The sequence below is a fragment of the Manihot esculenta genome, chromosome 6, assembly GCF_001659605.2.
Source record: "Manihot esculenta cultivar AM560-2 chromosome 6, M.esculenta_v8, whole genome shotgun sequence".
NCBI lineage: Eukaryota > Viridiplantae > Streptophyta > Magnoliopsida > Malpighiales > Euphorbiaceae > Manihot > Manihot esculenta.
Genome location: NC_035166.2, coordinates 317,259 through 389,347, shown reverse-complemented (window position 1 = coordinate 389,347; position 72,089 = coordinate 317,259). Strand labels below are relative to the sequence as shown.

General features: G+C 33.8%; 4 protein-coding genes and 1 pseudogene across 5 annotated transcripts; 2 read left to right on the top strand and 3 right to left on the bottom strand.

Annotated features, from left to right (window-relative positions):
- The first annotated feature begins 11,139 nt into the window (after positions 1-11,139).
- LOC110617303 lies at positions 11,140-12,340 on the top strand (annotated as a pseudogene).
- A 1,217-nt stretch (positions 12,341-13,557) lies between these two features.
- Positions 13,558-16,084, bottom strand: LOC110618178 (protein ACCELERATED CELL DEATH 6). Of its 2 annotated transcripts, none has more exons than XM_043957334.1 (4): positions 15,223-16,084; positions 14,570-15,114; positions 13,897-14,458; positions 13,558-13,814 (listed from the first exon to the last, which is right to left on the bottom strand). In XM_043957334.1, exons 1-3 carry the CDS (start codon positions 15,902-15,904, stop codon positions 14,267-14,269), a joined length of 1,419 nt encoding a protein of 472 aa, XP_043813269.1. In that variant the 5' UTR covers positions 15,905-16,084; the 3' UTR covers positions 13,558-13,814; positions 13,897-14,266. The 2 variants fall into 2 exon arrangements, with proteins under 2 accessions (XP_043813269.1, XP_043813270.1); XM_043957335.1 differs by having other exon boundaries at positions 13,897-14,300.
- A 16,557-nt stretch (positions 16,085-32,641) lies between these two features.
- On the bottom strand, positions 32,642-35,344 carry LOC110618066 (ankyrin repeat-containing protein At5g02620). The gene is made up of 4 exons (XM_021761093.2): positions 34,483-35,344; positions 33,839-34,374; positions 33,167-33,729; positions 32,642-33,089 (listed from the first exon to the last, which is right to left on the bottom strand). Exons 1-4 carry the CDS (start codon positions 35,162-35,164, stop codon positions 32,909-32,911), a joined length of 1,962 nt encoding a protein of 653 aa, XP_021616785.2. The 5' UTR covers positions 35,165-35,344; the 3' UTR covers positions 32,642-32,908.
- A 6,211-nt stretch (positions 35,345-41,555) lies between these two features.
- LOC110616642 (nuclear exosome regulator NRDE2) lies at positions 41,556-57,552 on the top strand. Its single transcript, XM_021759076.2, has 10 exons — positions 41,556-42,146; positions 42,311-43,076; positions 43,575-44,187; positions 44,344-44,515; positions 48,413-48,725; positions 50,366-50,476; positions 53,871-54,222; positions 54,810-55,035; positions 55,146-55,367; positions 56,986-57,552. The coding sequence occupies exons 1-10, from the start codon at positions 41,593-41,595 to the stop codon at positions 57,134-57,136; spliced, it is 3,480 nt and encodes a 1,159-aa protein (XP_021614768.1). The 5' UTR covers positions 41,556-41,592; the 3' UTR covers positions 57,137-57,552.
- Positions 57,553-59,153: 1,601 nt separating this feature from the next.
- On the bottom strand, positions 59,154-64,585 carry LOC110617772 (glutamate decarboxylase). Its single transcript, XM_021760764.2, has 6 exons — positions 64,425-64,585; positions 64,144-64,348; positions 63,280-63,480; positions 61,854-62,322; positions 61,122-61,174; positions 59,154-59,779 (listed from the first exon to the last, which is right to left on the bottom strand). Exons 1-6 carry the CDS (start codon positions 64,511-64,513, stop codon positions 59,297-59,299), a joined length of 1,500 nt encoding a protein of 499 aa, XP_021616456.1. The 5' UTR covers positions 64,514-64,585; the 3' UTR covers positions 59,154-59,296.
- Positions 64,586-72,089: the final 7,504 nt, after the last annotated feature.

Sequence of the window (72,089 nt, the reverse complement as noted above, 5' to 3'; positions counted from 1 at the left end):
TGATGGGAGCAAGGTAAAGATGACAGATTACCTCAAGCTAGATGCTCCCAAATACAAGTCAGGGGATGACCCCTTTGAGTATCTGAGAGTGGTAAAGACAATAACTGATGAGCTAGGGGCAAGTGACAGCAGGGCCATTCAGATGGCAGGGTTCACTTTAAAGTGCAAGAAGGCACGGGAATGGTTCAAGTGTTATGTGGACCCGAGACTAGACGGTATGACATGGGAAGAATTTGCGAATGAGTTCGCTGGATGGGCTTTTCCAGACAGTTCCAGAGAACTGAAGATGATTGAGTTTGAGCAACTGAGGCAGTCAGAGCACATGGGTGTAGAGGAGTTCACGGATAAATTCTTGGAGCTATTGCCTTTTTCAGGGCAAGCTCTAGATACAGATACGAAGAAAGCCAAGAAATATGTTATGAAGCTGCATTCCAGGTACTCCTCGTTAGTTCAGTCAGCTGAGAGAGAAAGTTTCCACACTGTGGTGGATATGGCTCGAAGAATGGAAGCAAGTGCTATAGTTGAGGGGTCAGTGAAGCAGTCAGTGACCCAGTCTTCAGGGGTTAAGACCCCAGGCAGAGGAGGACCAGGGTTCTCTTCTCAGAGCTCAGGTAAGAAGAGGTGGGATAACACCACCAGGAAGCCGAAGAAGAATAAGTTTTGGAACAAGTTGAAATCCGGTCTGGGATTTGGCGGTGGCTCGAGCTCAGGCTCAGATGGTACAGAATGCCAGAGATGTGGAAGACCACACAGGGGAGTGTGTCGAGCTGGGACTAACACATGTTTCAGATGTGGACAGGAGGGACACATGGCTCGGGATTGTCCTAGAGCGCCTTTCATGGGCCAGCCCCAGCAGACAGCTTCTGGTAGTGTGGCACAGCCAGCAGTTCCAGCCACAACTCAGGGCAGTGGCAGAGGTAGAGGGAGAGGGGCAGCCTCTTCTTCTGGTTCCCGAGGTGAAGGTCCATCAGCTCCAGCCAGGATCTTCACCATGACTCAGCAGGAGGCTAACACATCCAACACCGTGGTGTCAGGTAATCTCGTCATTGGGTGTTCTGATGTGTATGCATTAATGGACCCAGGTGCATCTCATTCATTTATTGCTCCGAGAGCCGTTGAGAGGTTGGGTCTGATGGTCTCTGGGTTAGAGTGTCCCCTATGGGTCAGTGGACCCAAGTGTGACCCGTCAGTGACAGTGTCAGTCTGCCGGTACAGTCCAGTTTTTGTTGAGGGAAGATGCCTCTCCACCGACCTTGTGGTTCTAGATTTGACAGACTTTGACGTCATTCTAGGGATGGATTGGCTATCTACCCATGGTGCTATCTTGGACTGTAGGGACAAGGTAGTCAGGTTCAGAGATCAGAACGGGTCAGAGGTCGTCTTTAGAGGAGACAAGAGGGGCACACCTAGAGGTCTGATATCAGCTCTTCAGGCTCGTAGGTTGCTTAGGAAGGGATGTCAGGGGTACTTAGCTCATGTGAGAGAGCTAGACAGTCAGGTCAGGGAGCCGGCCTCAGTGCCAGTTGTCAAAGAGTTTCAGGATGTCTTTCCTGATGAGCTTCCAGGTTTACCACCTGCTAGGGAGATAGAGTTCGAAATAGAGTTGGTGCCTGGAACTAGACCGATCTCTATCCCTCCCTACAGGATGGCTCCAGCCGAGTTGAAGGAGTTGAAAGAGCAATTGCAAGAGCTGGTAGAAAAGGGCTTCATCCGACCGAGCACTTCACCTTGGGGTGCACCAGTTTTATTCGTGAGAAAGAAGGATGGATCCCTTAGACTTTGTATCGACTACAGGCAGTTGAACAAAGTCACTACCAAGAATAGGTACCCTCTGCCAAGGATCGATGATCTATTCGACCAGCTAGCAGGAGCGGGTTGTTTCTCCAAAATAGATCTGAGATCGGGGTACCATCAGCTAAGGATCAGAGAAGAAGATGTGCCAAAGACAGCTTTCAGGACCAGATATGGGCATTTTGAGTTCCTTGTGATGCCGTTCGGGTTAACCAACGCCCCTGCAGCATTCATGGATCTCATGAATAGAGTGTTTAGTCAATACCTGGATCACTTCGTTATTGTCTTCATAGATGATATCTTGGTGTATTCCAGGAATGCAGAGGAGCATGCCCATCATCTGCGGTTGGTCTTACAGACTTTGAGGGAACATGGCTTGTATGCCAAGTTCTCTAAGTGTGAGTTCTGGCTGAGGAGCATTTCGTTCTTGGGGCATGTAGTGTCAGAGAATGGGATTGAGGTGGACCCCAAGAAGACAGAGACTGTGGCTAACTGGCCTAGACCCACTTCAGTGACGGAGATTAGGAGTTTCTTGGGTTTGGCAGGTTACTACAGGAGGTTCGTTCAGAACTTCTCAAAGATAGCAGCTCCTCTGACCAGGTTAACTAGGAAGAATCAGAAGTTTCTGTGGACCGACCAGTGCGAGGAGAGTTTTGAAGAGCTTAAGAAGAGGTTGACTTCAGCACCAGTTTTAGCTCTGCCATCTAGTGATGAGGACTTTACGGTCTTTTGTGATGCGTCCCGTGTGGGACTGGGTTGTGTACTGATGCAGAATGAGAGGGTGATTGCTTATGCTTCTAGGCAGCTGAAGAAGCATGAGTTGAATTACCCCACACACGACCTAGAGATGGCAGCAGTAATCTTTGCACTCAAGATGTGGAGGCACTACCTCTATGGGGTAAAATGTGAGATCTTCACAGATCATAAGAGCCTGCAGTACATCCTGAGTCAAAGAGATTTGAACTTGAGACAGAGGAGATGGGTGGAGCTGCTGAGTGACTACGATTGCAAGATTCAGTATCATCCGGGTAAGGCGAATGTTGTGGCAGACGCCTTAAGCCGGAAGTCACTAGGCAGTTTATCCCACATATCGGCAGAGAGGAGGCCAGTGGTGAAGGAGTTTTACAAGCTCATTGAGGAAGGTCTACAGATGGAGTTGTCTGGTACAGGTGCCTTGGTGGCCCAGATAAGAGTGGCACCCGTGTTTCTGGAGCAGGTGGCTCAGAAACAACATGAGGACCCGGAGTTAGTAAAGATTGCCAGGACTGTTCAGTCAGGCAATGGTAGTGAGTTCAGATTCGACAGCAAGGGGATCCTCCGCTATGGGAGCAGACTATGTGTACCAGATGACATAGGGCTAAAAGGAGACATTATGAGAGAGGCTCATAGTGCAAGATACAGCGTTCACCCCGGAGCCACCAAGATGTATCAAGATCTAAGGAAGGTTTATTGGTGGCCAGCTATGAAGAAAGAAGTGGCACAGTTCGTGTCAGCCTGCGAAGTGTGTCAGAGGGTGAAGCTGGAACATCAGAAGCCGGCTGGAATGCTTAACCCGCTACCTATTCCAGAGTGGAAATGGGAGAATATAGCTATGGACTTCGTAGTGGGGTTACCGGCAGCGTCCAACAGAGCGGACTCCATATGGGTGATTGTGGACAGACTCACCAAATCTGCTCACTTCATTCCTGTCAGGAGTGGCTACTCTGTGGACAAGTTGGCGCAGGTGTATGTGGACGAGATCGTCAGGTTGCATGGGGTTCCTGTTTCAATAGTGTCAGATAGAGGGCCCCAGTTCACCTCCAGGTTTTGGCGGAGTCTGCAGAATGCCATGGGTACTAGGTTGGATTTCAGTACTGCCTTCCACCCCCAGACTGACGGACAGTCAGAAAGGACCATCCAGACTATTGAAGATATGCTCAGAATGTGTGTGCTGGACTTTGGCGGTTCTTGGAGGCAGCATCTACCTTTGGTGGAGTTTGCCTACAATAACAGCCATCATGCTAGCATCGGGATGGCTCCATATGAAGCTTTGTACGGAAGGAAGTGCAGATCACCTGTTTGCTGGGAGGAAGTTGGAGAAAAGGCCTTAGCAGGGCCTGAACTAGTAGAGATCACCAGCAGGGTGGTACCCATAATCAGAGAGAGAATCAAGACTGCTGCCAGCAGACAGAAGAGCTATGCAGACGTCCGCAGGAGACAGTTAGAGTTTCAGGAGGGGGATCTGGTATTGCTCAAGGTGTCTCCAATGAAGGGAGTGGTTCGCTTCGGGAAGAAAGGTAAACTAGCCCCACGATTCATCGGACCCTTCGAAATCTTGCAAAAGATTGGGAATGTGTCGTACAAGCTGGATTTACCTGCTTCAATGGAAAGAATCCATCCGGTTTTCCATGTTTCTATGTTGAGGAAGTTTGTGTCAGATCCGAGCAAGGTTCTTAGTGAGCCTGATGTGGAGGTCCAAGAGGATCTCACCTATGTTGAACAGCCAGTACGGATCATAGACACCCAGATCAGAAAGTTAAGAAACAAGGAAATCCCGATGGTGAAAGTCCTATGGAACCACCACAACTTGGAAGAATGCACCTGGGAGACACGAGAGTCCATGCTCCAGCAATATCCCCATCTCTTTTAGAGGTTTGTATCCTTGTGTGCTATGTGTTATGTATGTATGTTATGTTGTTTTCTATGCATGTACTAGTTGAGGAACATTCGGGGACGAATGTTCTTAAGGGGGGGAGAATGTAATACCCGGCTAGACTTCGGTATCGGAATTCCTACCGTCCGGTGGAATCCCGGATGTCGGAAACCTCTAGAAGGGCAAAAGTATGTTTTTATGATATGTTTTCATGTTTTTAATAATTTTAAGTATGTTTTTTAAATGAGTTTTTGCATGAAAAGTCTTTGGAGGAAAACCCAGGTTCGGCCGCCGAAAGTCAAGTTCGGCCGCCGAACATGCATGCGTTTTGGAGGCACGTTAGGCCCCCGAAAGCATGAGTGAGGGAAGTTCAGGTTCGGCCGCCGAAAGTCAAGTTCGGCCGCCGAACATGGCATGCATGCGGAGGCAAGTTCGGCCCCCGAACGTGGCCTAGCCAGCCACTATAAAAGGGTCACTTAGCCGAAATGGGCGAGCTTTCTCCCATTTTCGGCCACAGCTAGCTTCCGACCTCCCTCTCCCCAGATCTAGTGTTCTTCCTTCAAATCCCCACCATTTTTCTTGAGTTTTAAGCTTGCATTGAAGGTTTTGAACTTTTGAAACAAGTTTTGGAGCTTTGGGAACTCAGGAGCTCATTTTCGTGGATCTCCAAGTTTAGGTCGTCTCCCTCTCGATCTTCAAGAGGTAAGAGCCGATCTTAAGCTCCTTATATGTTTTAAGTAAGTTTTAAGTTGTTTTATGGGGTAGAAATGCATGTTAGGCTTTAAGTTGAGTTTATGGGTTTTGATGATGATTTGAGCAATGTATGTTGATTTTGTGTGTTTGAAGTGTTGTAGTTGGGGTATATGATAGTTTGAGACCCCTAGGTGTGATATATGGTGTTTATGCATGTTTTAGAACAAGTTTATGCATGATTTGAGAGTTGGGAGGCAAATGTGCATAGAGGAGCCAAAGTTTCTGCCCTTTGGCAGAAACCAGGTTCGGCAGCCGAAGGCACTTTCGGCCGCCGAACATGGCTGGGGAGGCAGGCCTTTCGGCTGCCGAAGTTGCCCCCGAAAGGAGACTTTCGTCTCTGTCTGGGACTTTCGGCCGCCGAAGGTGCCGCCGAACATGCATGAGTTTCGCCTCTGTCTGGGACTTTCGGCCGCCGAAGGTGCCGCCGAAAGTGCCCTGTTCAGCCATTTCTTGCATGTTTTCATGTGATGATTTCATGATGTTTTAGGGGGTTTTTGGGGAGTATACTAGAGTTATGTTTATGTATGTTTGGTCCCTCATTGGAGTCCACCTATGTAGGTTCGGACCCGAGGAACCGAGGACCCCAGCAGTGATCCAGCTGCTACAGAGTTTGTCAGAGCTAGCCAGAGGTGAGTGGAATAAACCTTAAGTTTTAAAATAAAGGAAATATGAAATTTGAGCATGATCCATGCATCATGAATGCCATGAGATATAGTAGGTTGTTTACATTAGTAATCACGAATATGTTGCATTGCATTTATGATGTTGATGTGGATTGGTCATTGGATGATCCTTAGTCCTCATATGATATGATGATGCTACGGCATGAGATATGGTATGGAAGTCCAGGTTGTACCCATTCTACGTCCCTGGCACGATGTAAGAGGAAGTCCAGGTTGTACCCATTCTACGTCCCTGGCACAGTTGGACTGTATGATATGTTATGTTAAGGGAAAGACCGGTTGTACCCATTCTACGTCCCGGCACAGTTGGACTATGTAGAGGACTATTGGTGACAATACCATCCGAGATGTGATTAGTTGTGATGTGTTGCATTACATAATGGCATGAGATTTTTAAATATATGTTTTCACTATTCTGCTCACTGGGCTTTGTAGCTCACCCCTCTCCCCTAACCCCAGATGTGCAGGTACATGGTAGACCAGGAGGTTAGCCAGAGATATGAAGAGTGTATGTAATAGTTAGTTTGTGGACATGACAGTCGTATTATGATGTAATGTAAGAGATTTCAGTATATTATAGTTATGTTATGTGTAATGATATTGAGGATTAGATATTGTGCTTGACATTATGTTTTGAGGTATCCCTTTTATTACATGATCAAAATGTTTTATTATGTTATGGAAGCCAACTCATCTCATGATGTATTTGCCCTTTGAGGCATTGTTGAGGTCCCACAGAGGGATCATAACTATGATTATGACTATGTTCAGGTTGAGTTGGATGTTTGAAAGAAAGGTTTTGATTTTTATGTAATTTCTTGATCATGTATGGGATTAAACAGGTTTCCAGGATGTATGTTTGGCTTGCTACGGGTCCCGGCGGCCTTAAGTCGACCCGGATCCTAGCGCCGGTAGCGGTCCGATTTTCGGGTCGTTACAAGTGGAATCCGCCTTGTGACCTAGCCTAGCGGCCCCCGCCTTATGGCCTTATTTAATTGGGCCAATGCCTGATGGTTTGGCAGAATCCGCCTTCTGACTTGACTTGGCAGAACTTGCCTTGTGGCCTTATTTAGTGGGATCAATATCTAGATGGTCTAGCAAAACTCACCTTATGACCTGGCCTGGCAGAACTCGCCTTGTGACCTTATTTAGTGGGACCAATGTCTATATGGTCTCTTTTGGTTTCCTTTTCCTTTTTGAGGAAGGCAATCCCATCATTCCTTATTATCCAAGAATACAATATATGAAAATACCTCATTAACTTTATTATTGATAAAATTTTCTTATGTTACAAATATATCGAAAGCAGGGAATCACTCGGCCCTCCAGTTTGGCCGAATTATAAGATCTATAGGCAAATGATCTTCGAAAATTTAAAAGGTCTTTTTCCATACTCACCATACCGACATCTACAGCCTGCTTACTTTCCTTGATCGTCCTTAGGTCCTTCTGTTATTACATATATAATCCCTACAGGTTATCGATCAGGGGTGGTTTCAGGAGTTTTTTCCTTGGGCTCGGGTCTCCTTTCTTCTCTACCCTTCTTGGCGAATTTTCGAAGAGTGTCATCCCTTATCAGCCTTTTGATCTCATCCTTTAGTACCGACGTTCTTCTATCGTATGCCCATGATTCTCGTGGAAACAACAGTACTTAGTCCTATCTCGGGGTTGAGCTTGGGCAGCCATCTGATTTTCTTGTTATTTTTTATGATTCATATTAAAATACGAGTCCGTGAGTCAGTTAAGGAAGTATAATTCTTATACTTACTTTGATCATCCCTTCTGTGGGAGATGGAATAACTCATGTGATTTCCTTCATGTCCTCACGTTTCAGGCTTTTGACTTTGCTTTTGGCTCTCCTTCTTGTCTTCTTTTAATGCTTGGATCTCATCATCCAGCTTGATATACTTTTGAGCTTTGTCTATCAACTGTTGATACATTGCGGCCAAGTTTTTAATTAAGGAATCTATGAACTTGACATGCGTGTTCTTTTCTTCAATGCTTCACATGCTATCTCATAATTTAACTCTTTCACTTGCATGGTTTCAGCATTGAATTGTGAGATAAAATTCCTTAAAGACCCACCCTCTCCTTAGCGAATCTTCTGTAAGTCAGTAAAAAGTTTTTTAGAAAGTATACACGTAATAAATCTGGATTCAAATAACATAGCAAACTGTGTAAAATTTTGAACAAAAATTGGGATCAGATGTTGGTACCATTTCTGAGCCAAACCTATAAGTGTTGATGGAAATACTCTGCATAACACAAAGTTGCTAACATCTATTAAAATTTCTTTCGAAAGTAGCGAGGCACCATTTAAGACAAAATCTTTCTTTTGCTCCTTTTGGTACCTTTACACGGCCCATACTAGCTTCCAATCAATGCATTTTGGAGCTTCGTCTGATTCATCTTCAGACTCAGCCTTTCCTTTAGGCCGCTTTTTGACCACTTCTATCTGATCCTTTAGGGTATCTATAGAGGCTTCCTCCCTTCTTCCGAGAGCCATATGTGATGCTTCCTCCCGAGCCTTGTACTGGCCAAGAGTGACCTATAATCTTTGGATGTATTGAAACATCTGCTCGTTATTTAAATTATTGAGGCCCACTTCATTGACCATTAGAGGTGTGTTTTGTCTATTTTTAGGAGCAGAGGAAGCGACAACACCTTCGTTGGTAGCGATATTAGCAGCCGCTTGCAAACTTCTAGCCATTTTGCAAGTGGAAAGAGAAAGAAGTATTCTCTTATAAGAAAAAGAGTAGGAGATTAGTTGTAATCCAAATGAATGGAGAGGATTCAAAGGATTTTTCGACAACAAAACCAAATGATGTTGCAAAGACTAGATTAATGGCATGGTCAGAATGGGGCTACCTTGTGATTGGCTAGACCTGCAAGGAAGAGAACGTGAGATGGTGGTGGGTGCCCACAATAGCCACTCCAATGCTCAAGTCAGAATACTAGAGAAGAGAGTGAATGTAATGAATTGCTTAGAGTTTTTCCTCTTTTTATACTGTAAAAGGGTGGAGATAAATTAAGTATTTCCCGATGAACCGGCGATGATGTAACTAACTGCTTGATAGGTGATGTCGCTAGCTAATAGGTTGGTGATTTCGCAATCCAGGCGTAATGAGGATACACGAGACTGTCTATGTTTAACGGTAACTTTGTATCGAGGCTCGCCTCATCCTGGGGAGGGTGAGTCTTGGTGATGATCTGGGTGTTAATGTACCTGGGTCTTCCTTTCCTCAAGCAGAACTGCGCTACTTACTTATCATATCCTTGCCACATAGCCCCTGTCTTGTGGTAATAGTTCATGGCTTACTTTGGGTGATTGTTATGTAGTATCAATTATAATTATGAGATTGTTATTCTATTTAAGAAATGTCTCTAAATGTTCCTGATTAATGTTGCTGTTGAAATTGGTATATATTATGTTCTTTTTTTTTTTCAGATAAAGCAACTAATTTCATAGGTTGAAATATGTGAGATATCTAGAACTAATATGTAGGTATTTATTTTATAAATAAGTATATTGCTTGTTTTACAAATAAGTTCACTGAACTGATCCTCTTGAGAAATTCATTTGCAGAATAACCTATGTCTATAGATTATTCAAGTGATGGTTGTGCAAGTAATGTTTGACTTGAAATCAATAAATCATCTTATATAGGATTCATCTATGTTTTGAATCATTTTGCACGTTACTTAGTTCATAAGTAATAAATAAAAATAAATTGGATATAATAGAAACAATATAAATGTGCTTATATGATTGAGGTAGGATTTATCATCCTAAATTTCTTAGAAAATGTTCTATTTGTTCTCTGGTAAAACAAAATTAGCAAATTAGATTTGAAATTTCATTTAATAAGTCAATGATTAATAAATGAAAACTAATATTATTTAATATAGTAGATACACTCTATATATTAAATATTAAATCGAGACATTTGTGATAAAAAGATATTAATTACACTGAGAAATCATACACTGAAAAGTCAAGTCAAACCACTTTTAACATTCCAAATATTTAGTTAATTTTGACATATTGTTAGATAATGTTATTGACTTTCAAATCAATTAATGAGTTAATTATATTTGTTAGCAATATATTTAAAATCTAATGAGTCACATACATAAAGAATAACACGAGAGAATAAAACGAGAGGTTAAATTAAGTAGAATTTGATTGTATATAAATTTTATGATATTAGAATAAAATTATAATTTGAAAGAATTATAATTTTGACTTAATTAATTAAATAGGGGCTTAACTAAAATTGTCTAAAATTTATATAACTTATTTATTAAAGTTCTGAATCATAATTGTAATTATGAGAGTCCATTGATTGACTTTTAGAGAGCCTCCACAATTCTTAGAAAAAGGTAGAGAGCTAACATTCAAAATATTTTCTCATTCTCAACTCTTAGAATTGTTTTATGAAATTTTTATTGATATTTTGTGTTGATATCATTAGAAATCATACACTTGAACAATTTGTGATTTTCAATAACTAAAGTGAAACGAATGATTTTATGTTTTGCTGTAAAATATATATATATATATATATATATATATATATATATATATTCTTATTTTTATTGATTTATTGGTTTAAACATGATTCATAGTGAAATTTTTTTTTTTATTTCTAACTTTTTAGTATATTTAATCCTATTAAAATCCAATATAATTATTGGATTTAATTTTTGCGGAAATACCTTAACACATTGAAGACTTTAGAGTGGCAGGAATTAAAAATAAAATAATTTTTTAGTGAAAACTAGTCAATTAACTTAATATCTAAGTAAAACTAAGAGTGAATTACGTATGATGAGTAGGAAACTTAAGAAATTGGTTGGAAGAATGAAAAAATATAAGATTTTAGCCCTTGTTAAATGTCCAACATTAAAGAATAATCTGATTTTTTTTTTTGGTGTGACTCAATTTTTTTCCTCATCTTAACTCTAGAGTTAGTGCTGATTTATTGAAAAAAAAAAGGTAAACTGTAATTTAGTCCCTCTGGTTTAGTGAAATGTAACATTTTATCCCTCTGTTTTAAAAAATTTTTAATTTAGTCACTGTGATTTTTAAAAACTATGACATTAGTCCCTCCCGTTAGATTTTCAGTTAAATCACCGTTAATTTTAATTAAAAATACTAAAATACTCATTCTCTCTCCTTCCCCCTCCGATCTCCTTCTTCTTCTCTTTGATGTCCTTATTGAAGCCTTGGAGCGTGAGGGAGTCACTCACGTATTTGGATACCCAGGAGGGGCTTCCATGGAGATTCATAATGCCCTCACCCGCTTCAGTGTAATCCGTAATATTCTTCCAAGACATGAACCGATACTGTATGTTGGTGGTGGGTCTCTGAACTGTAGCGAGGACCTAAGGCGATTTGTTGAGCTTACCAAGATACCAGTGGCGAGTACTCTAATGGGCCTTGGAAGTTTCCCTTTAGGCGATGAGCTGTCACTTCACATGCTGGGAATGCATGGGACTATGTATGCAAATTATGCAATAGATCAATCAGATTTGCTGCTGGCTTTTGGAGTTAGATTTGATGATCGTGTGACGGGTAAAGTCGAGGCTTTTGCCAACAGAGCAAGTATAGTTTACATTGACATTGATCCAGCTGAACTGGGGAAGAACAAGCAGCCACACGTTGCACTCTGTGCTGATCTGAAGATTGCTCTGAAAGGTTCGAACAGGTTGCTGGAGAAGAAGGGAGCTAAGTCCCTGCTCGATTTCTCTGCTTGGAGAGACGAAATCAATGAACAGAAAGCAAAATACCCATTAAGCTATAAAAATTTAGGAGAAGCAATTCCTCCACAATATGCAATTCAAGTTCTGGATGAATTAACTGATGGTAATGCTGTTATAAGCACAGGTGTTGGGCAACACCAAATGTGGTCTGCACAATTTTACAAGTACAAAAAGCCTCGTCAGTGGCTAACATCTGGTGGTCTAGGAGCTATGGGTTTTGGCTTGCCTGCTGCTATGGGGGCTGCAATTGCAAGACCAAATGCTCTAGTGGCAGACATCGACGGCGATGGAAGCTTCATCATGAATGTCCAAGAATTGGCGACGATAAGAACAGAGAACCTGCCTATGAAGATCTTGTTACTGAACAATCAACATCTGGGTATGGTTGTTCAATGGGAGGACAGATTCTATCATTCCAACAGAGCACATACATATTTAGGGAACCCATCAAAAGAAGAAGAGATTTTCCCAGACATGTTGAAGTTTGCTAGGCATGCGATATTCCAGCTGCGAGAGTGACAAAGAGAAGTGAGCTTAGAGAGGCTATGAAGAAAATGTTGGAGACTCCAGGACCTTATTTGCTTGATGTGATTGTCCCACATCAGGAACATGTCCTGCCAATGATCCCATGCCAATGATCCCAAGTGGTCTTTCTTTTAAGGATGCTATTACTGAAGGTGATGGGAGAGCCCAGAATTGATGAATTTTGTGCTTGTAAAATTAAGGAGTTAAAAGAATGTATAGGTTGTATAGGTTGAATGTATAGGAGATCGGGAAGGAGAAGAAGAAGAAGAAGAGGAAGAGGAAGAAGAAAGAGATTGGAAAAGAGGAGAAGAAGAAGAAGAGGAGGAAGAGAAAGGAGAGAGAATGAGTATTTTAGTCTTTTTAACTAAAATTAACGGTGATTTAACTGAAAATCTAACGGGAGGGACTAATATCATAGTTTTTAAAAATTACAGTGACTAAATTAAAGATTTTTTAAAACAGGAGGACAAAATGTTACATTTCACTAAATCAGAGGAACTAAATTACAGTTTACCCAAAAAAAAATAATCTACAACTATTTTTTTTCTAAGTAGAGTATTCATTTTGAAATTAAAATTTAAAAGATAATAAAAAGATCTCTGTGGATTATCCCTCGGTGGACGTACACTAAGGGATACAATTTTTTAATATATTTTTTACATATTTTTTTATTATTTATAGCTAAGAACATCTCCAATGCTATATATTATTTTTTATATTACTTTAATACAAAATATTAAAATAATGTAATAAAATTAAAATGATATAGAATTTTTTAGTAAAATAAATAAATAAAGTTAAAATAAAATATATTAATTATAAAAATACATTAATTAAATATTAATTATAAAAATATATTAATTAAATATTTTATAAACATATATTAATTAGCAAACAAAAAATAAAATAGATTCATACATATTAAATTATTAATAAAAAAATATAAATTAATTTAGATAATTATTTGAATTTTATGTTGTATGTTGTTGTTATAAATGCTCTATTTATAATTGATAATATATTAATTCAAATTAAATTTTTATAATTATAAAAATATAAAATAAATTAAAAATATAATATATTAAGAGAGTGAAATTAAAATTTTTTTAAATATTTACATAATAAAAAAAGACTTTTATAAAAAAAATTATAAATTTTTAAATTATATTATAAATTAACATAAAAAAAAAAATTTAGCACTGTTATAGTGTTACATTAAATATAGTGTTACTGATTTTTGGGAAGTATGAGACTGCTTAGGTATTTTTGGTGCTTTGTCTTTCTTCTTTTTTTTTAACCAAAATATCAAAGCGTGCTCTAAATTAAGGTTGTTCTTATGCATACCTCAGTCATATTATTTTATATTTTATATTTTATTTCTTTATGAACACATCTACAATTTATAATCAATCTAAATCTCTTTATTGATGAAAAACATTCCCTCTCAAGAACATTATAAAGCAGAGAACAACCCAACATAGCATTTTAAGGCAAACATAAACTAAACTAACATGATATGCTATAGATAAGAAAATGCAAAGATGAAGCTAGAAACACAAGTGGTCTCCATTCGCCAACATCATCTTCATGCCGCTCGCAAAATAATTGATAAGAGCATAATAATGATTCCCACAATGAACCAAGTGAAACGAGTCAGCCAGAAGCTTCAATAGAGAATTTTAAAAAAAAAAGTTAGAAAATAAGAAAAAAAAATAATAGCGACATTAAAGATATATATTTACTTACAAAAAATCTGCCTGACATCTTTAATAGCCTTTCCAGCTATTGGACATGCATGATTCTCATCATCGAACCATATAGGAAGAGGAAGAAGATCAATCCAATGGCACGAATGTAAATCCCCACGGAAGGTGTTAGAAAACTACAAGTGCCTGTCACAAATGCAATCAACATTGCTACCATAGCACAGACGAGGGAAATATAAGCACATTTTATTAACCAAAAGGTTCCTTTTCGGTATTTTAAGATGGCCAGCGCAAGGTGGATAGAGACAGCTCCAGTAGATAAAAGCATAGCCGTAAAATCTGATATTATAAATGCATTAAAAGCCAGATTTTTGCTTAGGACAGGAGTCCCTTTTTGTAGACTTTTTTCATCACTTATATATCCGCCAGGTATTGTGAATGCTCCTGCAAAAGTTATAGTTGCTATAAGTGTTGATGCCACCAAGTGAGTCTTTCTCTTTTTCAAGTTCAATTATCCAATTCTCTCGTCTTTTTTCTTCTTCATTCTCAATTTCTCCCAGTGGTCCAGTGCCAGTGCTGTTCATCCACTCCAGATACTCACTCTGCCCAATTTTTTTTTTTTTTTTTTTTAAAAACCAGTAGTTAGCCTATTTTCTGCATACCCAAAAGTAATATCTGAAATCTTACATTATGATAAGATTTAGTTGGCTGACCTTTTCTGAGGAAGAGTATCCTGGAACTTGACTGTACAGTTCACCCCAATGGAAGAACAAATTAGGCTTATCAAATCCAAGCTTTATCTGATGAAATAGAGTGAAAAGTTGCAAATCAAAAGGCACAGTGAGAGGGTGATAAGCCTTGTAGAGATGGACAGGCATATTCCCTTTAATATCTTTTCCATATAAAAGGTAAACCAATGATGAATGTTTGAGCAATGTTCTTAGTAATTTATCACTTTGGCTGATCACTGCATAGTGAAGAACGTTCCACCCTCTAATATCAAGAAGTTCGCAGCAATTTGGGCATCTAGAAATGATCTTGTCCACTTGATGGTGGAGGCCTCGACAAGCTGCAATGTGAAGTGGTGTCCTCTTCCAATCTTTATCACTAATATAAGCGCTAGATTCATCTTTTTCTAATAGCTTTTCCACCATTGAAGTGTAACCTTTGTACACAGCATAATGAAGTGGAGTCCATCCTTTTTCATCTGTTTCTCTGGTCAAGCTACTCCATTTATCCAACAGCTTATCTATCATCCCTGCAAGAAATTAAGTCAACAAGCCCTATTATATTCAAGATATGAGAAATTATGGAATGATGCGATGCTGTCATTGACAGGAAGTTTATGATCTGTTTACCGTCATACCTGGGCTCGTCTTGCTGTTTATTGCCGCCGCATGTAATGCTGTTTTACCCCTAGGACCGCCATAAGCCAGTGATTTTGAATTTGGATTACTTAATAGTTCAAGGACTGTCTTTGCAGATCCATTTTCAGCAGCCAGGTAAAGTGGAGTTTTCCCACCATCATTGGCAGAATATGTAAATTCACCATCTTCATGCCCCAATATTGCTTTCACAACATCCAAACTTCCTTTATTTCGTGCAGCCTCATGCAAGGCCGTTTCTTTATATTTGTTTGTCATCCTTAACATCCTCCTTACTGCTACCATTTCCCTCTCTCTTGGCTCTTCTCCTCCACTCTCTAAATCTAGTATTTCATCTCCGGCTGAAGCCTTTGGCGCCCATTGGATTAGCTCCTCTGCTACATCAGCAAGCCCGTATCTTGCTGCAATGTGCAACAGGGTATTTCCGTCGACATTAACCTTCCATAATAGTGACGGACAAATGGCAAGTACCTCTTTGATAAATCGGGTACGAGAAAGGGTGGATCTTTTAGTTTGAGAGGTAAGGTAGATATGTAATATTGTGTTTTCATTTGGGGTCAGTAGGGTTTCAAGCTGATGCCCTTGATAAACCTTGAATGGATTAAGTTTGCCTTTTATTGCTGCCTCGTGCAACTGGGCATCAATGTATGTGCACATTTCCATTTCCTGGTGAGAGAGATTGCTGCTAGAATGTGGAAGCAAGTGCAGGTTCAGGCTTCATTTAATTTGGAAAGCCACAAAATAACAAGTATGCGTGCAGACCTCTGATAGATGGATTGGAGAGTGATGAGGCTATTGGTGGCTTGGAGGAGGTGATCGACGAGAGAGATTGGGGAAGGTGGTGACTTCAGATATCGGTCTAGATCTTTGTTACTTAAATAGCACATGAAAGAGAAAAAAATAACATAAAAAATTAAAATAATTCTTTTAATTAGATATATTTATTAATAAAAGAATATATCTAATTTTTTAAGCAAAACTACTAATTGTATTAATAAAATTTTATTAAATAAAAGGAATATAATTATAAATAAAGAGACAATTATACCTAATAGATTTTCTAACTAAAATATAAGTAGTTGATGAATTCATCTAACAAATATTCGTTTTAGAGTCCAACATTATTAAAAAAAAGATTTATTTATAATTAAAAATTAAAATTTAATCATATTATTACAAATAAATAAATAAATAAGTGAATTTTGAAAATCCTTTTATAAATAAATAAACTCTAAATATTGATGAGGGCTTCAATTATTGAAATTTAGTATTAACTTAAACTAATTCAGTATTAAAAATATATGTAATTTGATGAATTTAAATTCGAGTTTCCCAATTTCTTCAGTAAAATAATACATCCTCCTTCAGAATTTTCATATTATTAAGAAAATAAAATAAGTCTAAATTTATCCTTGTACTTCTTATTTTTTAAGATCAAATAAATTAATTTTAACTGTTTCCACGACATTATTAATTTTTAATAATACAATATAATTTTTAAATTTTATTTGAATTAATACAATATAATTGTTAAATATTATTAAATAAGTTTACAACTTTATATGAAAAATCAAATAGGTCATATTATATATTAAAAGTAAAATTTTTTAATAATACAATTTAATATTTATAATTTTTAAATATTATTTTATTATTAAAAAAATTAATATTTTAATATGATATAATCTAATACACCTTAATGTAAATTTATATAATTATTTAATTATAAAATTAAAATAAATTTATTAAACTCTTAATAAAAAATATAAAATGAAGCACTCCGAGACTTAGCCTAGTGGAAAGTGCATCTTTATAGCCTTGTGAGATCAAAAGTTCGACTCCCCCCACTATTTCAAAAAACAGAAATATAAAATGAAATATGTATTTATTAGGAGTAAAAATATATATATATATATTTTTGTTTACGTGGACATCATTTATTGGTTAGTGAATATGGTGTGCAATAAGTTTGTGGGGCATCATTTAATTAGTGTAGGTGAATATGGTATGCATTAAATGGTCAAGTTGCAAGCATTGATGAAGGAATTGGGAAAATATAATTTTTCTTTTTTAACACTCACTAACTTCTCATAATTTTTTAATTTAAAATAATTTTAATATTAATATAATAATCAATTTATAATAATTGATGAAGGAATTTAAATGTGAAAATTATTTTTCAATTAATTTGAATTTAAAAAAATTAATACAATATAATTTTAATTTTTACACTCACTAACTTCTCATAATTTTTTAATTTAAAATAATTTTAATATTAATTATAATAATCAAATTAAAATAAACCTAAATTAGTTAATAAGTTAATTGTATAATAAATGAGTTAAAATTATTTTCATATATAAAATTTATTTATATTTAAAAAATACTAAAATATAATATTTGACATTCAATTTAAATTTTTATATTTTAATTTTTAAAAATTAACTAAAATTATATTCAAATCTAAATATTAGACTAATTATATCCAAATCTAAATATTAGACTAATTAAATAAAAATTTTAACGTATGTAAATATTAAATTTTTTTCAACCATTTAGTTATTAATTTATATAAATAATAATAATACACGTAATATATTAATTAAATTATAAAAATTATGACAGATCAATTAAAATTATAATTTATAATTTTTTATTTAAGATTAATTTAGCCGATTTTTTAATACAATTAGTGTGTTAAAATATTACGTTGTTATACTTTTTTAAGTTATATGAATGCATATTTTTAGAGAAAAAATTGTAAAAAAAAAATTATTTTTAGTTTTAGTTTATAAATTTTATTTATTTAAAGTGAAGTTTTTTCGTATTTGATACAGGATTAAGGTGAAGGTTTGTTGAAAAATATTTTTATTTTAATTCAAAATTAAAATTTTAATTTTAATATTCAGAAATATATAATAAAATTATATTTGAGCTCTTTATAATATTCTTGATCTTAATAATTTTTTTTTGAAAAAAAAATGTTTGATGCAGATTTAATGTTCTGAAAATAATTTTAAATATTCTTGATCTTAATAATTTTTTTTTAAAAAAAAATAAATATTTGATGCAGATTTAATGTTCTGAAAGTATTTTTAAGTATTTTAAAGGTTTTGAATGAAATAGGATTGAGTTTTGAAGAGAAAAGACTATGGGGACATTTGCCAGGTTCGGCTGCCGAAGGTAATGTTCGGCCGCCGAAAGTGTCTTAAGTTCGGCCCCCAAAGTTCATGTTCGGCCGCCGAACGTTGCATGGTTTTGCATGCGATTCGGCTGCCGAAGCTGATGTGGTCAGCCAGCTATAAAGCATTCCTCAGTCAGTGAAATGGACAAGTGTTGCTTCCAGATCACAGACAGAGGTGAGGCCACGTTCTCCATGAGTCATCCTCATGGTTTTTATCAAGCTTGCAAAGGTTTGATTGTTTTTCATGTGGTTTTGAAGGTTTTGAGTCAAAAAGAGAAGTTTTGTGGTTTGAAGAAGTTGAAGACGAGTTGGTTCATATTTCTGAGTTCAGATGGTTCCTCTTCTGGATTCAAGAGGTAAGGGAAGATCTTGAACTGGTTTTAATGTTTTATAGAGGTTTTATGGAGGTTATGGGTAGAGATGCATGTTTAGGTTTAAAAGTATGTTTTTGGTGTTTTGATGATGAAAGCATGTTTATGTGTTATGTGTGTTGTTTTGTTGGGGTTTTTAGGTAGTTTTGGACCCCTTTGTGCATATACTTGAGTATATGTGTGTTGAGGAGTTGAAGTATGCATGTTTTGAGAGGTGGAAGGGATTGAGGAGCTAGGTTGTCGTCGGGGCTGAGTTCTGGATGAACTCAGGTTTGGCAGCCGAAGGTGCATTCGGCCGCCGAACCCCTTGAATGGTGGCTTTGGTTGCCACAGTTCACCCTCGAGAGTTTTTGAGGTTCGGCTCTGGAAGGAGGATTCGGCCACCGAAGGTGCCGCCGAAGGTTAGAGACTTTCGTCTCTGGAGTGTGTATCAGCCCCCGAACCTTGCCCCCGAAAGGGTTCGGCAGCCGAAAGTAGAGATTCGGCCGCCGAAGGTACTTGAGTTTCGGCTCTGGAGAGGACATTCGGCCGCCGAACCTGCCGCCGAAAGTGTTCTGTCCAGCTTTCTTTTGCATGCTTTATGTGATTGTTTTATGAGCTTTTAGAGGGATTTTGGGGAGTTGTTTAAGAGTTGTTTATGAGTTGTTCAAAGTATGTTTGACACCTCATTCGAGTCCATTTGTGTATGATTGGACCCGAGGGATAGAGGAGGTCACCACTATTAGGTGTTGCAGAGTCAGTTCAGTTTTCTGCTAGAGGAGCAGAGGTGAATAGAACTAAACTTAATCTTTTATACTGAGAAAATGAAATGCTTTTAGCATAGTTCATGCATCATGGATGCCATGATATGTATTAGGGTGATTGCATTAGAATCACGAATATGGTGCATTGCGTTATCTATTGTTAGTGGGGATTGGACCAAGGCGACATCAATAGCCCACGATCTGTCATGGTAGTGAAAATCCTGTGTGAGTTCCTTCGGGAATCGGGTGCCGACAGAGGGAGTTTTGAGGTCATGTCCAGTCTGAGATGTGAAATGTTTGTGTTGTGATGCATTTCATGAAAGTGTGTAATTAATGAACTGTTTTCAGTGTTTCTACTCACTGGGCTTTAGAAGCTCATCCCTTTCCCTTAATTCCAGTTTTGCAGGTTCAGAGTTAGCTGGGAAGTCAGAGCAGCAGAGTGTTGGCTCCAGTATTGCTTGTGTAATAGAATAGTATGGACATGATGTAAATTAAAGAGTTGTATGTAAAGGCATGTAATAGATAGTAAGTTGGTGTGTTTATGTTTAGCATGTGCTTTGCCTGATAGAGTATGTTTAGTCCCTAGTGTATGCATGTATCTTGTTTTACGTTTCTTGATGAGAAATGAGTCAAACCATGCTTAATAGATGTTGTGTTTCGAAAACTCCAGTGAACTATAATTGTGAGGGAAGACATGGTTTGATTCCCTTGACCCAAGATCAGACTGTGAGGGAAGACAGGGTTTGATTCCCTTGACCCAAGACCAGACCGTAAGGGAAGACCGAGTTTGATTCTCGTGACTCTACGGACAGAATTACTGGTGTATTAGCCCTGGGGGCTATTTCAGATTGATATATCTGAGTGTTTTAAGGTTAAGTCTGGTAGTTTTTAAAGAAATGTTTTCTAGTTGTATGTGTATGTCGGATCATGTATGGGATTTTGTCATATACTTGGAGTTCAGGCTAGGCTTGCTACGGGTTCTGGCGGCCTTAAGCCGATCTGGATCCTAGCGCCGAGCAGTTTGGACCGTTACAGAGAGGTACCGATTTTCGGGCTGTTACAGATGGTATCAGAGCATAGGACCTCCTAAGTACGGTGTGTGAGCATTTTTGTTCAAGGATTAGAGAAATCCCACATCGGAAAGAGGTTGGTTTAGAAGGTCATAGAAAGGCAAGCACAATAAGTAAAATCATGTCCACTAGGATAGGATGTTGAGTTTTGTTTTGCATGATGATGTGGAATGCCATGAATATATGCATGTGCATTAATGTTATGCTATGTATGTATGTATATGTTGTAAGTTCATGTGTTTTCATATGAACTATATGTGTGCTAATGTTTGTTTCTTTGTGTGTTGTTCTTCAGGAGAGCTAAGATGAGTGGTGCTAGTTACTCTGTGGAATCAGATCCGTCTGAAGGGTCTTATGATGAAAATAGAGAAGGAATGAATCTAGAGAGAGTATCTGAAGACAGGAGAGAGATAGAAATAGATGTGCAGAAAAGGGATGTAGGTTTACAGGTGAATATGGATGAAGAAGATGCCCAGACCAAGGATACTAACATGTCAGGTGTAGGAGAAAATGATCCTTCCACTTGGAGTACAGCTACTTGGAAAGGAGTGAAGTGGGGGAGAGCCAGAAAGAAAGGAAATAGAGGTCTGAGACGGACAAAGAAGAATAAGATAAGGAATAGCAATAAAACCCTTAACTACCAAACCTCTTTCACTACTCTTACAACTCTTAATTCTCTCTTTCTCTCTGCAGGTGCCATCTTGTAGGGGAAGGAAAGAAATGGTTCTGCGTCCAGATACCATTCTCATTCCAAACCCTGACTCCCTGACAGATGGTAAACCTGACAGCTCGCCTGGGAAACATCTAGTACTCACTAGCACCGGCACTGAGGCTGATTCCCTGACCTGACTGCTAAACCCGCTCACAAGAGCTAGAACCCTCTGATAACCTTTCCTGAGTAACTATGAGCCTGCGGGACTGACATCAACTTCTAGGCACCCCTATACTCTGTCGCCCTAAAGGACTACCGCTGATCCATCCAGTTCCCTTACCTTGTCTCTGCAGACACAGGTAGGTCCGAGTTCTGGTGTAGGTAAACCAAAATGTTTGAGGTGTGGAAGGCTGCATAAGGGAGTCTGTCGTGCAGGGACAACAGGATGTTATAGGTGTGGTCAGGAGGGGCATATGATTCGTGAATGTCCTATTGCGCCCTGGATAGTTCAGTCCCAGCAGATTTTTGCAGGCAGAGTGGCTCAGGATAGTAGGCAAGGAAGAGAGGCCAACACATCTGACACAGAGGTGCCAGGTATGCTCATGTTTTTGAGTGATCTGATGTGTGTGTGTGTGGACCCTAGTAGGATGTCAGTTTTATGACAAAAGTAAAAGGTAAATAGATAGAGATTCAGAGAAAGAGCAAAAGTTAAAGAGATAGAGATTCAGAGAAGAATTAGTAGCTAAAGGTTAGTGAACCAAAGAAGAGCTAGAGAGAGTTGCTATGAGATGTTATGATCTCAGGTTTTTATAACCCCCAGGTATAGTGAGAACTGATTTCTCAAAGAAGAATAAGTTAGAGAAAGAGTAAAGTAAGTAAGATAAAGCAGAAGAATAAGATAGATCAGAGTAAGAGTGAGCTCAGAAAGAGATTAGAGTCAGTCTGGGATTAGGTGGTAGTTGAGGCAGAGGAAAGGGTCAGTCTTTTCTTCAGTCGATTCCCGAGGGAAGTTCCGTTAGCTTTAGCTTGGATCTTCACCTTGATTTAGTAGGAGGCTAACACATTTAACACGGTGACGTCAGGGACGTTTACTTGAAAGTGTTCGGATGTGTATGCTATTTGTTTTGGACCCTAGTGTTTCGCTTTCCTTGTGGTTTATGAGCCGTTGATAGCGAGGGTTTGATGACTTCTGGGCTTAGAGTGTTTTCCTTGGGTCAGTGGACCTGATTGTGATCCATCTGAAGCAGAGTCAGTCAATCAGTTCAGTTCAGAGTTTGTGGTGAGTAGATGCCTTCCAGCTGACCTTATGGTACTCGATTGGACTGTGTGATGTCCTTCTAGCAGTGGATTGGCTAACTACTCATAGTACTACCTGTGTCTGCAGAGACAAGGTAGGGAAACTGGATGGATCAGCGGTAGTCCTTTAGGGGCACAGAGTATAGGGATGCCTAGAAGTTGATGTCAGTCCCGCAGGCTCATAGTTACTCAGGAAAGGTTGTCAGAGGGTTCTAGCTCTTGTGAGCGGGTTTAGCAGTCAGGTCAGGGAATCAGCCTCAGTACCCATTGCTAGTGAGTACTAGATGTTTCCCAGGCGAGTGGTCAGGTTTACCATCTGTCAGGGAATTAGAGTTTGGAATGAGAATGGTATCTGGACGCGGAACCATTTCTTTCCTTCTACCCTATAGGATGACACCTGCAGAGAGAGAGAGAGAGTTCAGAGTTGTAACGTTTGATAGATGAGGGTTTTATCCGACCTAGTACCTCACCCTGGTGTATTCCAGAGTTGGTGTGAAAAACGCAGGATGAATCCTTGAGATTTTGCTGTGACTGTAAGCAGTTACCAAGGTCACTATTACAATTACCAGGTATTCCTAGTTAGGATTGATGATCTACTAGTTGTTCTAGTTGAAACTGGTTGTGATTTTAGTGTGATCAGAGATTTGGGTACTACCTGTTGAGAGTTAGAAAGTGAAAGTTAGAAAAGAGAAAGTGCAAGTTGGAAAAGAGGACAGTTGAGAAAAGATAAAGAGAAAGAGGAGTAAGGATCAGAGTAGCGCAGCGGAAGCTGTGAAGTTCAGGAGTAGGTTGAGGTCTTGATTGCTTGTTTATTTGTTTGTTTTTAACATTCGAGGACGAATGTTTTTAAAAGGGGAAAGATTGTAATACCTGGCTAGTTCAGGCATCGGAATTCCTACCGTCCGGTGGAATTCGAGGATGTCGGAGATTTCTAGAAGGGTAAGAGAAAGATCTTCTAAAATGTTTTTAAGTATTTTAAAGGTTTTGAATGAAATAGGATTGAGTTTTGAAGAGAAAAGACTATGGGGACATTTGCCAGGTTCGGCCGCCGAAGGTAATGTTCGGCCGCCGAAAGTGCCTTAAGTTCGGCCCCTGAAGTTCATGTTCGGCCGCCGAACGTTGCATGGTTTTGCATGCGATTCGACTGCCGAAGCTGATGTGGTCACCCAGCTATAAAGCATTCCTCAGTCGGTGAAATGGACAAGTGTTGCTTCCAGATCACAGACAGAGGTGAGGCCACGTTCTCCATGAGTCATCTTCATGGTTTTTATCAAGCTTGCAAAGGTTTGATTATTTTTCATGTGGTTTTGAAGGTTTTGAGTCAAAAAGAGAGGTTTTGTGGTTTGAAGAAGTTGAAGACGAGTTGGTTCATATTTCTGAGTTCAGATCGTTCCTCTTCTGGTTTCAAGAGGTAAGGGAAGATCTTGAACTGGTTTTAATGTTTTATAGAGGTTTTATGGAGGTTATGGGTAGAGATGCATGTTTAGGTTTAAAAGTATGTTTTTGGTGTTTTGATGATGAAAGCATGTTTATGTGTTATGTGTGTTGTTTTGTTGGGGTTTTTAGGTAGTTTTGGACCCCTTTGTGCATATACTTGAGTATATGTGTGTTAAGGAGTTGAAGTATGCATGTTTTGAGAGGTGGAAGGGATTGAAGAGCTAGGTTGCCGTCGGGGCTGAGTTTTGGATGAACTCAGGTTCGGCAGCCGAAGGTGCATTCGGCCGCCGAACCCCTTGAATGGTGGCTTTGGTTGCCACAGTTCACCCCCGAGAGTTTTTGAGGTTCGGCTTTGAAAGGAGGATTCGGCCGCCGAAGGTGCCGCTGAAGGTTAGAGACTTTCGTCTCTGAAGTGTGTATCAGCCCCCGAACCTTGCCCCCGAAAGGGTTCGGCAGCCGAAAGTAGAGATTCGGCCGCCGAAGGTACTTGAGTTTCGGCTCTGGAGAGGACATTCGACCGCCGAACCTGCCGCCGAAAGTGTTCTGTCCAGCTTTCTTTTGCATGCTTTATGTGATTGTTTTATGAGCTTTTAGAGGGATTTTGGGGAGTTGTTTATGAGTTGTTTATGAGTTGTTCAAAGTATGTTTGACACCTCATTCGAGTCCATTTGTGTAGGATTGGACCTGAGGGATAGAGGAGGTCACCAGTATTAGGTGTTGCAGAGTTAGTTCAGTTTTCTGCTAGAGGAGCAGAGGTGAGTAGAACTAAACTTAATCTTTTATACTGAGAAAATGAAATGCTTTTAGCATAGTTCATGCATCATGGATGCCATGATATGTATTAGGATGATTGCATTAGAATCACGAATATGGTGCATTGCATTATCTATTGTTAGTGGGGATTGGACCAAGGCGACATCAATAGCCCACGATCTGTCATGGTAGTGAAAATCCTGTGTGAGTTCCTTCGGGAATCGGGTGCCGACAGAGGGAGTTTTGAGGTCATGTCCAGTCCGAGATGTGAAATGTTTGTGTTGTGACGCATTTCATGAAAGTGTGTAATTAATGAACTGTTTTCAATGTTTCTACTCACTGGGCTTTAGAAGCTCATCCCTTTTCCTTAATCCCAGTTTTGCAGGTTCAGAGTTAGCTGGGAAGTCAGAGCAGCAGAGTGTTGGCTCCAGTATTGCTTGTGTAATAGAATAGTATGGACATGATGTAAATTAAAGAGTTGTATGTAAAGGCATGTAATAGATAGTAAATTGGTGTGTTTATGTTTAGCATGTGCTTTGCCTGATAGAGTATGTTTAGTCCCTAGTGTATGCATGTATCCTGTTTTATGTTTCTTGATGAGAAATGAGTCAAACCAGGCTTAATAGATGTTGTGTTTCGAAAACTCCAATGAACTATAACTGTGAGGGAAGACAGGGTTTGATTCCCTTGACCCAAGACCAGACTGTGAGGGAAGACAGGGTTTGATTCCCTTGACCCAAGACCAGACCGTAAGGGAAGACCGGGTTTGATTCCCGTGACTCTACGGACAGAATTACTGGTGTATTAGCCCTGGGGGCTATTTCAGATTGATATATCTGAGTGTTTTAAGGTTAAGTCTGATAGTTTTTAAAGAAATGTTTTCTAATTGTATGTGTATGTCGGATCATGTATGGGATTTTGTCATATACTTGGAGTTCAGGCTAGGCTTGCTACGGGTTCTGGCGGCCTTAAGCCGATCTGGATCCTAACGCCGAGCAGTTTGGGCCGTTACAGAGAGGTACCGGTTTCCGGGCTGTTACAATATAATATAATAGAATATAATATAAATTACGTTATAATATTTACATTATAATTTCTCCTTTGCATTATTTGACCTTTTAAATCCAAGATCTAACCTAATTTACTGAAAATAATTTTATATTTTAAAAAATTTTAATTTAACAATAAATATTTATTTTTAAATTTTAAATATAATTATCTTATCTTATAAAATTTTATATTTATTAAAAATTTTATTTATACTTTTTTTACTATTCTAAATTTAATATTTAAATATAATATTAAATTTTATTATTATAATTTTATATATATTTAATTATATTATTTTTAAAAAATTTTATAATAATTTATAACGGTTAATTTTTCTATTATAAATAATTATATTTTAAAAAAAATCACTTACATGTTTTATATTATTTATTCTTTTTTATTATTTTTTATTTGATTATAAAAAAGAAAAAATAATTTTAAACTCGTTATTCTTAATATAAAACTTTTATATTTAGATTATATCTATTTAAAATTTCAAAATATATACACATCGATTAAAAATAATTTTTTTTAAAAGATAAAATTTCATTAAATAAAGAGAAATATCATCCTAAGTAGGAAAATGATTATATTTAATAAATTCTCTAATCAAAATATGAGCACTTAGAGTAGTATTATGACAAATCTATTTAACAGAAATATCCGTTTTAAAGTCTAACAAAAATTTATAATTATTTAAAATTAAATTTTTGTATAAAATAATTTGGTAAATATGTTCCTTAAGTATCTGTCTAAACCTTTACATAAGATAATTTGGCAAAAATACTCCTCCTTCTTTCTCATCTCTCGAGCATAAGTCATTAAAGTCTCCCGAACAAAACTACGGAAAAGAGTTTATACGAGATAAAACTCGAATAAGATTTCAAAACTGATGTCGTCGTTGCGATTTTGAAAATCCATAATAACTAATAAACCTCTATTGAACATTACCTTTCGAAACAATCGAATCAATAAAATTTGAAAAAAAGCCAACCACAGAAACAGACACATGACTCTTCCACATTAACGAAAGACTTTTTCCAATTTTTGTCTATTAACCGAGAAACAATCATTAAAATTTAAAAAATTATAAAAAAATTTCATACAAGAACTAAAAATTTTTATTTTTATTGATTGGATTGTATATAAGAAATATCTTTATCATACAGAAATTATAAGTGATAATTAAAATATTTTTAAAATTTTAAATAAAAATAATAATATTTTATTTTTTATCGATAATATATTGATGTGGATTGTTTTTGAAAAAAAAAAATTAAGTTTAACAAAAGGAGTGAAAATATCAAGTCAGAACCTCATATTTTTTTAATGTGTCCACGTGAATAACGTTCTGCCATGATTAAAAATATTATTTATTAGTAAAAATTTTGAGACTGTATATATTTTAATTAAAAATAAAAAAACTGATGCTTAGAAAATATCTATAAAAATAAAAAACAGTTGTCATAAGTACAAATAGATTATAAACGTTGACGAGGACTTCTAGCAAATCTGTTTGTGGTGGATGATTGATCGTACAATTTCATTTTAGTCCAACCAATCAAATATAAAAGGTCATATTTACTCTTAATAATTGTAAAAATTTTAAAAGTAAGATTTTTCTCAACCTACTCTTTCTTCTTTATTAAATTTCTTCTGACAGCATATCTTATTTTTTACTAACCAATGATAAAATATGTATAATTTCCAAGACGTAATAAATAATTAAAAATATTTACTCTTCCGCATGAAAGAAAATAACTTTTACATAATATATATATTTTCTATTATAATATAACGTAATATAATATATAATATAATTTTTACATTATAATTTCTCCTTTGCATTATTTGACCTTTTGGATCCAAGATCTAACCTAATTTACTGCGTCAGTTGGGAAGCCAACTAAAAATTACAGATCATAATTTATGATGCAATAAAGATACCGTGCCACACTGCAGATCATAATTTATGATGCAATAAAGATACCGTGCCACACTGAAATATTTAAGGAAGAGTGTATTCTCACATTTTTACATAGATTAAAGTAACTTTCATCACAAATTTTTACACTGTTAATAATTTAAGAATTTAGTAATTAATGATGGTAGGTATACTAACATAACATGCTAACATTAATACTATATTTGACATGGTACACTAATGTTATCATCACGTTTGAAGTGATATGCTGATATCATTTCACATCTCATATATAATACTGATGTCCTCGCCAAAACATCAATTTTTTCTAAATATAAAAGTTTTAAATTAAAAGTTTTTGAATTATAAAATAAATAAAATTTCAACTCTTAATCGTAAAAGTGTGTAACTTTTAAAATGCATAAAAGAAATAAAAGAGAATTAGAAAAAGAGAGAGAGAAGAGAGAGACATAGTAAAGTAAAGAGAGAAATAGACGATTGTAAGAAAGAAAATCTCTTTTATCTTCTTGTATCTCTTTATGATAATTTATTTTTTTATCAAAATTTCTTATTTACTCCTATGAATAAATGTTAGGATAAGAGAGTTGAATATAGATATTATAAGAATAACGAGAAAAAAAACTAGAAAGAGAAGTAAATTGAAATAGAGAGATACAAGAAAAGAGAGAGGATCTTTTATCATTGTCCCATTCTCCCTCTCTATCTCACTACTCTCTCTTCTCTCACTCTCTCACTCTCTTCCCTTTTTTTTTTTTCATACATTTTGAAAATTACACATTTTTACTATTAAAAGTTAGAACTTTATTTTATTTGTAATTAAAAAACTTGTATTTTTAAACTTTTGCACTAAGATCATAAAGGAAAAGGTTAATAATGTAGTGTCAGCATTCTACGTCAGACGTGGCGATGATGCTAGCATACCACATTAGACATGACAATGATGTTAGCCTACCATGTCAGATATGACAATGACGTCAACATAACACATTAGCATATCTAATGTCGTTAGCCACTGGATCCTCAAATTGCTAACAGTGTGAAAGTTCAGACCTTGAAATGCAACAAAAATTACTTTAGTCCTTAGAAATGTAAAAGCGTAGAAGTACAAATAACTAAAATATATTTTTTCCAAATATTTATAGATGGATCCATATGGACTCTTGTTTGGGTAAGAATTACTCCTGTACCATATGTACCATTCATTTTTTTAATTATTATTTATATTTAGAAAGTGTAAATTATTTTTTATTATTTTTTTATTTTCTCTTATAGCAACTTCTCCCTTTGGATCGCCAAATTTTGGCTCCTCTTTGTAATAATAATTTATTGAAACAAAATATTGTCTTATTAAAAATTAAAATAGATCACCCAAGTAAGTTAATCCAATTCCATCAAGAGACATACCCTAACTAGGTGATGTGTCGTTAGGCTAAATATAAAATATTGCATCTTTTTAATATAATTCTTGAACTCTATATATATGTATGGGCCTAAATTATTATTTTACATACATATGAATGCACTTAAGTTAGTGTGTAAAGGAAAGGAGAAAAAGTTTTAGTGTTTGTCTTTTGAAACTCTCATCGAACAAGTATGGAGTATTTTAGTAAAATTCTTGATAGTTCGTATTAAATACATGCGATTATATTATAGACTATTAATATAAATGTTGGTTCTAGAGTATTATATACATAGATATAAATTAAAATCTTTGATAACATAATTATATGCTATTTGAAACCTTTATATCTCTTTAAATTTGTGCTATTAAAAAGTAATTAAAATGTTAAATTTTTCAATGAGAGATACTGCTCTCCAAATTTGAAAATAAATCTCAAAAATCCACCCTAAAGAAACCTATATTAGAAAAATTTTAGCACTAGAAAGATCGTATAAGTCACAAATATTAAAAGTAAATTTGAAACATCTTATTTTTTAATATGAAATGATATAATTTTCATTTGAAATGACGGTTTCACGAAGCAATAAGTTAATAACAAGTACTTTTATTTAAAAGAATGTATTGTTTCACTTAAAAAGTGACATCCTTTCAATGAAAAAAATTATTATTTCAATTGAATAGATGTGTCTTTTAACTGAAAAAATATATTATTTTAACTAAAAAATATATTATTTTAACTAAAAATATATTATTTCTTAAAAATGTTTCAACTTTGATTTAAATATCATTAAATTCTCTCAAAAATATTATTTCTCTTTCCTTATTTTTTTAAATATAATTTCATATTTTCTAATCAAAATTTAATAGATTTTAAATATCTTAATTATTTACAGTACCAACATCATATATAAAATTAATTTTATTATTTCTAATTATTAAATATAAACGTTTTAATTATTTTAAATAGAATTAAATTTTTTACTCTTCTTATTTATTTATTTTTTCATAAAATTGAATAATAAATAAATATTCAAATATTAACTAAATTGTAGTAATTCAAAAATTATTAAATATTATTAATTTTAATTTCAATTTTATTTTGTTAAATATTATATTTTTTAATATTATAATTATTATAAGCTACCATTATTAAAAAGAATTTAAATATTTTATCTACTTAAAATATTTCTTTAATATTGATATTTAAAATAAATAAAAAATAATGCAATAAATAATAAAAAACAAATTAATTCAATACCGTAACTTTTTTTTTCCTTTTCCTTTTATTTGCATGCTTAAGTGTTAAATGCTAGCAATCAACATGGTTAAAAAAAGTTTCCACAAATTTAAATACGTTGGAGAATATTGAGGGTATAGTTAGACAACAACTCAAATAGCAAGAATGAATAAATCTCCCATTAATAATAATAATAATAATAATAATAATAATATTTCCTTAAAATTAATAATATATTTAACAAAAGATATTTTAGTTTAAAATTTTAAAAAATTTAGTGTTAAAACTAGTAATATATATTTTTTGGAAGAGAAAAAAAATTGAGTGTTAATAACCAAAACCAATTGTAGATTAATCTAACTATAATAATTTTGGCAATACTTATAAGGATAAGGATGATGATAGAAATAACCTAAATTGCTTTGTGAAGCAAAGTATTAGGTCATCAGACAAATTTATGATACAATATTATAAGGATAATTGATAGAGAGATATATAAAGTTCTTAAGTTTAGCTTTACTAATATTCCATTAAAGGGAATACTTGAAATGTTGTGATATAAATTGGATCATAATGTCAATAATTCCTATAAGTATCGGACAAAAACTTTGCAAAAGAAAAGGCTCATTAGGCAGTAAAGAAGACGGTGAATCATTCTATAGAACTATCTATAAGGGATATTAAGAGATAGTTTTATAATTCAAGGTTTTTTGAAGCTAACTATGAGCTACATCTAGGTTCAAGTCTTAATTTCATTAGATCTTGTAAGGATTTATTGAAATTTTTAGATCAATGTTTATTTTATATTGAATAACATATTTATTCTCATAAACCCTTTATATGATGAGACATACAAATGTGCATATATATTTTTTAAAAAATTTTTAATAATTATTATCGAATAATATTGATATTTTATCTTAAATTTAAATAATTTAAGATTATCATTTCTTTTACATAATTAATTATATTAAACTTATTACATATTAGATTCTTAGATGATGATTGACAACTTAGTGAACTTTCGATTCTAAATCAAATATGAAATAAGTACTAGAATACTTAATTATCGTTTAAGATAAATATGTATATGATTTCAGGCTTATTGCATTATGTCTATTTAATTTATATTTATATATCAATATGAAAATTGGCTCTCGAAGTAAAGATTTAATAGCCAAAACTTTACTGTTATTAATTCATTTTTTCATATATGATTTAATAAACTTGAAGGTAAGGCAAGATGCAAAGAAAATCTACTTATTATCCATTGGAGTAATATTTTACTGTTGTATTTTTTGCTCGATCGAATATCTTTCAAGTCAATGACTAACTCTACATGAGTTATAGATAAATAAAAAAACTCAACTTAAATGTTTTAAAACCTTAGAGCTGTAGTATTTTTGTTCTTAATTCTTCTCATAAACATAGAAAATTAAGTCCAAAGTGAAAAGAATCTATCTTGATAAGATACTATGATAGTCAAAATAACATGTTTTTATTAGTAAACAAAAGAACATATTTTTATTAGTAAACAAAATAGTACCACAATAATTATAAAAAGACCAACTTATAAAATACAAACTCAAAAATAAATTATTAAATTTACCAATATATTCTAAAATTCATTTACAGTTTACCAACATATTATCGTGGATCCAGCCACACTTTGATGTGAAATTTTGAATTTCACATCCTCCAGCAAAGGATTAGTTGAATAATATATAAATTTTAATCTAAATATTTTGAATAAAATAAAAAATAAATGCAAAAGTCATTTGGTCAGTTTGGATCTGCTGTTATAATTGGTATCAAAATCACTCTGATTAAAAATTTATGCGGAACTGGTAGATTTATGATAAAAGAATTATATGCGGAGATCATATAGAACTGCCCTATGAACTGCCCGTAGCATTAACAAACCATAATTCGAAAGTTCAATTCTAATTTAACAATTATATTTGATATAATATAGTATGTTAGGATGTGAAGGTCACAAATTTAGTTGGAAAATAAGTCCTTAGAAATATGAAAAACTTCGGGGTGAGTCAGGAGAGAATCCAAATTGTTGATCTTGCTGGTTGGTTCTTTTTACTGATTATTGGGAAGTATGAGACTGCTTAGGTATTTTTGGTGCTTTTTCTTTCTTTTTTTTTAATCAAAATATCAAAGCGTGCTCTAAATTAAGGTTGTTCTTATGCATACCTCTGTCATATTATTTTATATTTTATATTTTATTTCTTTATGAACACATCTACAGTTTATCAATCTAAATCTCTTTATTGATGAAAAACATTCCCTCTCAATAAATAAGAAAGAGAGGTCAACAGACCAACGGAACATTATAAAGCAGAGAACAACCCAACATAGCATTTTAAGGCAAACAAAAACTAAAGTAACAACATGATATGCTATAGATAAGAAAATACAAAGATGAAGCTAGAAACACAAGTGGTCTTCATTCGCCAACATCATCTGCATGATATGATAATCTCTCTGTTGAATTCTAAAACGGCTACTGAATATATTATTCATGAACTTCATTAATTTCAGCTTCTTTTCTAAAAAGGCGATTAGTTTGCCTCCTTTTCATGCGGTTCACAAACGAATATGGAGTCAGGACAAAACCAATTACAAACCCCAAAATAGGGGATAAGTGAATACTAATGATTCCGATAATGACCCAAGTGAAACCAGTCAGCCAGAAGCTTCAATAGAGAATTAAAAAAAAAGTTAGAAAATATGAAGAAAAAAAAATAGCGACATTAAAGATATATATACTTACAAAAATCGTGCCTGACATCTTTCATAGCCTTTCCAGATATCCACAGTTATGATTCTCATCATCGAACAAGATAGGAAGAGGAAGAAGGTCGATCCAATGGCACAAATGGAAATCCCCATGGGAGGTGTTAGAAAACTGTAAGTGCCTGTCACAAATGCAATCAACATTGCTACCATAGCATAGAAGAGGGAAATATAAGCACATTTTATTAACCAAAAGCTTCCTTTTTGGTATTTTAAGAGGGCCAGCACAAGGTGGATAAAGACAGCAAAAGTAGATAAAACCATAGCCATAGAATCTGATATTATAAATACTTTAAAAGCCAGATTTTTGCTTAGGATAGGAGCCCCTTTTTGTAGACTTTTTTCATCACTTATATATCCGCCAGGTATTGTGAATGCTCCTGCAAAAGTTATAGTTGCTATAAGTGTTGATGCCACCAAGTGAGAGTCTTTCACTTTTTCAAGTTCAATTATCAAATTCTCTTTTCTTTTTTCTTCTTCATTCTCAATTTCTCCCAGTGGTCCAGTGCCAATGCTGTTCATCCACTCCAGATACTCACTCTGCCCAATTTTTTTTTTTTTTAAAAAGAAAACAGTAGTCAGCCTATTTTCTGCATACCCAAAAGCAATATCTGAAATCTTACATTATGATAAGATTTAGTTGGCTGACCTTTTCTGAGGAAGAGTATTCTGGAACTTGACTGTACAGTTGAAGCCAATGGAAGAACAAGTTAGGCTTATCAAATATAAGATTCATTAGGGTAAAAAGTTGCAAAGATAAAGGCACATTGAGAGGGTGATAAGCCTTGTAGAGATGGACAGGCATATTCCCTTTAATATCTTTTCCATATAAAAGGTAAACCAATGATGAATGTTTGAGCAATGTTCTTAGTACTTTTTCACTTTGGCTGATCACTGCATAGTGAAGAACGTTCCACCCTCTAATATCAACAAGTTCGCAGCAATTTGGGCATCTAGAAATGATCTTGTCCACTTGATGGTGGAGACCTCGACAAGCTGCAATGTGAAGTGGTGTCCTCTTCCAATCTTTATCACTAATATAAGCGCTAGATTCATCCTTTTCTAATAGCTTTTCCACCATTGAAGTGTAACCTTTGTACACAGCATAATGAAGTGGAGTCCATCCTTTTTCATCTGTTTCTCTGGTCAAGCTACTCCATTTATCCAATAGCTTATCTATCATCTCTGCAATAAATTAAGTCAACAAGCCCTATTATATTCAAGATATGAGAAATTACGGAATGATGCGATGCTGTCATTGACAGGAAGTTTATGATCTGTTTACCGTCATACCTTGGCTTGTCTTCCTGTTTATTGCCGCCGCATGTAATGCTGTTTTACCACTAGGACCGCCATAAGCCAGTGATTTTGAATTTGGATTACTTAATAGTTCAAGGACTGTCTTTGCAGATCCATTTTCAGCAGCCAGGTAAAGTGGAGTTTTCCCACCATCATTGGCAGAATATGTAAATTCACCATCTTCATGCCCCAATATTGCTTTCACAACATCCAAACTTCCTTTATTTCGTGCAGCCTCATGCAAGGCCGTTTCTTTATATTTGTTTGTCATCCTTAACATCCTCCTTACTGCTACCATTTCCCTCTCTCTTGGCTCTTCTCCTCCACTCTCTAAATCTAGTATTTCATCTCCGGCTGAAGCCTTTGGCGCCCATTGGATTAGCTCCTCTGCTACATCAGCAAGCCCGTATCTTGCTGCAATGTGCAACAGGGTATTTCCGTCGACATTAACCTTCCATAATAGTGACGGACAAATGGCAAGTACCTCTTTGATAAATCGGGTACGAGAAAGGGTGGATCTTTTAGTTTGAGAGGTAAGGTAGATATGTAATATTGTGTTTTCATTTGGGGTCAGTAGGGTTTCAAGCTGATGCCCTTGATAAACCTTGAATGGATTAAGTTTGCCTTTTATTGCTGCCTCGTGCAACTGGGCATCAATGTATGTGCACATTTCCATTTCCTGGTGAGAGAGATTGCTGCTAGAATGTGGAAGCAAGTGCAGGTTCAGGCTTCATTTAATTTGGAAAGCCACAAAATAACAAGTATGCGTGCAGACCTCTGATAGATGGATTGGAGAGTGATGAGGCTATTGGTGGCTTGGAGGAGGTGATCGACGAGAGAGATTGGGGAAGGTGGTGTCTTCAGATGTCGGTCTAGATCTCTATTACTTAAATAGCACATGAAAGAGAAAAAATAACATAAAAAATTAAAATAATTCTTTTAATTAGATATATTTATTAGTAAAAGTATATATCTATTTAAACGTGAGCATAATATATGTATATATATTTCTCTTTTTTTAAAAGTTATAACTAACAAAATTAAAAATGATTCAAGTAATAGAGATGAAAAAAAGATAAGTGATCTAATAATTCAATTTAGAAGATAAATTAATTGATGAGTTAAATCATCTCTCTATTTAGAATTAAAAATTTTGTAAGAATAGAATACAATTAAATTTTTTTTTTATAAAATTTTTATTTTTCATTATGTATAAAGATTTATAAAAATTCATTTAAATTTTTTATTATAAAATCATTCATGCTAAACAAAAATATATAAATTTTTTTATAGCCCTTATTCGGCATGTAATTTTTCTAAAAAATAATCAAATTTTATCAATAGAATTCGATTCATTTTTATTCATTAAAAAATTCATTTGTTTAGAATCAATTTAGCATTATTTATTGGGAATTAAAATGTCATAATATAAAATTTAAATATGAAATAGAAATTATTTAATTAAATATTAATTTATTAGAATTCAAATTTATTTTACTAATTTTATTCAATAACTTCTTTATCACTAAATATATTTTTTTTTAAACTAAAATTTTTTGAAACTATAAATAATTAAGGATTATTTAAATTACTTAAATTTAATTAAATTATTTGTATTGCAAAATGGGGTTATCCACCATATACTAATTTTGTAATTTATTTAATTATTTTATAATTTTAAGAACTAATTTAATGATTTTAATATTTGCATAAAAGCTTTAAGGATTATAATATTATATAAATTCAGCACATTAATTTGACAATATCAAAATATTTAAATTTTTTAATAATTTTGATAAAAATTGTCTTTTTTTCTTCAAAAATATAAGACAATAAAGTGATGGTATGATTTAATCATAGGAGAATGATAATTTAATTTTTAATAAAAAAATAAATATTAAATAATATTTTAAACATATATAAATTATAATAAATATTATAATATTATAATAAGTATTTACAAATTTAATCTAACGGTAAATACAATTAAGTAAATTCGAAAGATTTTAAATTTTACTTTTTTAATTTTTAATTTTTATTTAAAAATAAATAAATAAATAAATATTATAATAAGTCGTGTAATTACTAAGCTTTCTTTTGATCACAGTACTATTTTTTTGATACCTTACTCAGTTTTCATATCAGTGTCTCTATAGGTTTTCTTTTGATAGTAATTTTACCTTTTCCCTTTTCCTTTTTAACTTTTTCTTTTTTTAAATATTTTCAATCTTGCTATTTTATTATACCAATCTTCTTCCTTTTCTGATACCAATCTTATTAATTTTTTACTGACAATTTCTCCATGAGCTGTTTTTTTTTTCTTTATACCAATCTTGTTATTTCTTTTTGGTATCAATCTTGCTATTTTTGAAACAAAAGTTTTGGGTGCATTCTTTTGATAAATGATTTTTATATATATTACACTAATCTTACTCTTTTTGTTATAATTTTTTATTACAATTTCTTTTAATAGTATAATTTTTCCAATTACATATACTAATGTTACTCACTCTTTTTATTCTAATATGTTTAAAGCGTCCGATTAGATAGTATTTTCACAAAATTAAAAAAAAAAATTAAAACGGAGCAATTAATCTTAAGTTTTATGGTAAATTTGGACCGAATTTAATTTTTGCTATTAACCTCCTATAAAGACCCACAATAATTTTTCGAAAAGAGAATTTCGAGACGCATGAATTTCAAAAGTATAACAAGGACTACAAGCCTGTCACAAAATTCAATACGAAAATCAATTTTATATTTTAATAATTTTTTTAGATATTTTTATAATTTTGCATATTAAATTTTTTTCTATTATAAATAATTTTTCTTAGTTATTAGAAATTTATTTTTAATTTTTAAAAAATTTTAATAAATTTTTTCGACTCGTAGTTTATTTTTATCTTATATCATTTTAACCAAACGATATTAATTAAAATTTTAGATGAAATCTAAATAATACTTTGTCATATTTCCAAAATATAACTAATACACGGTGAAAATTAAATTAAGTAAACATGCACTAATTATCTTAGAAAAATTAACAAAATATAAACGTACTGCCAAAACTCTAAATCTGGACAGTCAACTTGAAAAATTAATTAAACATAGTAAGATTTCACCAAAAATTTTCAATTTTTAACACAAGACTTGTAAGATAAATAAAGGGAGCTAAGTTATTTCATGCACAATTAAATATATAAAATTAAATTAACCTACTGTACTGAAAGCTTAATAAATCTAAACACTTAATTTATTAAAAAAATTACTACAATTAACCTATATTAAATCAGTTCGAAATATGTACCTAAAAAAAGTAGGCAAAGTTTAAGTTTTAAATATTATTAAAAATTATTAATAATTGTTTTTAAAAAATTATTTTTTATGTGATAAAAATTATTATTACTGTAAGAATAAATATTTATGTTTTGTTTAAAAATAATGAAGATGAGGAAGAAAATAAATAATTTAAATTATTATAAATTTATTTAAAATAAAAAAATTCAATTGAATTATATTATTTTAAAATGTATTTCAAATAAATAATTATTTTATAAATAAAAATAAAAATTTTTTATTTTTTAAGTACAAATGAAGAAGAATTTAAAGAAAACTATATATTGTGAACTACGTCAACTTTATTATGTGGCAATCACTAAAATATTTTTTATTGGTTTTAACAATAATTCAGTCTTGTCCTGGAGCTATTTGTGTTTTTATTTTTTTATAAAAAAAAAAAAAAAAAAAAAAAAAAAAAGAACACTGAAGTACTCCTGTAGGAAGAGATGCTTAATGTCCTTTATATATGGACAGTTTGGTTTAGTTTTTTCTTGATATTTCAATTAGTTAATTGAACTCAACTAAAAATTAAAAAATTAAAAATTGAATTGAATTAAAAAAATTAAATAATTAATCAAACTGATTTGATTTAATTTAATTTAATTTAATTTAATTAAAAATAAAAAATTATTAGACTTTACTTTTGATATATTCAGAAAATTGAATAAATAAAAAATATTTTTTTCATAAAAAAAATGACTTATTTTTTTAAAATACAAAGTTATATTCTGATTTTATTAAGATTTTTATATATAAATTGTTAATATATTTTATTTTTTTAATTAAAATTAAATAATAAAAATAAATATATTATTGAAAAATATTTTTCTTCTAAAAAATATTTTTAAAATATAAATGATTTTTTGTAAATAAAGGGAGTTTTAAGTAGAAAATAACTTATATTTTAAAAATATTTTTTATTTTTAATTTAACAAATAAAATATATTAATAAATTTATATGTAAAAAACGTATAAAATTATTAAAGTGTAGAAAATGACTTTTGTTTAAAGAGAATTTTATTTTTTTAAAAAATAATTTAATTTTTTCTTTGAATAAACAATATTTTTCATTGAATAACTTTTTTAAATATGTCAAATACTAAAAAATTTAAAAATATTCTACTCCGTAAAACAAAAGGAGGAGCCTAAGTGTAAATAACTTTGCAAATTGATTGGAGTAATGAAAAATATAAGGTTATAACCCTTATTATATGTCCAACATTGAAGAATAATCTTACTATTTTCCTAACCCTAGAGTTTGTGATGTAACTTACTTGTTTTTATCAAAGTTTAAACTTCTGGTCTATGGCTCCATTAGAAATAGAAGAATTTATATATTAAGTTGGGATATAAGTGTAGACATGTAAAGGCGTTCCCACTCCAGCCTGCTGTTCTACTAATGTTTCTTCCACAAGCACTAAAGATCCTTTTTTGTACCGCTGTATAATGGTAGGGTTACAATACCTTCAATTTACACATCTTGAAATTACCTTTGCGGTAAATAAATTGGCTCAGTTCATGCATGCATGTGCGAATGATCATTGGATAGAAGCACAAAAAATACCATATCATCTTCAACTTACTTCTTGTCATGATTTTTGTATTACAAAATCACACCAACACTAGATTAATATATGTAGTGATGCTGATTGGGCCAATAACCTTCACGAGCACAAGTCAACAACCACATATGCTATTTTTCTTGGATCCAAATTAATCTCTTGCAACTCTCGAAAGCAAATAGTGAAAGCAAATAATTATTGCTCAATCATCTACAAATGTTGAGTATTCAAGTATTACTTTGTGACATTGATTATTCCTCTGCTCATACTCCAATGTTGTGGTGTGATAACATAAGTGCTATTTATTTGAGTACAAATCCTATGTTTCATGCAAGGAATAAACACATTAAAATTGATTATCACTTTACAAGAGACATGGTTGTGAAGAAACAATTATATATTCTGTATATCTCTTCCGAGGATCAGCTTATAGACATTCTCACAAAATCACTGTTTTCAATTCGCTAACAAATGTTTCGAAAAAAATTGACAATTCAACCTAGCATTGCATTAAATTGAGGGGCGTGTTAATGATCTTAGCTTATCGTGTTATCATCTCAAGTTATACATTTTATCTTAATCTCTTCGTATACTCTTATTTTTATATTTTTGCAATCTCTTATAACTCTTATCCTCATCCTATATTATATATATTTATATATTCTTAGCCTTCAAATATATTAACTTAATGTTATTTACTATTTTGATAATATGTATAAAATAATATTTAAAAAATTATCAATTGAAGTCAAAATTTATTATAGTGCCTCTAATGAGTTATTTCTATTTTCTTCTTCTATTTGATATTTAGTTTTAGTTTTTATATTTGCTTTTGTAGGAATTCTTTCTTATTTTCCAGAATCTTTTTGTGCTTTACAAAAAAAATCAAATTATATATTGAATGATTTTTTATTTGATTTACATAATATTTAAGCCAGCTCCAAATTATGGCTCTTTAATTTTTTTTTATGATGATAGAAAAAACAACCTAACTGATATCACCATCACCTCTCGACATTATAAATTATATTTTTTTTTATTTTTATTTTTTTAGGTCTACACTTATAAAAGAGAGAATATTAAAAAAATTGATTTGACATACTATAATGCTTAAAGCTAGCAATACTACTGAGTAAAATATGAAATTGGCTAGAGAGATTAGTATATACGATTATGGATGAAAATTAGATATAGTTTAAATATTATATAAAATTTTTTAAGGGTTAATAACAACAAAAAAAAAGTTTTTAGGTTTTAGTGGATCTATCCATACTTTTTTTTTTTATAATTTTTTCAATTAATATATTTCGGTGAATAATTTTTTTATATTATACTATTATTTGCTTCTATTAAACTTAAATCCCTTGTCAACTAAGCATTCGAATCACTATTCTAATCAGCATTTACTCTAAACTTAAACTTAATTAAAATGAATTAACCATAATCTCCAAAATATAAAGCATTCCAAATCCCCAACTCTCTTCAATATTGAATATGAAGGAAGGAAAATGGTTGAGCTATCTACAAGTGAAATATCAATTGCGCAAATGACGTTGGACATGGGAGGTCAAATAATAATATAGGAATAGAGACAATGAGAAAGTAGATAGAGACAATCTTCATAATCTTTTAATATATTTAATAATAAAATAATAAAATAATAAAATAAAAATTAAATCAATGCATAGAGAATCTAGCACGAACAACTTTTTTCTGTATCATTTTTCCTTTTTAAGTGATTCATTTTTTTGTTTAATTAGAAAAAAAGTAATAGTAGATTTTTGTATTTAATTTTTTTACAAATAAAATATTAAAATTTAATAAACAAAAAATTAATTTGTAAATATAAAACTGTTTAGCAAGTACAATATTTAAATAATTATTTATAAAAATATACAAATTAAAATTAAAATATTATTTTATTAATTAAATAAAATCTAAATCATAATTTGCAGAGCAAAAAATTTAATTTTGTTACTGCAGCCTCAATTTACAATAAAATTTCATTATAACAAAAACCTACGATAATTGATATCGCTAACAATTCGATTGTAATATATTTCGTAAATAAAGCTTCGTTATTATAATATTTTATTTAAAAATAGATAAAAAAGAGTATTTTTAATTTCCTAAAATTATATATTATATTATCGAAAGAAAGAAAATTACAAAAACAGTCCACTTTTGGGATTTGCGGATTGCAATGGAGAAAGAAGGAGGTACAGCAAATGAAAACACCTCTCTGTTCCCTTTGTTTGCCGCCTCAACTGGCCCTCAGCAAATTACTTCCACCGGCGCCACTAACCCTACCACCACTTCTCCCCCCCAGTGGCTTTGCAACACCAGCTTCACCACCAACCTCTCCGTCATTAACGATGCGGTTTCCTCTCGCCAGAAGGACCATGACCGAACAGAATCGGACCAAGAAGAAGACGATTCCAGTCCACAAAGGCCCCAACTAAAGCCACCATCATCGTCCGCTTCTTATGAGTTACTTGAAGTAGAAGAGGAATATTCTCATTCCGATTCTGATGTTGATAGTGGTAGTGAGAGAAAGACGAACAAGAGAAAGGAAAAACCCTACAAGAAAAAGAAAAAGAGGAGGAATAGATGCAGAGATGAGGATGCTGATGTTCATGTCCGTAGCAGAAAGTCGAATGTCAGGGCTTGGGCCGATTCCCATACTAAACCTCCTAAAGATTATTACTTTGATTCACATGGAGATGCTGATAATTTGGTCTACGGCTCTCTTTATAGGTAACTTGTTTTCTCGCTTTATGCTGTTCTATAATTAAGCAGTACCTTCTATACGATCACTCGAGTGGATTTGTTTGTTTTCTTGAATTTCAATTAAATCATAGTTTTATCATTTCTGTTTTAGAATTTACAATCCTCTTATTTCTTCATTTAATACAATGCAGAATGGATGTTCCCCGCTATAAACCTTATAGTCACACGAAGCTATCTGCTATGGATTTTCATGGTCTGTACCGTTTCAATAGGAGTTCTATATTCGATAGCGATGATGATATTGATGCATTGGGCGTTAAACTAAAATCAGGCGGTCGTTATTGGTCTGCAAAGTATGTAGCTCTGGAATGCCAAAAGAGCTTAAAGCGCCTTCGGCTTCTTGCACCTAAGCAGCCTATGCTTGTTGGTTCGGATGATTACATTCCATTTTCGGACGCCCATTTATCCCAGGAAGGTGTTGATCATGGTTCAACCTCAAAAGCTTCACTTGTTGAAGAATCTTGGGAAGATGAAGTGCTACGGAAGACCCGGGAGTTTAACCAATTAACTAGGGAGCACCCTCATGATGAAAAAGTGTGGTTGGATTTTGCAGAGTTTCAAGACAGAGTGGCAAAATTGCAACCCCAGAAAGGTGCTCGCTTGCAGATGCTTGAGAAGAAGATTAGCATATTGGAAAAGGCTGTTGAGCTTAATCCTGATAATGAGGAATTGTTGCTTTACCTCCTGAAGGTTTACCAGAGCAGGGACAGCTCTGATATGCTAATTGGCAGATGGGAAAAGGTACTTATGGGTCATTCAGGGAGTTCCAAGTTGTGGAAGGAGTATTTGCATGTTGTTCAAGGGGAGTTCTCCAGATTTAAGGTTTCAGATGTGAGAAAAATTTTTGCGCATGCAATCCAAGCTCTATCAACTGCATGCAGCAAGCAGTTTAGGCAGGTTCTAATTCAGTTTAATTTATTGTATTGGCAACTGTGATCATTATCTTATTTCCATTGACATGGCAAATTCTCATAATTTTGCCTTTTACCTACATTTTTAGATATCATGTCAGTAAACATCTTTATGTCAAAACTCGCGTATTCAGGTTTCTTCTGAATTCTGTGACTTGATTAAAATGGGATGTAAAAGTCAACTATCAAGTACATTTGGTTTACCATCTTAAAGGTGATTTAAAATATTAGATGCTGCTGAAAAGAAGTTTGATGAAAGAACAATTAAAATGGGATGTAAAATCCAACTATCAAGTACACACGGTTTGCCATCTTAAAAGAGGTTTAACATATCAGATGCTGCTGAAAAGAAGTTTGACAAAAGAACTATGGATCTGTGCCTTCTCTCTTATTTTCAGTTATCTGACATGGATTTAAATGGGGACACGCTGTTTCAATGATACCCTTTATCTTCTTTTTTATTCATTTATTTTTTTTTATACAGGTTGATCAAAATGAAAAGCCTTCTCCGGATCCTGCTATTGTTCAGCTAGAACTTGGTCTAGTTGATGTATTTCTTAGTCTTTGTAGGTTTGAGCGGCAGGCTGGATACCAGGAGTTGGCCACTGCCTTATTTCAGGCTGAAATTGAATTTAGTTTGTTTTGTCCTTCATTGCTACTAAGTGAACACAGTAAACTAAGATTGTTTGAGCACTTTTGGAATGGCAATGGTCCAAGGGTCGGAGAAGAAGGTGCCCTTGGTTGGTCCTCTTGGTTGGAGAAAGAGGAAGAAACTAGGCAAAGGGTTGTGAAAGAGGAGACTTCTCATGATGATGAGAGAGGTGGTTGGACTGGCTGGTCAGAACCACTGGCCAAATTAACAGAAACTGATAAAAACTCAGCAAATGCAAGTAATGATACTGAGGAATTGCAAGGTGAAATTGAGGATGAAGAAATAAAGGAGGAAGATGACACTGAGGCATTGCTAAAACAATTAGGCATTGATGTGGACACTGAGCCTAGCAGTGATATTAAAGACACTTCAACCTGGATTAGATGGTCTGAAGAAGAGTACTTGCGAGATTGTAAACAATGGATGCCTGTTCATGGAAAATCTGGTGTTCTCTCTTTCTCTGTGTTTGTGTTTTGTTTGTATTTTCATGTGTAGCAAAGTCTTGCTCTGTTAAGGTGTGATTGTAGTTAAAAATTATAGTTATGCAATTCTATTCTTGATACCTTGTAACTCGTGTAGCTAATAAAAAATGATTAAACAGATGGTATATCTCAGAGTATTGGGACACCAGATAGAGAAGATTGTGAACAATTATCGGGAGTCATATTGTTTGAAGATGTCGGTGAATACCTGTTTTCATTAAGATCAGAAGAGGCCCGCATATCTCTATTATCCCAGTTTATTGAATTCTTTGGTGGGGACATGTCCAAGAGGTAAGATTTTCTGGTAACTTTTCTAGCCAGATATTCTGTTTGTGCTACGGCCATCTCGTTTTGTTTCTTATTTAAAGCAAAAGATGCTGAATTCAATCATGGGAAATTACAAATTCTGTGAAACAAACTGTCATTTACCAGGTCTCTTATGTTTTCTGATTTGAAATTTTTTGGTGTGGATCTGATATTCAATTTGATTAGCTTGTGGGACTAATTATTCAATTTTAGTTTTGGATATAATTTGAAACAGGGAAACCTCATTTGTATTAGTAATCAAATTAGATTTTCTATCTAGAATGACTAGATGCTATAGTTGTTAAAAGCAAAAGCCTCCAGTCTACCAGGGAAAGGCCAGTGACGTGTAGTGAAATATGCTAACTGAATAAAATCCTGATTCTAATAATAATAAAAAGGAACAATATGATAGTAAAGGAAAATACAATGAAATTTAAAATGTAAAATAGACCTGAATATTCATGAATGATTAAAAATGACCTTGAGATTGATACCATAAGATTAGGTTTGAGATTAGCATAATCTGAGAACAATACTTTATACTTAATAAAAGATATATTGATACCATATAAGTTGGCTGTTTTAAGTTAAATCAGGAGATATGCTAAAAATGACCTTGTGAGTAGAATAAGGATTTTTTCCCCCAGGGAACAATATGTTAGTCCAAAAGAGAAGTTTACAACGAGCATTCACATATTTAAATTTTATTATAAACGCAATCATGAAATTAAAAGAATAAAGAAAAAAAAATCACCAAACCTCACATATATATATACCCTTTGACTTTTCTTTGGCTCTTGAAGCCTTTCAGGCAGATACCTACCATTATCATATGCGTATTTCAGTTTAATAGAAGTCAATAATATGATGATGATAGTGGGCTCGCAAATCTAGTATGATTGAGCATTTGGGTTTTATGTTCAAATAAGGATAATTTATTGATTTAAATGAAGGGTAAATTATGTTAAAATTAACACATTTGTTCCTCTACTTTTGAAAGTCAGTGGTTTAATCCCTGTGTTTTACTTTCTCCAAACAAGGTTCCTCCATCCAATAAACACATTTAGTCGGTAATTAAATGCTGGTCAAATGAAAGAGAACCATTTCTAATCCCAAATATGCCCTTATTACTGAAGAAATACCTCTTACCCTTCAATATCCAAATTTTTGTTCCATCTTCTCTTTCAATCATCCCTGCCATGGTAAGGAACTTTTAAGTACCCAAAACTTTCCACCATAACTAAAACTTGTTTTTGGTATTTGATGCCACTATTTGGTTTTCTAATTTCTGCATCTTTACTCTCCTTTGACTCTTGCAATCAAAGAATGCAGCTTGGTTCTTTGGGAATACGATTGCGAGGTCTGACTTGCAATCAAAGAAATGGGTGATAAATATTTTAGAAGTTCCATATCCTTAATGATAGAGGAAGTTGCTATGACAACGGAGCTGTACGAGAGAATCATTCAAATTCAGGGATTAAAAAGTAATTTACCCTTAAATGAATTAAGAATTTATATAGATTTGAAAGTCTTAAGAATTGAAATTAATATTTTTTGTCCATATTTTATAATTTAAGTTAAATCTTTGTCCATGTTTATAATCTTTAATCCAATTAAAATTTTCACCCTCATAAATTATAATGGACTTTGGCTAGTAAGGGATACTTGGCAAAGGTATACTTGTTGAGCAGGAAATAGTAATTAGATGGATTGATGATTTTAAAGAATAATTTACTAAGTTTATGGCATAAATAAGCGAGCCTACTTGAGCTTTGAAGAACTTAGGCTTGGACTCTATTAGACTTGAGCTTAGCTTGCATTTAGCTCATTTATAATGTTTGAGAGTTTGTTTCTTATTTAGCTTCTTTAACAAGCTTGGGAGCTCGACTTATTGAGCTTATGTTAGGATCCCGTGTGTAGGATCTAGTTATGGGCTTGTGTAATGAGTCTTTTGGCAAGATAGGAGACAACAAGGATGGATTTTCTTTTTGCGACCTATTTTGAAAAGCTATCAAGCTCATCAGAGAGAACCTGTAAGCTCTTGAGTTTAAAGTACTCAAAGACTTTTTGGAAATTTTTTAGCTAACGTTTATTAATCTGCTGTCAACTTAAATACAAGTTGAAGTTTTTACTATCTCCTAAAAAATAGGAACTTAAAATAGCATAGTGGAGGCTAACCTCTTACAAATCAGAATTTGGAAATAACTAAACAAAACATGGAAATAACTAAATAACTAAACAGAACATGGTGGTAACATCATAAGACCCATGATCTTTGCCACTATCCATTATTATGCATAAATCCATAAGCTATGCACTACCCACTATTGCTTCAGTGATGAAGAATCTGTTGAAGTGGTGGTTTGCTAACAGCTTACTTTGCCAAATTACTATAAAAAAAAACTTTTAATGGTTATTATCTAAAAATTCATTTAATGATATGCCCAGTAAATCATAGTAACTCAGTTAATAATTATAAAGACACCATTAGTTAATTATAATGTCAATAAATTATATCTTTTATACTTGTATAATTTAATTGCACCCCTACTAAGTTTATCTTTGATGCTTATCATTGTTTATAATGACGGAATGCTTGCCATAAAAGTTTTTTTTTTATAGGTTTTATGAATTATTTTTTTTAGGATTTCATATTATATTATTTATTCTTTTTTCTAGTTAGGCTAAATCGCAAAAGGAAAAAAATTCTTGAGCTTGTGGAGTTCTTCAATTCTATCAAGGAGTTTTGGTTTAAGCAATTATGGGTTTGAACTTATTTTTATTTTCAATTCTGCCACTGACTAGCAAGTAAAATTTCTTCCTTTACTGATAACAGTAGAAGTAGTGGGAGATATCCTAAGCTAGTAAGCTCATTAAACTCATAACTTGTATTTGAGATCAATGGTGACAATTGCGGTGATTGGAGAAAGGAGATTGATTGGAGCAGGGACGGAAACTTAAATGGTCAATTTGCCTAAATTGCTACTTCGGTTGAGTGTGGGGCCACCACCAATTAACTATTGGCAATAACATTCTCCTAGTGGTATAAACAATTGATGAATATAATCATACTGACTCTTAGTAATTTAACTGGAGTGGCTTTTGGTTATAAAATTGAAAAGAGAAAAAAAATAAAATTTAAAACTTAAAGAACCTGATTGCAAAAATTATGACTTTTGTGACAAAATTGAAGAAGGGCCAATGTTCATTTTTTTAAAGATATTATTAATCATAATACTATTTTCCATTCAAATATTGTTCTCGCCATCTGTGTTTTTATAGAAATTATATTTGTATAGATTATAGATATACTCTTTAAGAATGAAGGTGTTTCCTTTTCCTTTTATTTCTTTAGATGAACAACAAATTGTTCTAGTAATTGAAGGGGCTTCTGACTAACTCTTTATGGTGGGAGCTACTTACCAGTACGGACTTAAAAACTCCAAAATACCTCATGTCTTATAAACTGGATATAAAATCATCAAGTCTAGAAAATCCAAGTATCCAACGTAACCATGCTTCCTACCTTTGCTTTACTAGATAAACTTATGGTCAAGATACGTGTATTTTTTTGAAATTTATTTTCTGCATGTTATGCTCAACTATGAATAGAATCAGCTCATGATGTCTTCTATATATGTTATATTGCTCTTTGTTATCTGTTGGTTCAACTTCATATTTGATTATTGATTGATGTATGATCTAATTCATTTTTGTTTAAATGAAAGGAAAGAGGGATTGTGATTGCTTTATACATTTGTGGATGCTTGCTGGTGGTTTTTGCTTAGTGTTCACTTCACTATGATCAACATGCTTTTTGATTATTATTTTAATATATGTTGTTATCTATCAAATAAATTGATCTTTTTTTTCCCCTTTTAGGATTTGCACAAACAGTTCAAGTTGGAATGAAAAAATCCTTAGCTTGGAAGTGTTGCCAAATTCAATAGTGCAAAATCTGGGTTTAATCAGTAATGATTTGTTCTTACTTTTGGGCAATACTGGTGACCATTCTCGGCAGGCTGATGTAATGAAGTTTCTTCGCAATGCTATCTTACTTTGTTTAATTGCTTTTCCACGGAACCACATATTGGAAGAAGCTGCTCTTATTGCTGAAGAATTATCCACTACGAGAATGGATTCTTCCACTCCATGTCGAGCTCTGGCTAAGTCCCTCTTAAAAAGTGATAGACAGGTATTTCTTTTTGTATTTACTTGTAAGGGCAGAAGATCCATATTCTGTTTTTATGATTTGTGCATTTTGTTTCTTTTATTTCAAATTCTTCTCAGGCGCCAACAGGAAGTCAAAGTGACAAATTTCTATTATTATGTTTTCAGTTTTTTTTTTAATTGAACTTACATTTATCTAAAGTACAGTTAATATGAATGAAGTGTTCTATTATTAGGATGTAAAATGTAATGTTGGTAAGTATCTTATATCACCTGATAGGATGGATACAATTTATATTTAATTCTAAAATATTTATCTAATACTCTTTCTCTTTTGTATGGCATTATTAGTCTGGTACTGGTTCATGATGCAACTCTGCCCATGTGAGTTTAGCAAGACATAGCTGGTCCCAAGCTTAGGGGGAAGGAGGGTTGTAGTAGGTTGATGGCTAGTGTGAATTAAGAATGGCCATATATTATACCCACAAAATGAGCGTGGCAAAAATGTGGATGCTAAAGTGGATGTGTGGAAATACAAAGAAAGACTAGATAAGAATTTTGTGTGTTTGTAGGAATGTTGACAGCTGTCCATCGAAAGGCAAGTTTCAAGTGTCGATTGAGATGGTTTAGGCATGTTTGATATTACCAACAAGTTACAATTATATGAGAGTAAGCATATTAAAGTTACAAATGGATGAAGATGAGAGTAGATTTAGGATGACATGGGGGTGCAAACTGCAATCACAATACACTGTCCTTGTGATATTAAAAGATAATTACTAGACCTTTCCATTGATATGTGGCCTCAAATAGAGCGAAAAGGAGAAAAATGATCCATGTCACCCGAACTAAGTTGAGATTAATGCTTGAGTTAGTTTAGTTGAAAAAGAATGCTTAAATTGTTACTGGGCATAAAAAAACTCAAATTTTATGTAACAAGTGGAGCACCTATAGATTGTTGTGAACGTATTTACCGATTTTATTTTTTATTAACAATGTCTTGTGCTATTAAAAGATAATTAAAGTCATTAAAAAATTGTTGTAGGCTAAGTATTTTAAAATTTTCAATATCATTGAAGCAATTGAACATAATTTTTGGCAAGTTTTTTATTATTTTTGTTTTTTAACAAAAAATAAATTTATATTCATGTTATAAATTTCTATTATAAGTAAGTTCTGCACCGTAAAACATATCCGATCTACTTTCAATGAGTTTGCTCATATTTTAAAGAAGATATTTTCATTAGAAGTTCCATGCAGAAAAAGAGGGGGGGGGGACGTTGGTTGAAATAATTAGTTTATTTGATTCCTATTTGTAAAAGAAAACTCTACCAATTCTATGAGTAGGCACTTGTTGAGTTATAGCTCATACTTTTTAAGGGAAATTGAATATGCAAAATGTCTGATTTTGCGATTTAATATTGGTTAAACCTAATTGAAATAGGCCATTAGTAAAAAAATAATAAGTGCTTCTATTGTTTTGATGATCTATTCAAAACGAAGAATGGAATGTGAATATATAATTCTTCATAATGTTAGGAACAATTTTACCTTAAATTTGTTCATAAATCAGATTTTAAGTGGGTGGATACATGTTACCTATTTCCTAGACATAGTACAAAGAAAGACGAGCTTCTAACATTGATCTAATTTTTGCCTTTTAAGGATTTGTTGCTATGTGGAGTTTATGCACAACGAGAAGCTGCCTCTGGTAATATTGACCATGCAAGAAGAGTTTTTGATATGGCATTGTCATCAATTAATGGGCTTCCTTCGGTAAATCTCTATAATTTGTTGAAATATGTTCTCCATTTAATCAAATTAAGTGCCAAAATTTGGTGACAGTAATGAGGGTGCATTTCTACTAGTGTCTGTTATCTCATTTTGCTCTAATTTTGTGAGGCATCTTTCATGTATAATATTCTTCTTTATGTTCATTTTTTGGGCCCGTAATGAAACATTCACTAGAATTAATAACAAAACTTTGTTTTGTAAAAATGTTTCTTCAAGGATACAAGATTTGATTTTCAATGTGTTTTCTTAACAAAGAATATCTCTGTTGAAAAGGTTAATAGGAACTTATATAAGAATAAGAAGGATCTATGTTATTTATTGATCTAGAAAAGACATGTCATAGAGTACTGAAGGGAAGTTATATGGTGGGTTCTAAAGAAGAAAGAAGCCATCTCATATATATAAATGTCTTCAAAAGATGTGAGAGTTTGGTCACCAACGGGAGGGGTCACAGACAAATTTCCCATAACAATGGGTTTACATTAGGGATCAGCATTGAGATTCAATTAACAGTCATATTAATTATGATGTTCTGTGGTGCATGTTATATGCAAATGAGGTTGTCTTAGCAGATGAAATTAGTGAATGAGTTAAACAATAGTTGTTTTTGGAGAATGACTTCTGAGATTACAGGTTTCGATCTAGCCAGCAGAACTCAAATTGATGAGGAAGATGAAGCAAGCTATGGTTACTGAGAACCCTGGATTGCAAAATCTAGTGGAACAGATGCAGTTGCAGAAACCTGAAAATCCAAGATTTAAGTTTGGGTTATATAAGATTGAAGAAATGATAAGTTAGATGATGAGGGTATCACAGGGAAAAAGGTAGAGTCTGCAATTAACTTGAAGAAAGAGCTTGTGATTAATTTGGTGCCTGAAATTCAGTCTAATGGCCCTGAGTACAGGGCCAATGGGAATGAATCTAAAACCAATGTGATTGAAACAAGAAGTATATTGCCTCTATTTGGGGTGAGAGAAGTTGGAGAATCCAGTAATGGGTTCCAAGAACAAAAGAATTCTGGTGTTGATCTCTTGAAACTGAAGTTGGAATTGGCTCTATACCAGGTTTATGATAGAAATTTTCTTGATTCTTTTGTTGTTAAGATTCTTTTAGGTATTTTTGATAAAAGGGAAAAAAGAGAAAATTATGTCAATTGTGAGGACTGTACAAAAGTTGTCATGAATGTTACTGTACAGAACAATAACATTCATGATTCCATATGGATGGTTGTCTACTTCATTCTACGCTAGCTTCTAATTGTCATTCTTGAGGACTTGAATGATTTCAAAGGAAATGGTAATGTTGTGACTAATGAAGATTTTTCCTCTAGCTTCATCAAATGGGTCCCCAACATGCAATCTTGGAATGAGAACCTGCAAAATAGAGAAAAAGGAGTAAGAGGTCTAACAGGGATGCCCCCAATGAAGACCGTCTCTTGCTCAAATCATATCTGGAAATTTTGGTGGAAAGTTTATCTCATAAAAAAGTTACAGAGATGAAAGGAGAAGAAGAGGAAGAAGAAAGAGAGAAGAGAGAATGAGTTAAATAAAAGTCTCCTCTTTACCTTACCTAGTACTCTTTTTTATTTTCTTTTTTTTTTCTGTGGGGGTGTGTGTGAATATTTTTTAGTGTATTTTTTGGTGGAGTCCATTATTTAACTTAAATAATTTATGTGTAATCAAATGCCTCCACTCTCTAGTTCTATCAAGTTAGTCATGCGACTAAACGCAGATTGGACTAAATTTTGACAAAGATTTTTCCTCTAGCTTCGTCAAACAGGTCTCACAACATGCCATATTGAAATGTGGACCTACAAAATAGAGAAAAGGGATCAGAGGTCAATTGAGAATGTGAAGACTTTCCGACTCTCAAATCAGATTTGAAAATTTTGGTGGAAAGTTAGTCTCATAAAAAAGCAGAGAAGGAGGAGAAGAGGAAGAAGGAAGAGACAGGAGGGAATGAGCTGGAGAAAAGTCTCCTCTTTACCTTATCTAGTACTCTTTTTATGGGGTGTGTGTGAATGTTCCTTAGCATATCCTTTGGTGGGGCCCTTTTTTTACTTAAATAGTTTATGTGTTATCAGTGACATATGAAGGTAGCAAATAGTGTTATAGGGTTAATAGTCGCTAGTTGTAACAGAATCTCATAGTTGTTATAAAAGGATCAAATATTTGTGATTGAGGTTATCAATCAAATAATGGAAGAATTTCTCTCCTCCTTTCCTCCTCCTCTTTCTTCTCCCCTTTCTTCTGTTTTCGTCTCCTCTTTCCTCTATCTTCTGTTTAGTTGTTGGTTTGCTATAACCAATTCTTATAGAAGGATTGGAGGGGAGATTCAATTGGATGAAGTTTGGTTTCAAAATACTAGTTCAAGTATATAATTTCTGTCATTTAGAAGAACTGAGTAATAGATGATGATGTGACTCGTAGGATCAGAACAAGATGGGTGAAATTTAGAGCGATGCGTGTTCTATGCAACCATAGGAATAGATACTTAGGAAAGTTGAAGATAAATTCTCTAGAACTATAATTAAGCCAGTTATATTATATAGGATTGAATGCTGAGTATGTAAGGTATATATCATACCCAAAAAATGAGTGGCAAAAATGGGGATTTTAAGATGAATGTCTAGTGAAAAATGAGATGGAGGTGAGTGGTGTGGAATTTATGACAAAGTTGAATGAACAGAGAAAAATGATCCATATAACTGACCTCAACTAGTTTGGGAGTACTTAATTATTGTTGTCATGTTGTTCTTTCTGGTATTGCAACTTACTTAGAAAGTGTCTAGCAAATTATGGCCAGCTGCTTGGTGATTTACTTTATAGAAATGGCAGTTCATATTGAATGCTTTGATATGTATTTCTTTCTTTTTTCCTTTACTAATTCTTAGGTTGAAGAACTCAAGCTTGAAGTGTTCTCCCGTTTATGTTTGAACAATCGAACTCCAAATCATGTTGGAGTTGAATTCCAGATGACAACTATAATCCATTACTAGACTAATTAGGAGGACTCAAGGCATAAATGGATTTAATTTAAGGCTGGTTCAACTCCAAAATACCTCACAGTTGTAGATCAGCATCTCATTTACTTGAATAGATATCAATACAGTAAGAGGACTAGAAAACTATTCAATGATGTCTTACATCTCCATTTGGGATTTACACTAAAAAAGGGTGATCTAGTGCATGAAACATCCCACATTTGAATGTACAGAAATTCAAAATGAGTTTTTTTAATCAAGTCTTCCGCTCAGAGTCTTTGTTTTGATTTGTGTCTGTTGATTTTTGTGGCATCAGGATATCATATTAAATTTGATTTGTTAGTGCTTGCAGTATCATGATATCATACTAACTTATGTTGTTTAATCCTGCAGCATTTACAATCTAATGCTCCCCTTTTATATTTCTGGTATGCTGAGGCAGAGCTTGCTAATAGTTCTGGGAATACTCAAGAATTATCACCTCGAGCATTGTACATTCTATCCTGCTTAGGAACTGGAGCAAAGTATTACCCATTTGAACACAAACCATCAAGCCTGCAATTGCTGAGAGCACACCAAGGGTTTAAAGAAAAATTGAGAACAGTTCAATTAGCATGGGTCTGTGGTGTTGTAGATGATCAGTCTGTTGCTCTTATTTGTTCAGCAGCTTTATTTGAAGAGTTGACAACTGGGTGGGCTGCGGGCATTGGAGTGTTAGAAGAAGCATTGACTATGGTGCTTCCAGGTTTGTAAGCCTTTCCTTGATTTTTCTCATTTTCTCAAACACATTTCATATTGGGGTTGCAAAGGTGTTTCATTAACAAGCTAATCCTTTTAGACTGAATTAATACAATTATGGCACTTGGTATAAGAGTCAGCATTCGACTTTCTAATTCTAGAGAATTGTTTCATTTATTCCTTTTTTGTGATCTGGGAGAAGGACAAATGGACACATAAACAAGGAGACATATATGGTGATCCATGACAGTCTAAAGTGTTGCAGGATGTTGGGAAGGGTTTTTGTTCGTATATTCCAGTTGCTTGTTTTAATTATCTTGGTGAATGGCATTGATTGTGGTTCCCTTAGGTTTGTTTAGATATAAGAAAGGGATATTTTGGTTCCTGATTCGTCTCTAAGTTCTTTTTCATCTGTTCAATTCAGAATTAATAAAACAATATTGCTATGAATATAGTTCTTTGTCAGATGATCATTCATGTGTGAACTGCTTAGGGAGAATGCCTGGAACGGAACGTTCTTATTCAGTGGACAACGCATTTACAATTTTAATTGATTCTTTATGAGTTCTTCTGACATACACTTCTGATCTCCAGAAAGGAGGCGGCACAGTTACCAACTTGAATTTTTGTTTAATTATTATATGAGGATGCTTTTAAGACATCATAAGAGATCAAGCTCATCAAGAATCTGGGAGTCCATCTCTCAGGGGCTCCAAATATATCCTCAGAGCTGTGAACTCTTCAAAGCCTTAGTGGAGATCAGCCATCATTATTCAACACCCAATAAATTGCGGTGGATGTTCGACGATTACTGTTACAGGTTGTGATCATTTGTTTCTATTTTCAGTAATTAGTTTCGTGTAAGATTTCTTTTTAAGTTTATGTGTACGTGCTGATTAATTTGGATGATAATGCTTTTAATGTTCTTAGGAAACCTTCTGTCATTGTTTGGATCTTTGCATTGTCATATGAGATGAGCAGAGGGGGCTCCCATCACAGGATCCATGGGTTATTTGAAAGAGCATTGGCAAATGTGAGCTTGCGTAAATCTGTTGTACTTTGGCGTTCATACATTGCTTATGAGATTGACATATTACACAATCCTTCTGCTGCTAAGCGAATTTTCTTCCGGGCTATTCATGCCTGTCCATGGTAAGAGCTTGATGAGGTTATGGATGTAGACCATTTTGTTTTTAATTTCAAAATTTTTTATTAAATGGCCAAAGAAGTCGGGCGAATCTTGTTTACTTTTTCATTTATTCAATTTTAAATGGTAATTAACTGAAAGATTGACCTGAATTTGCTAATGTGATGTTGCGCTTGTTCCTGGATAACTAAGGTCCATTTGGTTAGCTTGTTTTTGTACCCTATTTTTATTTTGCTTGAAAATAAAATACTTGATAAAAATATGAATTTTGCTTCACATAAGAAAAGAATAAAGTAATTACAACAAGGAATTTTAAACTTTGTTTTCCATGAGAGAGAACCTTTTTTATATTTTGAAATACTGATTTCATAACTATACTTTTCCTTGTCTAGCCAGGTATTGCAGTTTGATTTTTGCTTTCAGAAGCAAAATGCGAAGTAAATTAGCCAATGCAGTAAAGTTTTTTCATTTGGGATTCTACTGTATTTATTCTAACATTTTCCATTTAAAAATACATTTCTAACAATGCGTTGCATGAAGTATGGGGTTTGGATGGAAAAGTGTGATAATTATAGGTTTCCCCATTGTAATTAAGAATTGAACCAAAATAATTTCTACAAGTTCTTTTTCTTTATGGCCTACAATCTGTATAATAGTAACTAATACAACATGCTAAAAAGAACTGAAGTCTTGAAGTAAATCAATCAAATTTATTAGATATTGATTATGTACACCCTGTTGTTTAGAACTATTAGTACCTTACTAGTAGATTTGTAGGTTTAGTGGCCCACTCGTGATGAATGCTTCAAACACTCGTTGGGGTTTGAAGAACTGAGTTGCTGGAGTTTTTATAATGTATTTGCCCTTGATTCTTTTTAATTGAAATGTTGCATTGATTTATATAGACTGCTAGTGACTCTAAATTCTAATTGCTAGTGACTCTAACTCTAATTGGACTTTGGACTCCTAAATAAGATGTGTTGAATCCTACATCGGTTGTGGAAATGAGTAATGTGTCCCTTGAGCTACCTTTTGGCTGAGTTAGGCCTGACCCAAATTTAACATGGTATCAGAGCCTCCTCATCCGATATTGGGCGCCCCATAAATATGCCCCGCACCAGTAAAAATTCTGGGCGTGAGGGAGTGTGTTGAATCCCGTATCGGCTGTGGAAATGGGTAATTTGCCCCTTATATGGGCTATAGGCACTCCTCCTCCTTGAGCTAGCTTTTGGGGTGAGTTAAGCCTGACCCAAATTTAACAAGATGTTTCTAAAACATGTACTAAATTCCATACAAAGGTAGATTTGTACTTTCCCAAATGAATAATTCTCAAGTAGAATAAGCAATTTAACAAAGAAAAAGAATATCCTAAAGAAAATTATTAAAAACTAATAATTAGATAAGCAGGAAGGTTGGATCTTTTTTACTTATCTGTAACACATTCATTGACCTGTCTGCAACTGAATGGCTTGGTTTGATCTCTATGTTTTGTCTCAATGATTACTGATTTCAAACTGAGAATTGTTTGGGTATATACTGGGTACTGAAGGACTTATTCATTCTACCTTGAGTCACTTGTTTATTGTTTAACTGGTTTGACCTCATTTTCTTCTATATTTTCAGGTCCAAAAAACTATGGCTTGATGGTTTTTTAAAATTGAATTCTGTCCTATCTGCGAAGGAGTTATCTGATCTCCAAGAAGTAATGCGGGATAAGGAACTGAATCTGAGGACGGATATTTATGAGATTCTCTTACGAGATGAGCTTTTGTGATAATTGCCGTCACATTTAACACTATACAATTTGATTATGCTTGTGAAGGCATCAATCAGAATCAGAATAATGGATATCGCAGTTGGAGATGTACAATTGGTTTGAAATGTCTTTGTTGAGTGGAGGCACTTGCATGCTAGTAATGGGAGGTCTTGCTTTGCGTAGCCTTGTCAACTATGAAGGTCATTAGCAATGGTTGAATCCATATGGGAATTTCGTGGTGCTCCATCCAGCTAACCTGTATGGTTCTCGGCTTCTCTGCCCACTAATTTTCTATTTTGTCAAGATATTTAGTTTTCTAGTGAGGTAACATGTAAAGAGCTTTTCTGAAAGTCATACAACTGTTTCATCAAAATTTATATTGGTGGCTCAGTGTCACATTTTACAGTGTTATACATTTCCACCACTCTTTCAAATCTGGATTTGCATATGGAAGGAAAAGATTTGCAAATAAGAAAAGAAAACGTTATTTAAGAGTGTGCATCTAAATACCCACCTGCAGTGGGTCAGGTTTCGGTTCCAGGAATCGAGGTTAGGGATTGAATGGTAGAGTTTTCTGGTTTTGGTTTTGATTTGGTTTTTGAGTTGATTAAATGGATAGTTGGTTGGACTGGTTGGTTTAGTCCAGGTTAGATTGGTATCATTGAATTCAGATATCTATTTACGGAATCGGATAAAATTTAGAGAGGGAAAAAAAACATGGTAATTAGTCAATGCAACTGTGTCTTCCAGAGCAGATGCGTAAGTTGTTGGGCATGATACAGTGGATGACCTCATCAAACCTTGTTTAGGTTGAGAATAAAAAATATTCAACTTAAATCAACATTCCTGCGGGCTGTTGGATGTTAAAAGAGAAAACTAGAAGTAGAAACAAGTCAAAATTAATTGAACATAAGAATTGTACTTGTGTTCACCCAATAAAAAGGTTACTTTAGGGATGCAGCAATTTAAGATGAAAGGATTATGGCATACCAAGTCATTACTGTATCATTCTCAAACCTTGGATAGAGGATGTTGACTGACCCTCTCGGCTTTGGTTGCTTCTGCGTTGGTATGTCATAAATTCCGTCCTTGTCAAGGTTTTTGATACAGGATTTGACCTTAAATAATGAACTCCAAAATCACTTTTTTATAGGCTTGAACTATCAAGTTTTGGTACAAAGTAGGGTATACATGTGTATGACGAAAATCAAACGTTTGTGCTGATTGATAATTGTTTAAAACGTTCTAAATTTGAACCTAATGCCCCAAGCTTTAAGATTGATGCAAAATTTTTTCAAGCTTCAAAATCAAATTGGAGAAAATTGATTTTTTTTTTGGCAAACGTTGAATGTATAAAAATGGAAAACTACTTTCAACCCATATTGAAGTTAGATGAAATTGCCGCAGGTTTCGCATTCCAAGTGGAGGAAATCAATTTTCACTAAACTGATTTTGAAGGTTGTTTCTACCAACCTTGACGTTTTGGACTATTTTTTGTTTTTCTCAGTTAGTTTTGGACATTTACTGCAAAACTAAAATTTCTGCGTATAATTCAGTTATATTTTACTCTCTCTCTAAATGGCCTTTCCTCAAAACGCTTGAAGCATGTCAATTTGTATGATCATCATAATCATAATTTAAGTACAACCTTGAGCTTTTAGTTTGATATCTACTGGGGCTCTGTGTTCATGTTGAAGGTGATGTTTTAGTTACCGGGACAACATCACAATATTGCAGCTGCCGTTTGTTCTGAATTATTTATGCATTGGAAGGAGAATACTGCGCAATTAACGCTTCCCAGAATTCGTCTTCAATGGTACACAAGGCTTTTTCAACTCCTACTCACTAGAACACACAAGTTTTTATTCCTGAAAATGGTTCACAACTATTTCAATTTAAAAGTCGATGAATTTCTTTATCGTTGATTAGCTTCTTTCTTGTCACAATAGTGTTGCTGGTTTTGCTGTTAGTTTTGAATCGAGTCGACTCTCAAATCATTCATTTGCAGCCATTGAACACCCTACTGTTCCAGAGATGCAAGAAACTAGACATTATTGCTTTTAAATCATCGTCTTCTTTTCTAATTCCCAAAATACATGTTTTATTTTCTCACATTTATGATACTATCAAACAACAAGAAGGCTCACAGAAAGAGAACAGTAAGTCAATAGCAGACGCCTAGCACACTCCAATTCTCTTGCCATCTACAAGCCGCCTCCAATACCGAGTGATCTCTTCCTGCATCTCCTTCTCACTCTTTTTAACTACCTTCTGCCCTTCAGTGCTCTCCAGTTGTTTCTTAACAGTGGCAGCTTTGGTGGACATCTGGATAGGAAGTGAGTCCATTTCCTCCAAAACTTGCTCAATGTGCCAGATGAGTCTTTCAGCCAGACTCCGGCTGAAATCTTCCCTGACCACCACTCGAAGAACAGCAATTTGCTCGGCATCTGCTGGAATTGTGTACGCCGGAATTATCCAGCCAAATCTTCTCAAGTTCTCAGACATATCAAACACACTGTATTTACTGCTGTCTTTGAGAGAGAAGGCCACAAGAGGCACTCCAACATCTTTGGAGACAATGTCAAACCTCCCTGTTTTCTCAAGTCCTCCTTTCAGCACCCTTGTATTTTCCATACAGTTTTCAATAACTTTCTTATAACCCTTGTACAAGTCCAAAATAAATTAGATAAAAAGGAAAAAAAAAAAGATCAAAGCACCCTAAATTGCAAATATATATCATAACAGGCAGCATCTCTCCTCCCTCTATTTGCATTATCTTTGCTCAAACTGTCCTTTTTCAAAGGGATAATTTCCAATAATTCAATTCACAGGCCATTTGCAGCAGTAAAAGATAACAGGTAGCACGACAATGTGAGAGAATTCAAGCCATCATTGTGATCAGTTTTACTTATACTGCGCATACTTGAATCAAGATTTGAACAAAAGACCTTACATAAATAAAATCTTGATTATCAAAAGGAAGAAAGTGATGTGGAACAATAAATACTTCTGCTGTCAGGAAAATATGCAAGATCATGTCTTAATTTTGAAGAATCTTCTTAATCACAGGCAAAATTCTGAGTCTCTAACACCCCTCCTACTGGCTTGACAGTAAGACTAAATATTGACCCATCACTTGATCAAATTAAGAGGTTACCTCCATATTAGGTTACCACTCCTTAAAAATTTATATGGTCTAATTTATGATAATTTAGACAGATAATGCAATCCAACATACTGATATGGAAGGCATCCTAAAGTACCTGATGAACTTGCAATAATAAAAAATTGGAGGGGGGCAAAAGAAAATAATATTAAAAATTGTAACAGATGTTACAAAATGTTGACCCAAGCCTACTACTTAAAAAATCCTAAAGATGCATGTTGGTTTTGAGTCGTATAACAGGTTAGCATAATTTAGCATGTCGGATCAGGGCCACCTATATTAAGATGTCTAAATAAAGTCGAATACAAGAGGATATGATTGGTATAATTGACAAGATTGGGTAAGATTTAAGGGTATCCATAATTTTTGTATTTGTCAAGGTGATTTGGCCAACTTAAATTATTAGGTGAGAGTATAAGCTAGATGTCATATCTAACTAAACATCTTCCCAAGGGTATTCACTTCTAGGATGCCTCTAGTTTTTACAATATGTTTTATGGAAGTATGTGTATTTAATTGATGCTGCTCACAAACATAGGTTCTTTTCACAATGCACCACCCATCATATCAACTAGATGCTTTCCATTCCCTACTTATACTTCCTATTAGGAATTAAGTCTCCCAACTTAGAATTAAAACCAAACTCCATTACTGAATACCTACTATTTTTCATCTCGAACAATTGGGAAAATAATATAATGGGATCTATTGGGAAGTAATAAAACATAGATCAATTTTCACAGAAATGACAATGTAAACAAATACATAAAAATAATATTAGTAGATGAATCTTCTTCTAACATATATTTCTTGTCGCGTATAATGCTGAAAGTTTACCTCAAAACCAAGCCTTATAAACTGATAATATTGAGCAATTATTTGACTAGAGCCTGCCAAAATGAGGAAAGCAAAACGGTGTTTATAAAATGAAAAAGCTACTAAAAGAACAAATGCATAAATAGTTCACTATTAGGAAAACGAGGAGGAGGAAACCCAGAAGAAGTGAGAAAACCTAAGCTAATATAGGCCAGGAGAAGTTGAGCTTAAAACATGAATCTAGTAGGTGATTCAATAGAAGAAGAGAGTAATATCTTAATGAAGTTCTAGGCAGGCCAGGCAACTAATATCTCTTTAGCCAAATCCATATAGTTACTAGAATATTTATTAATCATGTGGTCTGCATACTTTTAGAAGCCCTAAAATCACGGGAGAAAAAACTTGTAGGCAGCAAAATGTTGGAAGGATAAACCTTAAGAACTTCATGAAAGCAATCATAGAGAAAAAAGGAAAAATATGACTGTTCAAGCTCTGAATTCTGTTGGTCAATATATTAGGGGGAGGGGAACTCAATCCTGTGAAGTTACCCTAATAGAGAGATTCATCTAGTATCGAGCATAGCTTGGGGGTTCAATCAATCTCTGCTTGCTCTTCTTATAGTCAACATCTCACTTTAAATACCAGAATAAAGGAAATCAAGAATATGGAACAATGTTAAACCAACAGACAAGCACAAATGTGCAAGCTTATTTCTTTTCTTTCCCCTATATTTATTTATTTTGAATCAATTACCTTTTGAGAAGTTGAGAGTGAAAGTGGGTTGATCAGATCCAAGGTAGTTAATGTGAAAAATAAGCTCCTCCGGCAAGTCTTCTTTAGCCCTCCACACAACCCAACCAACACCAGGATAAACAAGGCCATACTTATGACCACTTACATTAATACTCTTCACCAATGGCAAACGGAAATCCCACGGAAGATCTGGGCAAACAAAAGGAGCAACAAAACCTCCACTGGCAGCATCGACGTGAATTGGGATGTCCCATCCAGTTTCCTCATTCTTTTTAGTGAGTAGTTCATTAAGAAGCTTCACATCTTCAAACTCTCCCGTCAATGTTGATCCTAAAATGGCTGCAACACAGATTGTGTTCTCATCCACCATTTCAACTGCTTTCACAGGGTCCATCACATAATAGCCCTCTTTCAGCTTCACTTCCTTTAGTTCAACTTCGAAGTACCTTGCGAATTTCTCCCAACAGACCTGTGTAACATTGGGGAAACATTTAACAAAATGCAAGAAACAACGCATTCTAGATAATACAGGCCCTCCAAGTCTTTGATAAGGAAATATTTAATGAGGAGAAAAAATATATATTCAGGATAAATGAGTTAAAACTTGCAGTAATTATAAATATGAGCATGAAAAAAATCCAACATATATTTGCTTTAGAGTTGACTAGGACGTGTTCAAGAAGAAAAGAAGAAAACAACTTGGTTCCTCGTACCACATACAAGGAGTTTGGTTTTCCAAACTGTAAATACTTGTGAGGTCAACAACAAACATGGAGTCGCAAAGTAGAATGAAAAACTCTATAATTCCTCAAATATAGTTAGAATGTTAGGTGGAGGAAAACATTGTCCAAATCTTTGTTAGTGGCTCATGAAATAAGGCTTCAAGGGGAGATTTGAGATGCCATATTAGAGCAAGAACACGATTAATTAGACAGATGATTGTTTGAAATGCAAAAGGGATAAAAAAAACAGATAAGAGAGAGAGAAGCACGACGGAGAGAAGCATGACAAGTACATGTAGCAGATTCAACGATGTGCCTGTCTTTTTCTCTACCATCACAGTATGTCCAGATGAGTGGTGAAATTAGAACTTACAAAGTTGGGAGAAAAAGGTTTTCCATTGTAATATATCCTGACTAAATAAATAGAGATAGAAGGCGTATTGAAGTATGTCACTGCTTTGAGAATGTAAGAGATAAGACTAAATACCCAATTTATTCTCATGGATAGAGGATATGTACTTGGTAAAATGCATGATGACATATATACTATACTAAGATTCAAAAGAAAATAGAGTAGTAGTACTCCAGATAAATTTAAGAAACTAATGTTGAAATATGACCCCAAGTTTTTGAACCAGATGAAGTGAAGTTTTAGTGGAGAAATGATGAACTAATGGCGTTGTAGAAAAATAAAAAAAGCTCACTTGCACATTAGCTCCCGTCACAATGTTGGGCTTATCATATGGTTTGCCCTCTGCTTTTCTCTTGTTCTGCCATTTCCTTTTAAAAGCTAATCCAGCCAGCATAATTGCCTCTGATGATCCCACAGTCCCCACCCCAACTGCAGTTTCATCATCTCCAACAGGAGCATGGAACAGGTGGGCTATCATATTCACACACCGATTCTGCAGGGTAGAATTACAATGTAACAAACAGACCTCATATGTTCAAAGAAATTGCGCCAGAAAATTAGTAAATGCAATAAAATTCACCATATAATGAAAAATCAGAAAGAAGTTTTGCCAGAAATGCTTCGGTTGGATTAAGGCACTGCCACCAACTGTATAAGGCCCTTTAACTATAGGCATAACAACTTCTTTATATAGCCAAAATAGCAAAAAGGGCATGTGAGTTTGTGACCATGGCTATTAGATAACTGGCAACAACCCTTTACATAAATGCCATTATCTCTGTCATAGATACTTCAGATCAAACACATACATGGAGTAAGGGGGAAGCGATCTTAAACAAAAACCAAAATTTCCCACATAGGTATTCTCAATTACATGGTGTATAACATCAGTAAAAATATTTCAACTGGGACATTTGCAGAGTGAAACTCAAGATTGCAACAAACCAAGCATTAAAACTTCAATATAAAATACGGGAACGTTTGTATAGAAAATGCACATGCTTCATTTTCAATATTGTTATTTGGTTGTTGGTTTGGCTTGGTTCTTGGGCAGCTTGCGCCTTTTCACTTTCACAAAACCAAAAGGAAGTAGTATCCTGTTTAGTATACAAAATTAATAATTAAAGAATTAAAAAAAAGGTATAAATAAATAAACCTGGAGCTCAGTTGTAACAGGGTACTCATCCATATCAACATAGTTCTTGTTAATAGAAGCCAAGATGAGATCATTACACTCAGGCTCCATCCAAGTGGTGACAAAAGAAGCCAAGTTAAGCCTTGGATTCCCATCCAACATCAGTTCATCATTAATCACCTGATACGCCGCTTCCTTTGGCATCGACTTCTCTGGCATCTTAAACCTACATATAATATTATATAAAATATTGAGGAGACGAAGCTGTTGGAAGAAAGCAAGAGAAAAGAATTAAAGGGTACCTTGGAACAGGACTGCGAACATATCTGGAAGCAAAAGTGCAGTACAGAAACTCATCGGAGTCTGCAGCAATGGTGGTAGTGATGACCATCCTTGTTAAGTTATTCTTAAGAGAGGGAGAGATGAATTGTGCACAAGTACAGCCAAGAAGGCAATATATATAAAGAAGAAGCAACCGGCAATGATAGCGCGGTGGCAGAGAGTAGTGGCAGTGTGCTGTACAGAGCACATAGGTGGATGCTGAGTTGCTTTCTGAAAGGAAAGGTTGATAAACTTAATCAAATATGCTCGCGTGGACATGGACACGTGGTGCTGTCTGGCTGCATTGCCTGCCACATCAACCTGTTGACTGTTGGCTGGAACGTATAAGAATTTCCCAGAAGATGAAACCTGCTTTCTCGTTTTTGTGATGTGATTCGACCTTTTTTGGACAAAAGCTTTTTTTTTTTTAATTAATTTTAAAGTGAGTTAGATTATTAAATTTAATATATAATTAAAATTTCTATTAATATTAAATTAAAAAATATATAAATAATTAAAATGATTAAATTTAATTTTATAAAAAAATAACGATTTAATTGAGTTATTTTTAAACAGAAATAAATTAGTGTATTTCTTAAAAGTTTAGGATAATTTATCTGTTATAATTTTACAATTAAAATATTCTATTAGCCACGATATACGTATTTAGCATGTTGAGTTTAGAAGTCGCATTTAAAAAAAAAATAAACCCTATTTTTCAAATAAATATGATAAACGGGTCGAAGCTACAATTTTATTTTTTGAAAAAATATATTAATAAAATAAATAAAATATAAAATAGAATTATTTATTAATAAAAAATTAAAATCAAAATCAACTCATTCAGAAACAAACGATTAGTTTTTCTTAAATTATTGAATTAATTATGATCAACTTGCTGACTAGCCTCTAATAAATGAATAACCTAAAATAACCTCTATAAAGTTATCAATAGCATTAAAATTTAAAAAAATCTTACTCCATCTAATAAACTCACACATAATCACACAAAATACGAGGATTGCAATTAAAATATATAATAATATAATAAAAAATATTATTTATACAAATATCAAATTTATTAAATAATTATAAATTAAATAAATTTAAATGATTATTTATTATTTACTCGTTTAAATAATTAATCAAATTAAATTAATCAATTAAATAATAATTTTAAACGCATAAAAATAAAAAATAAAAGTAAAATATTAAGTTTGATTTGATCTCCTAACTCTTATAAATTAACATAATTCTTATAAATTAAACTTTTAAAATCCTTAACTAGATAAAAAAAAATTTAGTTGCTTGAATACATAATCATAATTCATGACCATGGTTGCTAAAAAAGAAAGATACTAAAAAAACTAGAAGAAATTGTTCCACTTCCCCAAGAGGTTTTTCCTTTTAAAGGAAAACCCAAAAACCTAAGCTATCTTTTAAAAGGGAATAAAACACAATTTTCATCAATAAGAGAAGAGGCAATTCTAAAATATTCTCCTAAAATTATACCTGAAAGAAGCCTAATTAGGATTATCTAATGAATATGATAATTTGTATAAAAATTTATGATTTTGAACTCTAATTCTTGATCCTCATATAAATTTTTATTAGCATTTAAAAAAGGCATGCAACTCTTTATGTTTTATTGGTTAAAAAATAATATTAAATTTTTATTAGTATTTAAAAAAAATTAGTCTAATTGAAAAAAATTAAAATCAAGTTTTATTAATAAAATTTGACAAAGATTATATAAGCCATAATATTTATTTGAATTTTAATATAAACAATTATTTTCGTTTTAATGGAAAAGAACATAAAAGTTTTTTTTTTTTTTTCTGTGATATACAAAATTAGTGTCTATGAAAGATGAATTTTGTCAAAAAATATATATTAAAGGAGGCTTAAAAGTCAAGAATACATCAGTAATAGGCAAAAGTATAAGGCTACTAAAATGAACTCAATACAATTTCATTCCGGGTGATCAGTTTTAAGTTTAAATCGAAAAAATTGATTGAATCAAATTAATATGAAAATTCGATTCAGTTTTTTATTTATTTCAATTCGGTTCGGTTTTTAATTTTAAAATTTTTGGTTATTTTGGTTCGGTTTGATTTTAATCAGAAAAAAATTGAGAAAATCGAACCGAACCGATTAGTAATAATAATATATTATTTTCAATAATATAGAGAGATTACATCATATTAAAATTAAAATATTTTAATTAAATTTTAAAATACTAAAAATAAAATGTAAAAAATAAAAAAATTATTAAAAATTCAAATCGATCAAACAGAACTAAATCGAATCTAACCGGTCTGATTCAATTAGATTCAATTTTTGATCAAAATCAATTTAGTTCGATTATTATAAAATACTAAAATTTTGATTTTTAATTTATTTAGTTCGATTTGATTTAAAATCAAACCCACCGGATGCTCACCTCTATCCCAAGGTGCAACACCACCCAGTGTCCTACAACTAACTTGAAAGAGGAAGGTTTGCGCCTAGCACTGCCTGCTTTAATGTTGTCTTCCACCTACCTCTTCCAAAGTTACAATCAGATCGGGAACACATTAAAGTACATCATATCATCCTAAGCTCCACCCCTTGCTGAGTGAAGCAAGTGACATGAAAGTTGGGTCTTTGTAAGGATCGGTCTTTTAAAGCTCAAATGCCTACATTCAAACCATATCAAAGAAAAAAATATCATCTAATTGTTAGAAAATGAAACCAAAAGGTAGATCTAAATAAATCATCAAAGAGAACCTCCTGATTTGCTAAAATACGTCAAGTGATTATTTATGATCCATTTAGAGATAATAAAAAAGAAGAAGAAAAAACTCTCTGATTTAAGGAGAAGGCCACTTATTTAGAAGACGCAAGAAAAGCAATTGAACAACAGGAAAGAGACTAAGCTTCTAAAGAAGATGAAACAAGTAGAGAAAGAGAAACCAAGAGTCTATCTCTACAAGTTAGAGAGCAATTATAACCTTGAATAATAAAAAATGTGAAAGAGAATTCATTGCTTTACATTTCTTTCGTCTAACTGAATCTATGATCGTTAAAAATTTTATTTATAAGATTTTTTTACTGTTGTAGATTTAATATTTAAATTTAATATTAAATTTGACCGTTCAATTTAGATGGCTCAATTTTCAAATAGAATGCCAGATTTATAGTAAAGAGTTATGCTCAACTTGTTGGAGTGGACTTGGGTGATAACTTTGCACCCGTTGCAAGACATGGAACAATAAGGTTCTTGGTGGCTTTTGTAGCAAAGCAAGGCTGGAAGTTGTATTATTTAGATGTTAAATCATCCTTCTTGAATGGATTCCAGCAAGAACAAATTTATGTGGAGCAACCACAAGGTTTTGAAGTTTTTGATGGTTGTGACAAAGTGTACAAGTTGAAGAAAGTCTTGTATGGGCTTAAACAGGCTTCTAAAGCCTGGTATACCAGAATTAATACACATATGGTTGATATTGGGTTCAAAAGGAATGAAACAGAAGTAATCTTGTATGTTAAGCACTCTAGTAATGGTGTTTAGCTTATTGTATCTTTTTATGTAGATGACTTACTGATTACATGAGGAGATGCTGATTTGGTACAACAGTTCAAGGAGCTTATGATGGCAGAGTTTGATATTGAAGATGACAGTGACATTTTTGCTGCTGTCAGAAAATTATGTCCTTTCTTTTTGGCTTAATATTTTTGCTTTACTTGTAATCTTAGCATGGCATGGTGAAGTATGGCCTAAGTATTGTTTAGGTGAAATTGTACTAGCTAAGTATGGGAAAGTTAATCTTAGCCGCTTTTTGCTTTTGTTTAAATATCTGTAATGTTACAGCAATGAATAAGATTTTCTCTTCACTTCTTTGTCCAAAAACCAACAAATGGTATCAAAGCTCTCTTGTTCTTAGAGGGACAGTGGAGTTGAGAGAAAACAAGTGAGAAAATCCCACCAAAAAACCTGTTTCGAACAGAATATGGCTTCAAGCAATGCTGGAGCACTTTCACCACCAGTCTTCAATGGTGACAACTATCAACTTTGGGCTGTGAGAATGAAAGCCTTGTTGAAAGGCTTAGATTTATGGGAAGCAGTAGAAACAGGAGCTGATCCTCCTCCATTGAGGACCAATCCCACAGTCACACAAATGAAGCACCATGCTGAAGAAGTGGCAAAGAAATTCAAAGCACTCTCTTATATACACTCAGCTGTGTCTGAGTCAATATTCACACGCATTATGGCATGTGAAACAGGAAAAGAAGCTTGGGACAGACTCAAAGAGGAGTTTCAAGGCAGTGAAAAAACAAGACAAATGCAGGTCTTGAACCTAAGAAGAGAGTTTGAAGCTTTGAAGATGAAAGAAACAGAGAATGTGAAGGAATTCTCTGACAAAGTTTTGAGGGTTGTGAACCAGATTAGGGTCCTTGGTGAAGATCTTCCAGACAAGAGAGTTGTAGAGAAGGTTCTTGTAAGTCTTCCTGAGAGGTTTGAAGCCAAAATTTCATCTCTTGAAGACTCAAAGGATCTTTCACAAATTTCACTAGCAGAGCTTGTTAATGCACTACAAGCAACAGAACAAAGAAGGAATTTGAGGCAAGAAGATAATAATGAGGCAGCTCTTGTCATGAAAAGCAAAGAGAAAGTTCAGTTCAACTCAAAAGGAAAAAAGTTTAATGATAGAAGGAATAAAAAAGAAGGTGACAGCAAAAAGAATGCAGAAAGAAAAGGGAAGTTTCCTCCATGTCCAAATTGCAAACAAACTAATCATTTGGAGAAATTTTGCTGGTACAAACCTGGTGTTCAATGCAGGTCTTGTAAAAAATTTGGACACATTGAAAAAGTTTGCAAGTCAAAGCCAAGCCAAGAAGAATATCAAGCTCAAACTGTAGAAAGTCAAGAGCAAGATGAGGCAAAGCTCTTTGTTGCAACTTGTTGTGCAGCTGGAACCAGCAGTGATTCCTGGCTCATTGACAGTGGCTGCACTCATCATATGACATCTGAGATTGCGACATTCAAGAAGCTTGACAAGTCCTACAATTCTAGAGTAAAGATAGGAAGTGGAGAATTTCTGGAAGTCAAGGGCAAAGGTGAAATCTCAGTTGAAACTCCAGCAGGTACAAAACTAATTTCTGAAGTCTTGTATGTACCTGATATAGACCAGAACTTACTGAGTGTTGGTCAGATGCTTGAGAAACAATATTCCTTATTGTTCAAAAATAAGACATGCACAATCATAGATCCTGCTGGAAATGAATTGATGCAAGTTAAAATGAAAGATAAAAGCTTTTCCTTAAGGTGGAATAAGTTAAATGCACATGCATTCTCTAGTTCTGTTGATGAATCTGCACTTTGGCATAGAAGATTTGGACACTTCAACTTTGATGCACTTAAACACATGTATGACAAGTGTTTAGTTCAAAACATGCCTGTTGTGCTTTCCCCAATTGAAGTGTGTGATGTGTGTCAATTTGGAAAGCAAACCAGAATTCCTTTTCCTATTAATCAATCATGGAGGGCAGTAGAGAAGTTGCAGCTTGTTCACAGTGATGTTTGTGGTCCCATGAGTTCTCCTTCACTCAATGGGAGCAAGTACTTTGTCCTTTTCATTGATGATTTTTCCAGGTTCTGTTGGGTGTATTTCTTGCAACAAAAATCAGAAGTGCTACGGATGTTTCAAAAGTTCAAAGCTGCAGCTGAGAATCAATGCAACTCAAAAATCAAAATACTCAGAACTGATAATGGAATTGAGTATGCTAACAAGAATTTCAGCAAGGTTTGTGAAGAGGCAGGAATTCAGCATCAATTTACAACTAGTTACACTCCACAGCAGAATGGAGTAAGTGAGAGAAAAAATAGGACAGTTATGGAGATGGCTAGATGCTTAATGTTTGAGAAAAAATTACCAAAAAAATTCTGGGCTGAGGCAGTAAATACATCAGTCTATCTATTGAATAGACTACCAACGAAGGCTTTAAAAGAACAAACTCCTTTTGAAGCCTGGTTTGGAGTTAAACCTTGCATTGAACATTTAAAAGTCTTTGGGAGCATATGCTATGCTCATATTCCAGCTGTGAAAAGAGATAAGTTGGATCACAAGTCTCAAGTTGGGATTTTTCTGGGCTATGGCAGCAATGTAAAAGGATATAGGGTGTTCAACATGGAGACAAAGAGTGTAATAGTTTGCAGAGATCTGAAAGTGGATGAAGAAGCTTACTGGGATTGGGAAAAGGCACAAGTAGAACTTATGAACAATAAGCAAATTCAGAGAGTTGATTGTCTCAATCAAGAACCAGCTCATGAACAAGAAGATGCAGATTATGGAAGTGACTCAGATTCAGATTTTGCAGTCAGAGGTACCAGGTCTCTAGAAGAAATTTATGAGAGGTCTAATATAGCCTTGTTGGAGCCAACAAGTCTAGAAGAGGCAATGCAATCTCCAAATTGGATGAATGCAATGCAAGAAGAGCTGAAAATGATAAATAAAAATGAAACGTGGAACTTGGTTGACAGACCAAAAAACAAGAAGGTAATTGGTGTAAAGTGGGTTTATAGAACCAAACTCAACTCTGATGGTTCTATAAATAAGCACAAAGCAAGATTAGTTGTGAAAGGCTATTCACAACAGTTTGGAGTGGATTACACAGATACCTTTGCTCCAGTAACAAGGTATGATACAATAAGGCTTCTCATTGCCTTGGCTGCTCAAAAATGTTGGAAGATTTATCAGCTTGATGTGAAATCTGCATTTCTAAATGGTCATCTACAAGAGGAGATTTTTGTGGAGCAACCACCTGGTTTCATTAAGAAGGGACAAGAAGATAAAGTTTTCATCCTCAAGAAAGCTTTATATGGGTTGAAACAGGCCCCTAGAGCCTGGTACAGCAGAATGGATGATCATTTGTTGAAATTGGGTTTTACAAGAAGTCCTAGTGAAGCTACTTTGTATGTTAAAGCTGAGAATGAAGATTTGGTAATTGTTTCCTTGTATGTGGATGACCTTTTGATCACAGGAAGTAGCAATGAGTTGGTACAACAATTCAAGAATGAAATGCAGTCTGTATTTGAGATGACTGATCTTGGAGAAATGACCTTCTTCCTTGGATTGGAGGTTCATCAAACAAGTCATGGAACCTTCATTTGTCAAGAAAAATATGCAAATGAAGTACTCAAGAAGTTTGGGATGGAAAATTGCAGTAGTATCAGCACTCCTTTAGCCCAAAATGAGAAATTGAGCAAGGAAGATGATTCAGAAAAAATAGATTCAGCAATTTACAGAAGTGTAATTGGATGTCTATTGTATTTAGCAGCTTCCAGACCTGATATTATGTTTGTAACCAGCCTGCTATCCAGGTTCATGCATAATCCTAGCCAAAGGCACTTCAAGGCTGCAAAAAGGGTTCTCAGGTATGTGAAGGGAACCAGTAATTTGGGCATTTGGTTCAAGGCTGGTCAAGAAGTGAAGCTGATTGGGTATACAGACAGTGATTGGGGAGGCTCAGTTGATGACATGAAGAGCACCTCAGGATTCATGTTCTCTATTGGTTCAGGAGCTGTTAGCTGGAGTTCAAGAAAGCAGGAAGTGGTAGCTCAGTCTACAGCAGAAGCATAATACATTTCTGCTGCTGTTGCTGTGAAT

Coding starts and splice junctions, on each gene's coding strand:
- LOC110618178 (XM_043957334.1), bottom strand. CDS start 15,904: ATGGAAATGTGCACATACATTGATGCCCAGTTGCACGAGGCAGCAATA. Junction 15,115..15,222: donor AAACAGCAAGACGAGCCCAG/GTATGACGGTAA, acceptor AATTTCTTGCAG/GGATGATAGATAAGCTGTTG. Junction 14,459..14,569: donor GATACTCTTCCTCAGAAAAG/GTCAGCCAACTA, acceptor AAAATTGGGCAG/AGTGAGTATCTGGAGTGGAT.
- LOC110616642 (XM_021759076.2), top strand. CDS start 41,593: ATGGAGAAAGAAGGAGGTACAGCAAATGAAAACACCTCTCTGTTCCCT. Junction 54,223..54,809: donor ATTGACTATGGTGCTTCCAG/GTTTGTAAGCCT, acceptor TCTGATCTCCAG/AAAGGAGGCGGCACAGTTAC. Junction 55,368..56,985: donor GCTATTCATGCCTGTCCATG/GTAAGAGCTTGA, acceptor CTATATTTTCAG/GTCCAAAAAACTATGGCTTG.
- LOC110617772 (XM_021760764.2), bottom strand. CDS start 64,513: ATGGTCATCACTACCACCATTGCTGCAGACTCCGATGAGTTTCTGTAC. Junction 62,323..63,279: donor TGACGGGAGCTAATGTGCAA/GTGAGCTTTTTT, acceptor AATGTTACACAG/GTCTGTTGGGAGAAATTCGC. Junction 59,780..61,121: donor TTATAAGGCTTGGTTTTGAG/GTAAACTTTCAG, acceptor GACTTGTACAAG/GGTTATAAGAAAGTTATTGA.
- LOC110618066 (XM_021761093.2), bottom strand. CDS start 35,164: ATGGAAATGTGCACATACATTGATGCCCAGTTGCACGAGGCAGCAATA. Junction 34,375..34,482: donor AAACAGGAAGACAAGCCAAG/GTATGACGGTAA, acceptor AATTTATTGCAG/AGATGATAGATAAGCTATTG. Junction 33,730..33,838: donor AATACTCTTCCTCAGAAAAG/GTCAGCCAACTA, acceptor AAAATTGGGCAG/AGTGAGTATCTGGAGTGGAT.